Source organism: Ambystoma mexicanum, chromosome 3p (assembly GCF_040938575.1).
Source record: "Ambystoma mexicanum isolate Mex_15411 chromosome 3p, UKY_AmexF1_1, whole genome shotgun sequence".
NCBI lineage: Eukaryota > Metazoa > Chordata > Amphibia > Caudata > Ambystomatidae > Ambystoma > Ambystoma mexicanum.
In genome coordinates, this window is record NC_090925.1 from 617,115,418 (window position 1) to 617,187,506 (window position 72,089).

Genomic DNA, 72,089 nt, shown 5'->3' on the forward strand with positions numbered 1-72,089 from the left:
TTGGCTGAGTGTGGTGTGATGTGGCCAAACCTCCTGCCTTTTCAAGTCAGCTTGCTGCACGCTCAGGACTGGGGCTGGATGGTGACAGGACCATCAAGAGAGAGGTATGATTAGAGCGTGTGGACGGAATCAGTGCTGGTCCAACTATCCGGAGTAGATAGTAACAGGACGCGAGAAGTGCAGGTGGAAATGTGGCCCATGGGCGATGGAACTTCACTTCTTCACAGGTAATCCTATAGATGTGCTGGGATGCAGGCAAACTATAGAGATTTGTTGTAAGAAGCCCAGATTTGCGGACATCCTGCAACTGCTAGGAAATTCACCAAAGTCAGGTGATACGATTTGCTAAGTAGTCTACCTTGGTAGTGTTCAGTTCAAGGGAGTGAGGTGCCATCCAAACGTCGACATTCAGCAAACAGTGCCACAGTCCATAAGAGGCACAGACAGGCAACACTTGAACACGTACAGAACTTGCTCGCTTATAAAGAAACGCGGTAAGACTCTCTGTCGTACTAACCTAGCAGTACCTAATATGGTTGAAGTCACCCTGCCTGACGCCTTTGTCGCCCAGACCGGTTATTAAGGACACTCACCTCTTTTTGCTTGGGAGCGCACTCACCAATTGAGTATCACCTTCTTTATTATCATTATGAATCACCGCCTCCTCTAAATGCTCATATGTACGCACACCATCCTCCTTGCTCAGTATCCGCACAGCGCCTGTCGTTAATCCAACTGCTCGCTACTTGCTGCATTCACCTAGCCAGATTAGCTGAATCTCTGCCTTTGAGTCATTGATTGCATTTGGCACATGTACCTACCTAGCCACATTAGCTGAATCTCTGCCTTTGAGTCATTGATTGCATTTTGCACATGTACCTACCTAGCCAGATTAGCTGAATCTCTGCCTTTGAATCATTGATTGCTTTTTGCACATGTACCTACCTAGTCAGATTAGCTGAATCTCTACCTTTGAGTCATTGATTGCATTTTGCACATGTACTTACCTTGCCAGACTAGCAGAACCTTTGCCTTTGAGTCATTGATTGCATTTTGCACATGTACCTACCTAGTCAGATTAGCTGAATCTCTGCCTTTGAGTCATTGATTGCATTTGCACATGTACTTACCTTGCCAGACTAGCAGAACCTTTGCCTTTGAGTCATTGATTGCATTTTGCACATGTACCTACCTAGCCAGTTTAGCTGAATCTCTGCCTTTGAGTCATTGACTGCACTTTGCACCTGTACCTACCTACCTTAATTAGCTGAACCACTTAGCTGAACCACTACTTCCTGAGCCATCGACAGCATTTCTGCACATGTACTTACCCAGAAAACTATACCTGGACTGCCACTTCCTGGCTGATCCCACCTCTGCCCAGCGCAGAACCCCTCTACGCAACTTCCAGTGCTCTCCCACCTCAGCGCACAGACAGTTAGGACACCTGGATCATGATATGCGGCCACTGCCACCTGTCAGCCACCTTATTCTTGCCACCATCATAGGGTTCATCATTGCCACATTGCTTTGTCCCCCCACTCTTAGCACCACCAAGACCGACCCTCGTCACTCCACCCCACACTTTCCCACAATGCCCATTAGTAACCCATACTTCAATGACCCTGTCCTATGGCTTCAACACTTTGCCACCAAACCTACACCCAATCAACCGTGCACGCTCCAAGTCAGGAATCTTAGACTTGGATCCAGATTGCCTCGAGCCCCTCGTGCCTCTGGCACTCAGCACACACATAATATCAATACTACACAGAAGTTACCACCATCCCTCAGCACCATTTCCACCAAAGAACTCAAGGGTGCCCTCATCAACGCTAGATCTATCACGGCCTACGCGTTGGACATCTCCGACCTCATCACCACTCAAAACCTCGATTTCATAGCCATTACTGAAACTTGGTTACACGCAGCCTCTGGACCACTCCTTGCCCTCGCCATCCCCAACGGCTACTCTATCATTAGATCTGACTGTCAATCAACTTCCAAAGGAGGTGGAGTCGCATTCATACGCAGAAATAACATTACACTCAGAATCATCCCCAACACTGAGCTCAGTTCCGCAGAATCCCTCTCGGTGAAACTCACCCTATCTCCAACTAACACTGCTACTCTCCACCTTATCTATAGACCTCTTGGACCACTTGGCTCCTTCATAGATGAGATCACGGCCATCCTGACCGTCAATACCAAACCCAACTTTCAGGTATTGCTTCTAGGTGACCTTAACTTGGGCCTTCTCGACACCAAGGATCACTTGGCCTCTGAGGTCGCTACCACATTAGTTAATTTAGGCTTCCAACAACGCATTGACGAACGTACCCATATTAAGGGCAGGATGCTCGATTGGATTACTGACCTTAATTGCAACACATCCATAAATTCCAACCACGCCTGTGCCTGGTCCGACCACCACATCATCATCTTCCACTTACCAGCGACCAACCCTCTCACTACTCCCACGATAGCTCCAGCCATTCCCACAAGGAATAAAAAAGACATCACCAAAGAAAACTCCTCCCTCCCATCCTTCCCATCTTGAATAAATGTGTGTCCCAACATAACGACCCCACAGTCTTAGTAGATATCTTCAATCAAACACTGCTTAAAGCCATTGACAATATAGCACCGCTCAAATTACGGAAAGCCAAACAACAAGCCCACTTGAACTCTTGGTTCACCCCGCAGTTAAGAACTTTACACAAGGAAAAACGTAAGGCTGAATCACTCTGGAAGAGCCACCCATGTGACTCTAACAAAGATCGCCTCATCTTCACCACCCACAATTACAAGGAAGCGATTCTTCAAGCCAAAAAGGAGACCTACAACCAACGCATCTTACAAGCGGAATCTAACACTAAGGAGTAATTTAAAATCCTTAAAGAATTGGAATCCCCCCATCCCCTGCGCCTGACACCTGCATTAAAGACAGTAAATGGTGTAACAACATCCAAAACGCTCTCCTCAACAAAATCACCACCTTGCAATCGAAAATTAACGCCAAACAAACTACCTTACTCACCAACCCCCCTACTAAACCCTCCAATACTCCGACGGCCTCCTTTACTCACACCCCCTTTAGCTTCACCCCACTCACCATCCTTGAGGTCGAAAACATAATTCGCAATTTAAAACCCTCTAACTGCCAAGGTGACCCCTGCCCAGCATCTATCATTAAGGAAGCAGCACATGACCTCGCTCCTTTTATAACCACCTTCATTAACTCTTCATTCCTAATTGGAACGGTACCCAACAACTTAAAGGATGCGTGGGTTATCCCTCTCCTATAAAAACCAACTCTAGACCCTGAAACACCAACTAACTACAGACCGATTACCACTGTACCGTTCCTACTCAAAATACTTGACAGAGCAGCATACCTGCAGATTCAGAACTACTTAGATACCAATAACCTCCTCGGCACAAGACAATCTGGCTTCAGACCTAAGCACGGGATTGAAACAGCATTACTTGATCTCAAAACCCAAATTGAGGACCTTAAAGACAATGGTAAACTGGCCCTTCTACTACTACTGGACCTATCAGCTGCCTTTGATTTGGTCAATCACGAAATACTTTGCCGGCACCTAAAGTCAGCGGCCCACTTCTCTGACAACGCTTCCAACTGGATTAGGTAATTCCTTGTCAACAGGCACATGAGAGTTTTCTCCTCTACGGCATCGGCCGATCCCATACCAGTCCCTTGTGGAGTCCCGCAAGGATCCTGTGTCTCCCCAACCCTCTACAATGTCTTCACCAAACCTCTATTTGATGTGCTTGACTATCTGGGTGTCACCTACACGAATTATGCTGATGACACCCAGATACTCATACCCATCACTGGTGACTACATTGCTGACTCTAAAGCCCTTAATGACATTTACCTTGTCATACAAGCCTGGATGGCCCAGCACGAACTGTGCCTCAACGATGACAAGACTGAGCTTCTCATCTTAGGCACGCAACAGAGACTTAACAAACTGAATCCCCTGTTCGGCTCCTTTAACATTGACGGTAATCTGATTAAAGTATCTAAAGACACCAAAACTCTGGGTATATACCTCGAAGCCTCCTTGACACTCACCAGACAAACCAATGCAGTTGCTGCTGCGTCTGCATACACCTGCAAATTGATCTCGGCCTGTCGCCCATTCCTTAGTGCCCAGAATTGCATTACCCTGGCCAGGACCTTGGTTATGTCCAAATTGGACTACTGCAATGCACTGTACCAAGGCACTAACCAGGGTAATCTCAACAAACTTCAGACGACCCAAAACAATGCCATTAGAGCAGCCCTTAACATCCCCGGATCAGCCCACATCTCAGAAACCAGGAAGAACCTCAATTGGCTCTCAGTTGCCCAAAGGATCTCCCTGAAAGCACTGGCCCTCACATACAAATGTGTTAACCACCAGGCCCCCTCATACCTAGCCTCGCGATTCACTCAATATACTCCAGCACGAGCACTCAGATCTGCACAAACCCAAGGTCTTGCGATCCCTAGATTCAAGCTTCATTCTGCTGGGGGCGCTAGCTTCCCTGTCCTGGCAGCCAAGCTTTGGAACACTTACTCATGATCAGAACGCTACCTTCTCTTAACCAATTCAAACACAAAGCCAAGCTTTGGTTAGCAACATCCCACTAACAACCGCTCTTCTGTTTTTGGACGGGCCATCTGTGACCTAGCTCTGTTCTGCTCCGTTTCGTTTGTTACCTTGATTTGTACCGTCATTTGTATACTCTGTGTACAACCTGTTGGGACTATTGTGATGATACGTCTACTACTGTAATGTAATGTTCCACTACCTGTAATGTAATGTTCTACTAAGATATGCGACCGGTTGCCTTTGGGCCTGGTCTGCGCTATACAAATAAAACAAATACAAATACAAATGCACGTGCAGCTGGGTATCTTCCACCTTTGCCCCTTGTTAAGTTGTGGGATGATCAAGTTAACAATCAGAAGCTCAGGGAAGTCAGAAGAAGTTAGGAGGCAGGATTGACTCCTGGGGCACTCCGGACAGCACAGGGAGGGATAGGGATGTGCCTGCTCCTACCCCGAAAAAACTGGGAACAGCCCGCAACGCAGGAGGAAAACCAGACAACTCTTTCCACTTCATGCACAATGGGTGCATTACGTTATCAAGTAGTTAATAGTGCTAAGGCTGCAGCAATAGTTACAGATACTTCTAAGTTGAACATATAGAATATAAACACTCGAGTTTGTAATGCACTCAACCCAGTGGGATATGGCCTACTTCCAGCAGATTGCAGTTTTTGCAGAAGAAAAAATGAGGCACAGGAAGCTACTTTGACTTTCCAAGGATCACACACTGGATTAAATGAAGACTCTGGGTCAGAACTCCGAAGGGGTGGGACACAGAAAATTGTTGATGCTTTTTCACCAAGAGGCAGGGATGGATCATCAGAAGGCAAATTCTGCATGAGAGTTAACGGTGGGTTGCTGGGGGTGTGGACATCCTCACAATCCCCAGGGGGGATGGGAAGGTATAGTATTTCTTAGTAGCGCCCGGGGTGGGGGACGCAGCGAAACAGGTTCCGCAGATCGCAGGCTGAAAGCTCTAATCTGAGCCCGCATTCCAGGAACCCGCCAGCTGCCTCCCCCACCCGTAGTCCCATCTCCGATCCCACCTTTCTTTTTATTTTGTTAACTATTTCCCAACTCGCGCAACCCCTCCCCCCCCCACTCCAATTACCTGAGTGTTGCGCAGGTGGCACCAGCCACTGCCGCTTCACTGTCTCTCGCTTTTCTAGGCCGACATAGTAATGGAAGAGGGGCTCCATATGGAGCCCCCGCCCAATTACCATGGCGGCCATCTTAACAAAGGATTTTCATTCATTGAACGGGACGCCTACCCGAGGTTACCGCTTTGGTAACCTGTTGTGCTAATGGCGTTTGCACCTCGTTTTAAGGGCTGGAACAGGGGTTAAGTCCTGGTGCCCTCATTATAGGCCCTCGCTTCACTCAGGCCTGTAACTCGGCTACCAGGCTGTTACCCTAGTTCCAGCCCTTGGAAGAGGGTGCTGACGACATATTGAGGATTGTTCCTTGGCAATGACAATCATAAAGTCTACCTGACATTCACATCGTTTCAACATGATACCAAGACACACAATACCCTCGAAAGGAGTATGATGAAAATGATCCCTACCACCTGAATTATTTTTAATTGACTGCTATCTTATCTTCGGAGCATTAGAAGTTAGGTAGGAATGTCTAAAAAACTGTGTGTAGAGGACTCGTTGCAGCTATCTACACATCTCAGGCAATTGACTATTACCCATGGTTACCCCTGGCACCCTTATTGTTTGTAAGTGATATGTAGTGCGAGTCGAAGAACAACTGTTATTCAGTCAGACAATGTATTGAAACAGAATGCATTTGTGGTACCCATTGGTAGAACACACCTGGAAAAATTAAAACTACCACCATGGATTGGACAAAATATACTGTGTGACTCTTCATTCCTTCCACTTATCCAAATATTAGGGATTGAGTGTCCACTGCCTGTCCAGTGTATGTGTAGGCCGTGCAGCGGGTGCCGAGGGCTTAGAAAGAGATGAAGGGTGTAACTGGAAGCAGGGTGGACCGCTTTCCTTCAAAGTCATACATTACTTCGGACAAACATCTTAATGGTCTGGGGCCAGATTACAGAAACTTTACACCGGTGCAAAGTTTGCACGGTATTAGCACCAGGGCAAAAATTGTCCTCAGGCAAAAAAGATACATTTCCACTGCATTATTGTAACAGGGCAAAGTTTTCCCTAGTGCTAATACGGAATGGAATTAGCACTAGGGCAAACTTTGCCCTGGTGAAAAAATGCATTGAAAATGTATCTTTTTTGCACTGGGGCAATTTTTGGCCCTGGTGCTTAAACCATGCCAAACTTCACTTGTCATGGTGCAATCGTTTTCTAATGTGTCCCATTGTTTTAAAAAAAGGGCAAACTTTGCCCTAGTGCTAATACCGGGCAAACTTTGCACTTGCACCAGGGCAAAGTTTCTGTAATCCGGCCCCAGAAGGGTAATTTTCACAAGATGGAAGACTATGGGCCTCGTTCCGAGACTGGAGGTATAGTCATGGCGCTATTTGAGCAATGACTGCCTCCAATAACGGAGCCGGCACCGGTATGGTTCCATTGGGACTTACCGGTGTAGTCCGACCTTTGCGGGACCGGTAAGTCCCCATTGAAAAAGCCATTCCCCATTCCCATTTGAGCCCCCATAGGGCTCAATGGGAATGGGGAAGGCGCTAATAACGGTACCGCAATTTGATTAGAGTTTGAGACATTCCCTATCATAAACCTGTTTAATTGCCACCTATTTATACCCCGATTGAGGTTTGAAATGACTCCTTCTAGACCTGCCTTAAGGTAGGAAACCGGGCTCTTAAACGGTCTTTGTTTTACTTTAAACACTCTTCGTTATACTTTAAACACTCTTCCCTATACTTTTAACTCTCTCTTCGTTATACTTTAAACAACCCCACGTTACTTTTCTACACTACCACAATCCCATCCCCTTGCTTTGTCATTCCTCTCAGTCTACTCACTGTTCGCTCTTCAGCTCAAGGCCTTCGGTATCGTCTCCCCTCCTCCAATCAACCACTTTCACCTTCTGTCTGCAAAGCGCCTGTGGAAACCAGGAGGGATTTCATCAAAGAAGGACCCGTCCGACCTGTATCAATTTTTCTTGCAAGAATTCTATATCGGCAGCTCTCCACAGAAAACCTTGCAATGTTCCGGCTAGATGGCGGAGGGTGTCCGATCGTCCGAAATACTGGAAATTTACTAGTAGATGGGTCTAACCATCCTATCACTGCTACAACGTGAACCCATAGGCCCTTTTAATGAGGTAACGGTTTATTGGATGGATGGGGATGCAGAATTTACTCTTACATCAATATTAAGACCGATTCAGGAAGTTGGCAAAACATAACTATTTTATTGTCAATTGTCTATAACACAGAGCACAACGGACATCAACGGACGTCTCATAGCATATCTCTGAAAGTTTTATATAAAAACATACACTTTTATCGCAAAATCTCATCATCCTTGACGTCATGCTACGTGCCAAACTAAGAAAACATATCTGGGATTTTGGTTGGTCTACGGGTAACATCTAGGTATAATTTCTATGGGGGATAGGATTATGGTTGGGTCTCTATAGTCAGGAGGACAACAAAGCCCAGCCCTAGTGCAAGTCATGTTCATTGTCATCAAGTACATGACATTTCATTGGCTTTCAAACTATAGGGATCTTTGCTATTTGGCCCTGTATAATTGGTTGGAACGCTTGTACCCTACTGGAATATTCCACCCGCTACCAGCCCGCAACCAGGTACCCCAGGTGCTGGTGGGTGGACTTGATCATGCCTCCCCACACTGATTAGCCCATCATCCATCATCACTCTTGCTGTTTGCCATTCAAATTGTCGTTGAACTCGGCCTTGCAAAGTATCACTATTCCTGAGAATAGAAGGGAGTGCGAGCAAACTCTTGTCTTCAAGTCTCGATGCAGCTTCCCCAAAGTCTATTTCCATTTACCGCATGTGACAGGAGACCGTGTTTTAGCACCTTCTTCGCATTTAAAACTATTAAATGAATAAAACTTGCCACTGAAAGTGTTTTTCCATTGCACCTCAACAGGAGCTTGCCTTGCTTCCCACGTTCATTGTATCTTCTTGAATAGATAACCAGTTTCTTGGCTGCCACAACCCCTTGACACTGATCGAGTGAAGCCTTCTCGATTCATCTTCAGCTGTTTTTTTTCTGCTGTGCCACACTTTGAGCCCTTTTGCTACTGAGGTCCTGGTTTGCTAAAATGCGACGTGGAACATCCAGATTCTATATATATATATATATATATATATATATCTATATATATATAGATATATATATATATCTATATATATATATATATAGATATATATATATATATATATATATATATCTATATATATATATATATATATATATATTGCCAGCGTTGCCTGCAGTCTATTCACTACGTATAGCCAGACTTCATGATTACTTAGTCTACTTGCGTTTCAGCATCAGTACAATTATAAAACAGCTTGCTTTTTCTGCAGTGCTCTCCACACATGCAATCTTAATTCCGCATTTGAAATGTTACTCGATTCTTTACTTCGTCATCAGATTCTATAAGGTCTATTCACCTTCTCTCTTGGCAGCTCTTCTTGGCGCGTCGCCTTTGCTCCATGTGACGTCACCAATCTCCTCTTTCCTTCATCTTTACACTTCTTCCAGGATCTCTCCGAAGAGGTCGTCAGCTCTCTGAGGATACATGAAGAACAGTTTTCTTAATGGATACCTTGTCTCAAAGGCTTTTCGTGTAACAGGCATCATTACTGGTGTTTTGCTTGTCACAATTTGCGGTTCCCAACATATAGGCAAAACGGGGGCAGAACTTCTGGTCGAGGCGTGTGGCTTGTCCTCTACACTCCCCCCTCTGGTTGATTCCTTGACCACTCTTTGACCAGTTTCCATATATAGACATCTCTTTCTGAAAAAGTGCTTCTTTGGAGTCCATATCTTCACTACTCCTTTCAGAGATTCTGCTGAGTTTACATGGTCACCAATACTCCAGGTCATGTGGCTACACTGTCCATTTGGGCTGCAATAGATCCATCATCCCATATACTTCTTGTGGTTCCTTGGATACAGGAACTTCATTCCTCAGGTGCTAGAATGCTTGCTATTATATTTTTTCTGATTTCTTCATCTGTCAGTTCTTTGGGTCCAAACCCAGCCTCAACATCGATCATGATCTTCATTCTTACTGATTTCTTTGTTGTCTTCTTGGACTGTGTGCTTATTATTCTAATCACACAGAATCCAAATTTGATCATCACCAATAGTGCGCCAAGAAACTTGAAAATATTTGCCATCCATTGTGGAACCCATGAGAAGATCAATGCAAACCAGCTGTCATCTGTAAACTCTTTCATTTAATCTTTCATCTTGATGTACAAGTTCGTTAGCAATGTTGTGGCCTCTGTCAAGGTCCCATTCTCATCATCATGAGACGGTATGAATGTGCAACATGATTGAAACTCCTCCATCCATTGTTGTAATCATGTCCAGGACATATCTGTTTTTAGAGGGTCATCAGTCTTATGGCTCTCAATTTTTCTTTGATAGCATTCAATCCCTTTATAGTAATGTTGATTGTCTGCAGGAGCTCCTAGCAAGTGATTTGCAACCAATTTGCATTCGTCTGGATCCCTGGCATGAAGATAGTCGTGAATACTGCAGCAGTTTGACTGAACAACCTGTGTTCATACGGAAATGAATCTAAGGCTTCTTGGACTTACCTGAAAAGTAATTCTCCCTTTTTGTTCAATTGGGAAATCCAACTGATCTCCTCTTCCTCAAGTGAGCCTCTGCTTTTGGAAACTCTCCAATGTTCAGGTCATTCTTCGGCATCACCAACGCTGAAACATGAACAAGTACTAGGGAGCATGTCCCTCCCCAATCCTCGGGTAACTTGATATAATCTCTGGATCCACAGGCCCAGTATCAATCCATTAGGATGGGTGTCCCTGATCCCATTTTAGAGACATCAACTGTAGTCTTGCACCCTACACTAACTCCCATTTACCTCTTCCCTTTTCTTTGAAAGCACAATGTCGCATTTATCAATGGGATCGCCGTCATTGGGCTTGATTCATCTTCTACCCATGTCAGCAATTTAGCATGTTCGGCCCATGACTTTAAACACTCATCATTCACCTTTTGTACTTCTCGCACATATTCTGACTTAAATAGATGAGACGGACCGGATATCAGTCCCTTTTCCCATCCTTTCTTTGTTTTCACTCGTCCATAGACTAACGTCTGAGTTTGTTCCCAGCATCCAGGTGCCCAAGGCCTTTCTTCCTTGTCAGGACAGTCCATTCTCTTTGTTTCCTCTACGGCCACTTCATCCTGTCCTGACCCTGAACACGTAAGCATCTTCTTCTTCCATGCAGGCTCCTTTTCCATTTGTGTAATCTTGATATAATGATCCTGGAATGGGAACAACCATCTCGATCTCCATCGCAAAGTGGCCCATTTCCCTTGAACCTGGCCTCTTGTCATGTATGCTGCAAGGTGAACGGGAGATCAGGCATCGTACTCCAGGATTTCTTTGGCAATGAAAGTTTGGGCTACATTTATGGCATAAGGCATGAGAGCAGAAACATAGCAACTCTCTTTAGATGTTCTCTCTCCCACCTTTTTCATGTGCTGATACCACATGTTATAACTCAGGTTTGCTGTACTATCTAAGTATGTGTTTATCCCATTATTATCTTCCTCTGTGCTTCTCCTGTGTCTGCTTTTCGCAAAGTGAGTGCTAGCATAATACTCCACAAGCATATCAGTAATGGTCCTCCCTACAGGGGAGATCATTGGTACATTTGCTTTAGCAATAGTCAACCTTACATGAGCTACTGGTGTGGGGAAAATCACAAATGGCCTTGGCCTTTCGGTAATAGATAATTCTCCATGAGTCACTGGAGTGGGAAGAATCAAAGGGACGTCTACCTTGCTTGGATCCACAAAATAAACAGTATGGACCAAATGAATCAGGAAAACAACAATAAATGCTGAGCATGCACATATTATGCACCAATACATTAATTCCCACCATTTATGATTCTCCACATGTCGCTGGGTTTGTTCACTCTTAAAACTGTGCCATTCTCGACATTCCTCATTGTGCCTGTGCTTTACGGAAGGAAAAAAACCTTTAAATCAGGCAACTCTGTTAAATGGTCAAGTAACTGCAGGATCTGTTCAACTATCGCCATAAGCAGGCTCCTGATTGCAGGGCCATTTTTAGGATCATGTAGGAAAGTACATATATCAATACTGCGCCCAACAAGAGCAGGATAAGCTTGAAGAATGAAAATGAAAACAGCGAGAAGGAGCCTATGGGCATTGGCATCTGTCAGGACCATTGAATTAACCAATCAGAAACTCAGTGAGGAACAAGTCTGGAAACTGATCAGGTTTCCAGTCATCAAATTTGAACTCTAGTTTTAGCATATTTATAGTACGGCAATACTTTCTAAAGTTCAATTCAGAAGATTCCTGTGACTCAAGAACTGAGTTTGCACTCCTGCTATAATATCTATAAAGAGTGTCCGGGGTGAGCCACAGTCCAAATGCACACTTGCATTTATTTAATCAGCAACCTTAGCGTTCTTCTTCTTTGTCATCGATCTGATCTGCACATGCTGAACTTCTTCTCCTTGTCTTGCTTCTGAATCGATAGTTGGGGTGCATCGGCCTCACCAGCGTATGGCTTTACATCATTCAAATGGATCCAGGCGCATCTCCCTTGGACATTTACTGCTGAGGGAGTAATCTTCTCCACCAAGTAGGGACCACTAAAGCGCGGCTTGGCCACTTTCTGGTGACATTTCGTATTAAGATTGGATCACCAATAAAAAGTCTAGGTACAGGTAATAGTTCTTGAATTCTGGTTGCTGAATGGTCTTCATCTGTGTTCTGCGACCGACCCTCCTTGCCGTTTGAGTTGATCTGAAATGACAGAGATAATAGCGGTCATACATGTCAAATAAGCACATAACTCATTTCCTAACATTTCTGCAGTCTTCTGGGCATCACTTCTGCTCCTCGATGGAGGAGAAAAAGGTGTTCTCATTCGCCTCTCTGTCACTAGCTCTTGGAATGTGAGGTGGTGGTCCGACCCAGGCTGATTCCTTAATGCATATAATGCAAGAGGCAGGCAATACAGCCATCCTTTCTTCAGTGTCAATTTTAGTTTCGCAATTCTCTCTTTGCAGAGACCGTTGAGTCTTTCACATATGCCATTCAGTTGGGGGTGATAAGCAGAAGAACATTTGTGCTTAATGTTCAATAATAGACTAATCTGTTCAAATATCTCATTAATAAAATTGGGTCCATTGTCGGATGTCAGCACCTCACACACTCCCCACATGGGAAACACTTCTCGAACTAAACACTTTGCTGCACACGTGGCATCAGGGTCTGTACAAGGACTTGCTTCGATCCATCTGGAAAAAGGACACACCACTACTATCATATACCTGCAGCATATCAACATAATCAATATGTAAATGCTGAAAAGGACTTTTTGGTTGAGGAATCACTCCTCTGATCATTCGCAGTGTATGCCCAGTGGTAAAATTTTGACATACAATGCAATTTACTACATAAAATGCAACGTGTTTGAACAGGTTCGGTACGAACCAGTCCTTCGCAATAGCTGCTGCAAGGCTTTCCCTAATTACATGCGCATGGTAGTGCAGCTGTTTAAGCACTACCATTAACAATGCTATTGGCATCACTGGCTTTCCAGTGGTGTCCTATTGCCATACTGCTTACGTGGGGTATAAGGAGAACCCCCTTTGTTTCCACAATTCCTGCTCTTCCTGTGGTGCACTGCCTTAAACTTACATCAACTGTGCTCTTGATAAATGATTAAACCCATCATTTACTATCATGATTGTGACTACCTTACATCTGGAGTATCAAACCTTGAAATATCCGGTGAATATGCAACTCTTTTGGCCTCTGTGTCTATGGCTCTGTTCCCGCGAGAGAGAAGGTCAGTTCACTTAGTATGTGCTGCGCATTTAACTATTGCAATGGCTACTGGGAGTTGAAGTGCCTTAATTAGCCTATCTAAAAATGCTGCATGTTGCACTGGAGTGCCATCCACTCTGAGGTAGCCCCACCTTTTCCAATGTGCTAACCCTGCGTGCAGGGTTGACGTCACATAGGCAGAGCCACTGTACACCACCACTTCCTGCCCTGCATGATTTTCGAGCACGACAATAAGTGCCACAAGTTCTGCTGTTTGCATTGAAAAGTGAGACGGTACTCTTGCACTTGCTACCACCTCATATTCACCATTTGATCTGTGTCTCTGAGCCAGAATGCCTTTCCCCATCCATTTGATAATTTTTTGAAGACCCATCAATAAAGAGAGTCTTCCCCCTGCTAACACATTTTCCTTTACACGCGGGATATCGTCGTAGAATTTATCATAGTTTGCGCAATCATGCACATGCTCAACCTCTACCACAGGCTCGGCTACAAATGTAGCAAGGTTCACTATTTTACACCTGACTATTTTGATTGCTGGATTCGATATAACCACCTAATACGCAGAAGCTCTCTGAGATGTCAATGTACCTTTAAGTTTTTCCAAAATGGCAAACAAAGCATGCTCCACAAAGAGTGTCATAGAACATCCCATCACAATACTGGTAGACTTCTCTATTGCGAACGCCGCTGCTGCCAGTGACCGCAAGGAAAGTGCCCTTTCATAACTGGATCCAGAATCCCACTATAATATGCCAGAGGTTTATACCCCAACTTATTCCTCTGTGAAGCACTGCTGCTATGACTGTCCCATTCGTGTGCGAAAATAAAAGGAACTTCTCATCATAATTGGGAATTTCTGAAACTGGAGCTGTACAAATTGCTTTCTTCAACTCTTCAAACATTTCCTCTATTTCCTCAGTCCATTCTGTTTTTTCCTTATTCACGTGTGCCTTCTTTAGAGCTTTCAAAAGGGCTCTTGTGTACGAACTATAATCAAACACCCACGCTCTAACGTAGTTGCATAATCACAAAAGCTGTTGCATGTGTTTTACCGTGTGTGGTTTGGCTGTTTTCATAATCGCCTCAGCTCTTTCAGGTGATACCCGGTTCCCCTCATGTGAGATCATCTGGCCTATATACAACACTTCTTCTTGACAATATTGACACTTTTCTTTGTCTACCTTATATCCCTTGTCTGCCAGGATAGTCATTAACTGAATCGAGTCTTGTGTGCACTCATCTTCTGTTGTGCTAAAAACCAAGATATCATCTACTTACTGTATCACAATGCTTTTCAAATCAATATTGCCTAGGTCCATCTGGAGGACCTTATTAAAGATCGATGGAGACGCGCAGTACCCTTGGGGCAAACGAGTATTTTTCAGTCTAGGTTGGCGAAACGTAAATGATGTAAGGTCTTGGGAATCCTTATGCAACGGGATTGAGAAAAACACATTTTTCAAGTGAATCACCGTAAAATATTGTGCTTCTGCTGGGATACTGCATAATATTGCCACTGGATTAGGAACTAAAGGAAACTCTGCCTCTAAAATCTGGTTAATAAGTCACATATCTTGTATGAATCTCCATGACCCCACCTTTGATTTCTTGATAGGATACACAGTGGTATTGCACAGTGACGCTGAAGGGTTAGGCCAAAATGATGAGGTCAAAAGGACCAAGTACCAAAAGAATGACCCCCATTTGTTCACATATGTATATGTGCGGGGGGTGAAGTTAATAGAAAATGTATAGGTGTAAGGTGGGGGATTGTGGGGGTCTCCACCCACATATTTGTATGCAAACAAATGGGGGGACTGACTTTTGGTAGTTGGACTTTTCAACTCGGTCATTTCATGCAGATCCACTCTGAAGTCACTAAGATACCTTGTTCCATCAGGGCTGAAATAGTCTTAAAAATACCCTCATCCGCCTCTCGAGACATTGGGTACTGTCTTGCTCAAGGTAAAATTGCTCCTGGTTTCAACTTTATCTTAACTTCCCATTCTCCCTTCAATAGGCCTACATCATAGGGGCCTGTAGTCCACAAAGAGTTTGGTACCTTTTCCAAGTCTTCATCAAAAAATCCTGGACGCTGCCACAGTATTACCATTCGCTGTGGGATCTCTCTTTTCTCTATTCTGATCCACTATGTAATACTCATCTCGAATATTACTTCCATCATCTGACGGATCATCTCTAAACATGTCTTAGTCAGTTACGTCAGTCAGTCTATACCTTCCCCAATGGCAATCACTCTTCTCCATGGCCTGCCCTTGTCATCTGTTCCTTCAAGCATGGCCATTTCCCGCTGCGCTATGGCTGCATTTATCTATAGGGGGATAGTCTGTCCCCCCTCTTCGTCCAAAGGTATCTGTGGCCTGAACAAGAAATCCACAACAGCAAATTTGAGGTAAGCCAGGTGTAAGAAGCGCTAGGGTGACAAATGGAAATTACTATTCGGAATGGACACGCTAGCTGCCGCACCGTAGTGGAAGTAGTAGGTACCTCAAACATACTAACATATAATGTCAGTAAAAGGTTGTTCCACAGTATCGATGCGCTGCTAATATGAGAATTTCGATGAAAACAATACAATATTGTATGATGGTACAGATGGCAATCACATTTCTTCCTTACTATGGTAATGTATTGGTCCTGTTTGCTCATTTGGGGCTCAATAATCTTGATTGTGCTCATCCCTTACCATCTGTACCCTTGGCCACCCTCCCCTGCTGATAACATATACTCCAATTTTGAAATGCTATTTTTTGCTGTTGTTGTTTTTCTTTGCAATTGGTTTTTAGTCACATATTTTTTGCAAAATGTCACATTATGTGCAATGCTGGTTCTTGTTTTGTGTTTGTTAAACGTACAGTCTTGCCTTGAGAAAGACCTGGTAGAGGTTGAAACACGTGTCGGCAGACTAGTCTCAATTCAACTAACAAGAACATAATATATATTTCATCAAAACTAATACCGTCTCCCCCAGTTCTTTATTTGGAACAGCACTTATACAATATTGTATTGTTTTCATCGAAATTCTCATATTAACAGTGCATCAATACGGTGGAACAACCTTTTCTCTGAACAAGAATTCATCAGGTATTCTCATAATCTTTCCCACTAAGACGGGTAGACATGTCAACAAATGCGTACCCCATAAAGAAAGAGGTCTGGTTCCAGTCGTATTCCCCACAGAGCCATTTTCCCCGTAAATGCCATTATAAATTCACCCACATTCAGATAATGTATCCCTGGAGTACAACACACCATGCCTTCATCAGTAAAAGAAATCATCATGTTAAGCTTCGTCATTAAATCTCGGTGTAGAATGTTAACTGGTGTCTGCCGTGAATACAACAATGGAACAGATATGTCACACTCTCTATATAGAGACTGATAATTTGTCAGTGAAAGGAAATTGACTCGTAGTCCCAGAGAATCCTTGAGCATTCATGGCATTTCCCGATATTGGGTATTTTCCATCTCATATACATGAACGCGTAGCCCCAGTGTCTACTAAAAAAGAAAAGGATTTGCCTCCTATTGTCACTTCAGCCCTTGGTTCCTCTTGGGGGTCTGGTGTCACTGATAGTACTGAACACATCAAATCACCCTGTGAGCTGTCCTATTGTGGATACATGCATATCCCTGTACCTGTGAAAGGACTTCCTCCTACCATAGTGACACCACCCTAATCTAGGTGTCAATAACTGTCCCGTGTTTGCATTCTGCTGTATCTGCATGGATGCGTGCTGTGACTGCCCTTGCAGTGAATACAATGGTACTTGCTGTGGATGCAATGATATGATGTGGCATTTATAACGCGGCTATACACAAGTGTTTCAATGTCTGTTGTATTTGCGGTGCTTGTGTCTGATCTTGGCGAACCTGTCCATAGCTTGTGAGCTATATGCTGGAAGATAAGCTGTCCCCCCTCTTGATAATTGCCCATTCTGTACATACCCTTGACTTCCACACATGTGCGCATTGTGCCCTGTCATCCCACATGTCCAACATACAGTAGGAGCTCTTCTGATTTGTCCCCCATGGTTAAATCCTCCTTGCTCATTCCGATTTTCATTTAGTATATTCTGAAAACCACCCTTCCTCTGTAGCCTATTCCTCTGCCTCGTGACATAAACCCATTCCCTCCTTGATCGATTTGGCACTGATTATTCACCTTTGGTGCACGCACTGCTGATTGAATTCCCCATCCTTCTCCGCTTGTCAAGACCGCCCCTTCTATGGCATATTTTGACAATTTTTTTTGTAATAACTTGGCTTCCCCAATTTTTCTGGCATTTTCCCTCTTCCTATTTCTCTCTTGCAACAGCCAACAGTGGTGCACTGTGGCCAACTGTATTTCTGCCCATGGCTTCATTTCCGTTCCCACTAGTTTCTTGAGCTGTCTCTGTAACTGTTCTGGCAATTCCAGACATAAAATGTGGTAAAATACTGCCACTGTCTTTCCCCACGGTTACCGTTTTTCAAGAGTCCACTGTTCCTGAATGCTTTGAATGTCAGGATCTTCATCTTCTTTCATCCTACGTGCCATAACTGCACCCATGTCTGACATGTCAGGATACTGCACCCTAAGCGCTCTCCAGACATCTGCTCTACAATTGTTAAACGGCGCTCCATTGTGTGCTGTTTTCTGTGCCGTTACACTTGAACAACCTGCTCTTGCCCAAATGTCATCAGCCTTTTCCCCATGAAAGGATGCTAGGAGACCCTCAATGTCCCCCTATTGCCAAAGTATTCCCCCTGTCATACTCTCTAGCTCATAGAATAATTTTCCTGCACCTGCCATTAAACTGGGAAGTTTACATCTCCAGTTATCTTTATCCATTTGTGGCCATAGAATATACTGCGGTCTGACCCCTCCTTTCTCAATTGGGTCCTATCATCTGCCTGTCCATAGTAGGGACAATGGTTCCTGATCGCATTCTACCTAGCAATGACCTCAATCTGCTCACATATGGTGGTTACTCTCCCTTCTCGCTATGCAATCGTCCTTTAGGATGCTCTGGATACGTTATGGGATCTGGCGTCCTATCTTTAGGCTGCTCTAGATCAAACCATCTTACTTCCTTGTCTGTCTGCAGGCATCCCTCGGGGCTGCATGCACTTCCTCCCTCCTCCCCATGGAAGATCTCTCTCTCTCTTTGCTTGACATATCTAGCCCCCAGCTGGTATAGCTTGCATCCCCTTCACCCTTATTTAAAGTCAGCCTGTCTGATGACAAGGCTCTATGCTCGAGACTGAACTGATCTCTGTCTTCGCTTCGTGATTGGAAGACCAGGGATTGATCTCCCTTCCCTTGGCTTTATCGATCCTATCTATGATGCTCCCTATGTCAAAATACTCTTCTAGGGCTACTTTAGATGGTCCTGACATTGCTCCATGTGATGGGAGGAACTTCTCTATATTTCCCCATGATATCGCTGAACTTGTTTCCATTAACTCTTTCTGAATGCGATTAATATTGCTCTCCCTCTGTCTCCTTTTTTGCTCCATTTCTTCATCTAGTCCTCTTTGCATTCTCGTGTTCCATCTAATTCTTTCCTCTTCTTGTCTTTTCTCCTCCCTTCTTTTGTTCGCTCTTCATTCTTCTTCTTCCCTTCGTCTTTGCATTTTCTATCCCTTAATTTCTTTGCTTCTTCCTCTTCTCTCTTGCTTTCTTGCCTATCTCGTTCATCAATTGCTCTATGCCTGTTGTCATACATCCTTTGCCCCTCTGCCCTTTCTTGCTTCTTTTGCTGTTTTTCCTGATATGTCTGTTCTCGCCTCTGTCTATTCTTTCTCTTATGTTCATCTTCTTTCAGTCTCTTTTCTCGTTCTGTCTTTTTTATCCTGTTCGTTTTGATCTTCCCTTTACCTGACTTTCTCAATACTTTTCCCATCAAGTTTGAGCAATATTTGTCCACCCATCCATTTGTTCTGTACGAGCGTTACCTCGTCAGCTTTGTCCTTTTCTCCCCTCCATCTCTTAATCTCTCATTCTATCTCTGTGGTTACATTCAATCATTCACTTTTCTCGTCATTGTTCTCTAAGATCTTAAAGATCTCCTCCTTTCTTCTAGTCTCTTCTGCACTATCGTCACTATTATAAGCGGGTGGTTCATATATCGGATTACTATACCCTGTCACTGCTTTTCGTTCTTTTAATGAAACAATCCTACATCTCCTGTACTATCGCTGTTTACTTCCGGTGAGGTAAGGGGAGCAGAAGGCTCGACACCTATCTCCTCACGCTGGCTAAGCATCCGTTCCTCAGGCGGCGGGTCCTCCCACTCCTCCTGGTACATTTTCCAGAGCTCTAAAATAGACAACTTTTTCTCCAATTTCTTCACCGTGTACGCAGCGTGCAAGTACGTGGGCATGTGATGCAGTACCGCTTTTGACAGAGATCCCCCTTGAGGTCGTAGCATGAACATCTTATCTGCTGTGCCCTTGACCCATTCTGTACTATACTGTTTGACCTTAGGCATATGTTTTCGCAGCATCGTCCTGGAAACCCACTCTATCCTCGGGACTAGGCAATCTGGTTTCCGAAAAGGACACAGCACTGAAACAGCCCCGGTGGATTTAAATAATCAGATCACCCAAATCATGGACAAAGGCAAGCCAGCCCTCTTGTTACTTCTAGACCTCTTGACTGCCTTTGATCTGGTTGATCACAAGACCCTCACATCTCACCTTACAAACTCAGCTAACTTCTCTAAATAAGCAGATCTCTGGGTTACCTTCTTCCTTAAAGGCAGAGCAATGAAGGTATTCTCAAACATAGCAAACGCTACCCCTACCACCATCTACTGCGGAGTCCCACAGGGATTGTGCATAGCACCCACACAATATAACTTATTCACAAAGCCTCTCTTCGACAAACTTGACTCACTTGATATTGCGTACACGAATTACACTGACGATACTCAGGTACTCTTACCTCTCTCTTGTTCATACCACAAAGATGGCAATGCACTTCACACAATCTATTCCACCATCCAGGCCTGGATGGCGGTCAATGGCTTCTGCCTCAATGGGAATAAGACAGAGATAATTATATTAGGTCAAATAAATACTCGAGTCAAACTTGATAAACTGTACGCCAACTTCACCATTGACAACACTATGATCCCTGTGTCCACAGCTGTCAAGACCTTGGGGGTCTACTTGGACTCCACTCTATCCATGAGCAGACAGATTAGTGCTATCACATCCTCTTCTGCGCACACCACCAAGCTCATAAACGCCATAAAACCTTTCTAATCCTTATCTATGAATTGCTAGAGCAGCTATTGGTGGTAAACTAGACTACTGCAACGCTATACTAACAGGTACATCTGAAAAAAACATAAACAGACTACAAGTCACGCAGAAGAATGCACTCTGTGCAACCTTAAGAATCCCAAAAAGGGAGCATATTTCCAAGGACAGACAATCAGCTCAATGGCTCCCGGTCAAAGAGCGAATCACTTTTAAAATCCTCACTCTCACACATAAATGCCTCTCTCTCTCTGCACCATCATACCTCTCTGAGACAATTATCAAATCCTCCTCTACACGACCCACCAGGACACAATATACTAATCAAATTCACATCCCACAAATCAATAGGGCCAAAGCTGGTGGCCTAAGCTTCCCATCCATTGATGTCAAATCCTGGAATGCTCTACCCACAGACATCAGAGCAGAAAACTCGCACCTTGCCTTCCAAAGAAAACTTAAAACTGTACTTTCTGTTCTGTAAATTGCAACTGTTTTTTTGTTAACTGTCACTTTAAAATGTCTGTAGTAATAGCAACCAAACTGTAATCTGTAATTGTTCTTTTATCTGTAACTAAGACATGTCTGTAACAAGTGCCACGATGCCCCTGGGCTGTTGTGCGCGCTACAAATCTAAATAAATAATAATAATAATCTTACCCAGGTGCATCAGTGGAGTAACGTCTCCCATTGTGACAAGTTTTAATTGACTGTCAAAACTTACCAACGTTTACACAGATACGTTTCAGAAAAACAACAAACATGAGTGCGCCCCAACCTTTGCCACTCAAAGCCTCTATTTCTCAATTATCTGAACCTACTTTTCGGTCGGCACCGACAATGATCTAAAATAGGCAATAACTTTTTATCTCTACTTCAACTTTACACAGCTTATTCCTTTCGCTCTTCGATACCTTTTCCGTTCAATACACAACACACAGGCAGACAGACTAGTCAACTCTTTTTACATATATACCATGGTACTCCTTAGCCCCTAAAATACTCTGATTAGAGTTTGAGACATTCCCTATCATAAACCTGTTTAATTGCCACCTATTTATACCCCGATTGAGGTTTGAAATGACTCCTTCTAGACCTGCCTTAAGGTAGGAAACCGGGCTCTTAAACGGTCTTTGTTTTACTTTAAACACTCTTCGTTATACTTTAAACACTCTTCCCTATACTTTTTAACTCTCTCTTCGTTATACTTTAAACAACCCCACGTTACTTTTCTACACTACCACAATCCCATCCCCTTGCTTTGTCATTCCTCTCAGTCTACTCACTGTTCGCTCTTCAGCTCAAGGCCTTCGGTATCGTCTCCCCTCCTCCAATCAACCACTTTCACCTTCTGTCTGCAAAGCGCCTGTGGAAACCAGGAGGGATTTCATCAAAGAAGGACCCGTCCGACCTGTATCAATTTTTCTTGCAAGAATTCTATATCGGCAGCTCTCCACAGAAAACCTTGCAATGTTCCGGCTAGATGGCGGAGGGTGTCCGATCGTCCGAAATACTGGAAATTTACTAGTAGATGGGTCTAACCATCCTATCACTGCTACAACGTGAACCCATAGGCCCTTTTAATGAGGTAACGGTTTATTGGATGGATGGGGATGCAGAATTTACTCTTACATCAATATTAAGACTGACTCAGGAAGTTGGCAAAACATAACTGTTTTATTGTCAATTGTCTAAAACAGGGAGTACAATGGACATCAACGGACGTCTCACAGCATATTTCTCTAAGTTTTACATGAAAAAATACACTTTTGTAGCAAAAACACATCATCATTGACGTCATACTACGTGGTAAACTAAGAAAAATTATCTGGGATTGTGTTTGGTCCATGGGGAACATCTAGGTATACTTTCTATGGGGGGATAAGATTATGATTGGGTATCTATAGTCAGGTGGACAACTATGCCCACCCCTAGTGCAAGTCATCTTCATTGTCATCAAATACACAACGTTTCTTTGGTCCTCAAACTATAGGGTTCTTTGCTACGTGGCCCTCTATAATTGGTTGGCACGCTTGTACCCTTATGGAATATTCCTCTCGCTAGCAGCATGCACGCTGGTACCCCAGGTGCTGGTGGTGGACTTGATCATGCCTCCCCACCCAATTAGCCCATCATCCATCATCACTCCTGCTGTCTGCCATTCAAAATGTCTTTGCGCTCAGCCTTGCAAAGTATCACTGCTCCTGAGAATAGAAGGGAGAGCGAGCATGCTCTTATCTTCAAGTATCGATGCAGCTTGCCCAAAGTCTATCGCCATCAAACCCATGTGACAGGAGACCGTTTTATAGCTCCTTCTTCGCATTTAATACTATTAAATTAATAAAACTTAGCACTCAGTGTTTTTCCATTGCACCTCCACAGGAGCTCGCCACGCTTCTCACATTCATTTTATCTTCTTGAATAGATAACCAGTTTCTTGGCTGCCTCAGCCCTTTGCACTGGGCCACACAAGCCTTGTCGATTCTTCCTCCATCTTCAACTGCTTTTTTCTGCTGCGCCACACTTTTAGCCCTTTTGCTACTGAGGTCCTGGTTTGCTAATATGTGATGTGGAATATCCAGATTCTATACATATATATATATATATATATATATATATTCAGTGAAAAAAACTTTGTTAAAGGGACGTTATGGTTACAAGTAAAACCAAAAGAAACCTGAAATGTGCCAGTTGTGGTAAGCTAAGCAACCATAACTCGTGCCACCACTGTGCACTGCTAAGAATAACACCCATGACATCAAAGATAACATCACAAATATGATAAGATCCGTGCTTCGTAGACAGTTCAGAACTGTATTTTCTACTGATCTTGGAACTTTCAACTTCAGAATTTCCCTTGCACAGCTCCAACACCTATTCCTACTCATCCATTAACAATCTAGTACACAGTACATACCTTTAGCAAAACTGCTATTTATCTTAAAATGGAATCAGCTAATGCCATCCCTCCTCCCCAAGAGACACCACCACTGCTGTAATCAAGGATCATGAGAAACACTGCCCCTACCTCAGAAATAACACACGCGCAACATTTCCCCCTGTCCAAGTACCCCTCCACATTAGTGTTTGGTACCTCTTCCCTCATTTCCCTGCCCACCTTTCGTTCTAAACTCTCCATTCAAAAAGAAAAATGCATCCAAAAACAATAAAAGAAATGTTCCTTTAGGAACCACCTTTCACAGTTAAAAAATAGACCTAAAAAAAAAATATAGACTCCATCTACTTTATATTTCTCAGAAAAGTACATAGACTCAATAAGATTTTCCAACATTTTGTTGGGTGTCTTGACCCACGTTCAAGTTATTATGCTGCAACATTTGGTGCTGTGGTCTTAGAAAATCCAAGATGGCTGAAAAGCCCACATTTGCGCCAGAATCCAGGAAAACCGCAGTTACAAGCGTGCCAACCAATCCAGTTTTGCGCACACCAAAATGGTCGCCTAACCTGCCACCCACCAGTGGGCCATGAGTGAAACGTGGTGCCAAAGGAAAAACAGCAGTGCCTGTTGGCTCAAAAAGCGCTTTGAAATCACCTTTGTTTCTCTGAAATGCAAGCTAAAAATGCCTATTTTAAACATTGCAAGATATTCAGAAATCTCACTGAACACCAGCAGACATTTGGCAGAATGTAGTTTTGTGTGCATACAAAATCTGGAAAGATGAAGAGCCCAAAACAATGTTTATAACAAAACTGGCTGAGCTGTGGATGTCAGCAGCTTAACTGAAATTGGATTTAAAACCACTAAAATCGAAATGTTTAAAATAAATGAGTGACCTACTTTTGAGTGTCACATAGGTTGCAACTGTTTAAAGGTCATAGTTTTGAACTTAGAATCAGCGTTCTAGCTGCATGTGTAAAAATTGTCAGTTTGATTTGAATGAAGAAAACTGGAACAAAAGTGACATTTAGCTGAAGCCTGGCTTGAAGAGATTGAATTCTGCCCGGCAACTACCCCCGACAGGAGTTGAAACTTGCCCAGCAACTGCATTTGCAGACCTGGCTGCCTTCTGCTGTTCTCACCAAAAGGAGATTACACCTCTCTGATTGAATCAGGGGAGGAGCACCTGGGAGCAGGGAAACAGAACAATGAGCTTTCCTTGGCTCAGGCAAATGTTAAATTAGGGGGGGTCGTAAATGGCTTCCTCTTGGAAGAAACTGTGAGGAGCAGTGCCTCTGTGAGCAACCTGAGTTGGAGGAAGTGGACAAACCAGAAATTCCACCATGTGCTTTGGGAAACCACACCCCTCTGGGCCAGAGCATAATTTTAAAAATATGGATAATTCATAGAACGGACTTGTCAAAATTATATAATTCTTGTGATTTTTCTGTGCACATTTTAGGAGGTGTTAGGACTCTGTGGTATGTTCTGTATCCAGAATCCACTTTATCCAGACCAGCAGAACCAGAGATCCAGACCGCCGTGCAGTGCCGAGTGCCAGACCAGACCAGCTGAGCAGAGCTGACCCAGAGATCTGTGATTTCAGATCCACCCGCCAGGAGTCCAGTCCAAACCTGATCAGACCTTGACGGCCTATTTCAAATTTATAGTGTGAGTACTCAGCCAGAGCTGTGCAAACCAATCTCTTAGTTTAAAATAATCTAATTCAAACAATTTCCACCTATTTAGAACTGCATCATAGAATTGTGTGTCCATCCTGTTGATCCAAAACCTTCCACAGCGCATCTGTCATTCTGAAACTTTAATTTTACTTCTGAAAATCTACCTCCACTAAATCGTCCGTATCTTTGGAACCATATGTGCTAGGAACGAGATTTAACTTTCATAAACCGAATTTCTATTCCTTATAGTTTTTCCGTAATTGCGCTCGACGCATGCGACTAAATTGCCGCGAATTGTCATTTCGCTCAATTTCGTTTTCTGTCAAAATAGCTGCTTTTGCTTGCATTGCTGAAATTCGTTTTCAACCTGATAATCCCTAATTAATCACTGATAGGGTTGACCTGAACCAATCTTAAGTAGTTATCACCTACCCTGAATCTTCTATTGGGAATTCAAATAATTTTTGCATGTTTTTCCATTCTTTGCAAATCACATTTAAAGTATTTTGCCTGTGTTTTAAAATCATTCCTGTGATCTAAGCTTGCTAGGGGGGAACTGAACTACATTTGATTGTATTCCTGAGAACTGTGTGCTCTCCTTTCCATCTTTTTAGATTGCATAGGGGGGGGGGGGTGAATTGCCAAAAGGGGAGAAGTGATTACATTGTCTTTTGTTGAAATCATATCAAGGTTATTCCTGTGTTGCATTCTTTTCCATCATTGCATTTCCCTGAAAGCATAAAAGTATTCTCTGCTACCTTATCCCTTCTAAACCAACCCCTAAGTAATTAAATAAGCGTACAATTGTAATATTATCCATTGTTGATCGTTGTCATATTCTGAAGTGTGATATCAAATATTAATTTATTATAAAAGTGTGATATATATATCTTGTTTAATTTTTCAATAAATCTGTTAATTTGCAAAACAAACCTACTTCTTGGCTCAGTGAGATCAAGGGGATTCAAAGAGAGGGGTGTTATATAAGGGTTTATCATCCAGATTATAACTTGTCATGAAAATATATAAATAAGGGCTTCCCTTGGGCGTCCCAGACGAGGCACTGTCTTAGTGGGATTGCTGAATTGAGGTCCCTTAACAATTTCCATTTGCATTTTGGGTTATGTTAATGGTGATATTGTGGTGTTTATCCCCCGTTCCAGGGATGGAACGTTGGATACCAGCCTGGCAGCCCAAGATATCAGCCCAAGCGAACCGAGGGTGGATGACGAGGTCTCCAGACCATTATCCCCCCATTCCAGCCCCTGCAATGGGGGATGAAGGCCATTAGCACCCTAGGTTCCCAAAATGGGAACCTGGGGCACTAAAAAAAGGATTTTCCTGGCATCCCGGTGCTGGAAGGAAAATCCTTTTCCAAGATGGCCACCATGGAAAGGGAAGGTGGGGTTCCGTAGAGGGCCCCTTTTTGCTTTCCATGGCAGCCTGCAGAAGGCGAAAAGAGAACCCTATTACCATATTACCACAAACACATTTTTCTTCCCTTTAAAACCTATCCCAATTTTGAATAACTTTACCACAAAGCCAGTCCCAGATGGACATGGCCACTTTAACCCCATGTGTTGTCCCTCGTAGTCATGGCCAGTAGCCTGATTGTCCGGATCATGGCCTTATTGCATGACCCGGACAATCTGGCCACTGCCCATTGTTAGGGAGAATTCTCATTTATGGCTAATAACCCTCACCTAGTGAGTCCCTCAGCAGCTTTGCTGGATTTCTGGGGTTTATTTTTTTCCACCTGGTAAGAGTGTGAGCTTTTTCCCACTCTTAAATGTGTTTTGCCATGTGTATTTCTACTTTTTGTGTGGTTTTGGGCTTTGGAGCCACGCCACTCTATGAAACCCACAGGGTTGTCTTTGAGACTTCCTATTGACTGCATTTTTCTGGGGCTTACTACTGTCCCCAAGAAACAGGTAAAGTTGCCATTAACTTTACATAGTCACTTTAAACCACAGACCCAGTACACCCCATTTTACATAGAGTATTGGAAAGGGTTAACTCCTACCCCTTTTTGTCTGTGCCTCTCTGAGCTTTGTTTTGCTCTCTTAACATTAAGACTTGGCTGGTGGCAGTGGCATCTACCCTAACCTTTCTACCGCGATTATACTATATAAACGTGGGACTGTCGTAGGCTATTATATTAGCCTCAAACTTAAACCCGCTTGACCAAATACTTTTTATTTTGTCTCCGGTCGGGTTTAGTCACCATTTCTTTTTGTTAAAGTGCTTCTTGTGTTTATCTTTCACGCCAAACCAAGTTTGCCTTCTTTGTTTGTCGACCTTTGGCAGGCTTCTGTCCAGAAGACTTCCTTTGGTGTCTGGGTGTCTAGGTGGGCTGAATGTGAGGGAGGAGTATAGTCACCCCTGCACAGGGTCTCCTTGGAGACCCAAGTCGCACTTTGTGTCGATTGGCTGAGATGGTTGTCCGGGCCGGACAACCCCCCTGCTGGGTGATTGACAGCCAGGCTGTGTGAAGGGGGGATTTTGGCATAAAAGGCAGGACTCTTGGGCTGGAAGTCAGAGTCGCCACTGGAACTGCAAAGAACCGAAGAGAAGCGGAGAAGAAGATGGCTGCTGCAACTCCCGTGTCCCGGTGAAGCCCTGCTGCAGTCCTGAGATATCTACCCTTCAATGACCAGAGAAGATCCAGTCCGGAGTCGTCTTCCCTTGTGAGCCTGGTGGGATCAACCAGCTCATCTTCCACAGCCAGAGGATCCTCTTCGTAGTCGAAATCACTGCACACTGCTGTAGTTGTCCGGATAGCCATCTGAAGAGCCTCTCCTGTTTTAAAGGAGCGCATCTTTTATTCACCGTTGTTTCGCTGCTGCTGGCCTCATCCCTGGGTAGTGCAGATCGCTCCAGATGTCGTCCTTCTTGTCTCCACGACTGAAGCTCCAGGGGTGAACCCTTCTTCCTCACAAAAGGCTTGTCCTTTTCTTCCTTCCCTCTTATAACTTTTGCCTCACTTTCATGACAATATCTAAGTACTCCTGGCAATCTCGAATCGTGAACTGTACTAACCGTGTGATCCTCAGGAACAGGACCCCTGTTACACTTGACACTGGCGCGGGCCTATTGACTTTTATTTACTGCTTAGAAGGTGCCGTCTGATTCTATCTGCCTTGACAAAAGTATTTCCTATGATTTTCATCCCCAATATTTTTGTGTGAATTCAGGTGCTAAGTGTGTTTAACTACGGTAACATTTCTTCCCGCGGATACGCTTATCTTTAGTAAGACCGAACTGTCACTGCTGTCAGAAATTGATTGCATATGTACTCCCGGTAATGTCTTTGTTTCATAACACCGGTCTGTCAAATCCCAATGTACTTACCTTGAATTTATCTACACAAGGGGAATTGGTTATGTGTAGTGTATTTGTAGTGTGGTTTTATTTTAATATCAGTGAAGTGTTTTGTGAACAGATGGTTTAAAAATAAATGTACTTATAATTTTTAACCAGAAACCTTGAGTCAGTGTTTGCTTGAGTCACAGTAATTGTAGTCCTTTGTGTAATCTCTACTACTGCTCATTTGCTCTTGAGATAAGTCTGGCTGCTCAGCCATTGCTACCACTTTTTCTGTGTAGTACAGGCTTGTAGCAAAGGTGAAATTGTACTACCACTTGTACTCTTTTTTTTCAGAAACATTTTATTAAGTTTCCAATAAACAACAACATTTTCATAAAAAGTACACAATGTCTCATACTAAGCAGTAATAATCAAAATTACAGTACATTGTAAATATCATATTTTGCACATTCTAGCATAACAACTATATCCAATGAATTCAAGGAACATACAACAAATACACATATACAAGTACAAAAGACAACACAAACAGGAAGAGGAAAAAAGGGAAAAAGAGAAAGAAGAATGAAAGAGAAAAAATAAAAGAAAAAAATAAATTGTGTGTAGTGGTCCCTAAGGGCACCGCACAGGATTCTGTCTAACACCCATAGCCACAGGCCACACCTCAGTCGCCAGAGCTAAATCACTATTTTTTTGTACCTACATTATGACACTTGTCAAAAAACAAAATCCATTCAGACTTTACGAAAACATTTATATCTAGATCTATAATCTTTTTGCAAACCTTTGTGTAGATTTGTCAAATGGCACCACTCTATAAGCCTTTACAATATTTTGGGACCCCCTCTAATTTTGGCCCCTCTCGACAAAATCCCACCAAACTTCGCAAAAACATTTATATCTAGATCTATTATCAGTTTGCAAAAATTAGTGTAGATTCGTCAAATTGCACCTCATTTATAAACCTTTACATTATATTGGAACCCCCTCTAAATTTGCACCCCTTGACAAAATCCCACCAAACTTTGCAAAAACATTAATATCTAGTTCTATTGTCAGTTTGCCAAATTAAGTGTACATTCGTCAAATGCCACCTCATTTATAAGCCTTTACATTATTTTGAGACCTCCTCTAATTTTGCCCCCTCTTCACAGAATCCCACCAAACGTTGCAAACACATTCAGAATCTGGACGGGAATATAATTGCAAAATTTCATGCGGTTTCATTGAGTGGTGCCAAAATGATATGCCATCCAAAAACTGCCCCCAAACATTTGAAGTGTCCCCGAATTTCTCAGGACTGTTCACGAACATCCGAACTGTTCGCGGATTTTTCGCGGCAAAAACCATTCATTTTTTCTTCTTGCAGCCACATTTTACCCTATCCTCATCACCCCTCACCTCCCCAGGGATTATTTGTTAAGTTTGACAAGTGCAATGTTGTGTTTTTTACTATGTTTTTACTGCAATGTCCACGGACACCGGCCGATGTCCTCGAATCCAAGATGGCGGGCGTTTCCAAAAATCTGCCACACCTCATGCTTCACGCCAACCAATCAGTGAACACGTTGTGTGTCTGCGGACATGACACAAGTCTATTAGCAAATCAGTGTCCTGTCCGCGAAGCGAACAGGGAAGTATGTCTGTGGAGCGGACATAGATATCACTCATTTTTTTGCCTTACATTTTGGTCATTTAAAAAAAAAAAAACTTCTTGATGGATCTACACCAAATTAACAAAAGCACGCTTTCGGGACCAAGCCGCCGCTCCTGCCACAAATTTGGTGAAAATCCATCCAGCGGTTTGGGCTGTAGGCGTGAGCAAAGTTTTTTCCCATTATGTCTATGGGAAAAAAGAAATGTTGGGACCCACCCTATAAGTTTGCCCCCACTTGACCAAACCTCACCAAACTTTGCAAAATTCAGAGTGGGCCACATACTTTTTTTGCAAAGTTTGGTGAGCATTCGTCCAGGGGGAGCAAAGTTATAAGCCACTCAAAAAGTGCTCTTCCTATGGGTTTAGCAACTTAACCATACCTACGTGGCCGCTACCGCAGGACATGTAATTGGCGGCATCGCCTGCAGTCTATTCACTACGTTTAGCCAGCCTTCATGATTACTTAGTCTACTTGCATTTCAGCATCAGTACAATTATAAAACAGCTTGCTTTTTCTGCAGTGCTCTTCGCATATGCAATCTTCATTCCGCATATAAAATGTTACTCGATTCTTTACTTCGTCATCACATTCTATAAGGTCTATTCACCTTCTCTCTTGGCATCTCTTCTTGCTGTGTCATCTTTGCTCCATGTGACGTCAACAATCTCCTCTTTCATTCATCTTTACACTTCTTCTTGGATCTCTCTTAAAAGGCCGTCAGCTCTCCGAGGATACATGAAGAATTGTTTTCTTAATGGATACCTTGTCTCAACGGATTTTCATGTTACAGGCATCAATACTGGTGTTTTGCTTGTCACAATTTCCAGTTCCCAACATATAGGCAAAACGGGGGCAGAACTTCTGGTAGAGGCATTTGGCTCCTCCTCTACAAAGTTTGATGGTAAGGCTTGAAGCAAGCGATCTGAAAGCGTTCCCATGATAAGGTGTTTAGGACGGGAAGGGCAGGAACTGGGTGTGAATGGCCATAGATGGGAGCAAGTCAGGTCATGCTTGTAGCCTAGAACAGCTTGGTTAGCATCAGACCAACAGCCACAAGCTGCGTGTGACTCAACAGGCCAAGTGTTGCTATACAAACAGGCCTAAGTGACATTACCTGGTGTTCGGGAATGTGTACAAAGGCGTGTAAGGCACAATAGAAATACACTTAAACCACACAGCAGAGGTGTTCAGCTTGCTGCCCTCCAGAAGTTTTGGCATGCAGCTGCCATCAGCCCTAGCTAGCATATTCAAAGGTGAAGGATCTCGGGAATTGTAGGACAATACATGTGGAGGGCTGCAAGTTGCCCACCTCTGCCAATTGCCGGGTGTGTTTTGTATCTCAGTTATCTCTTCTTCAAAGCCACTGTGGGCAAAGTAGGCCTTAACACTTAACACACAACTGTACCCATTCCCAAACACCCAGAGGTAATGTAACGTTGGACTGTTAGCATAGTAACACTTGGCCTGTCGAGTCACAAGTTCTATGTACCACACCTGGCACCCAACATGCACCCTTCTTCTACACACATACTTTATCAGAAGCCCTAGAAGTAGACCTGCCACACCCTCTGACTCACAGCACACACAAGGGAGTTTAGGATGGTAGCTGACCCAGTATCACACCACAGGATCCACCCTTAACAGAAACAACGACTGTGGGACACCAGTCTGCCAAGGCAACCCATGGTCACCTCTACCTGCAGCCCATCATCCATCAGTGCCCAGCGGCTTGGGAAATGGGTGACCTTGAAGTGTACAAATACCCCATAACACATCACGTTGAATGCCTTAACATAAACTATGATGCTGCAGAGTTCAGTTTAATAGAGGCCCCATTCCTCGTCTGTGACACCTCTTGCCAAAATGAACAAAACAGAGAGAGGGACTAGCTGTGTGTAGAAGAGAACGGCATACGAGCGAAGCAGCACTGCGCATTATCATGCAGCCTGTCTCTCTCTCCCCATTGGCAAGTGATGACACAGAGGGGACCAATCACCAAGCACATGAAGTCATTCCTCACGCGCGCCAAGATGGCAGCTCCCAGGCGAGCAGAGGAATGGTAGGGGAGCTGCTTAAAGAGCATGAAAAATAATCAGATCAAATCAAATAAACATTTTAATTTAGACGCCATGAGCCTGGCCTGCGTTCATGTAAACGTTTCAAGCACTGCCAGATGTCTGAGAAGAGGAGACGTCTGTAACTGGAGGGATGAAAAGCTCAACGTGGAGAGCCCGTCGGGGGCGCGTAGGCCCCTTTTCCCTCCCAAATGAACTTCAAAGCGAGTACAGCAAACAAAAACAGGGCACCATTTGTTACAGAATAGAAAGGTATGCAAATTGTTTATTTTTGCGGCAGGCAGCGCGCTCTGGTATGGTTGTTCCTTCTCCAGTAGACCTGGAGGTTGGCGCACAGCGGGCACTAGTCCTGGCCCACAGCCTTCATTCTCTTTTAGAGGAGCATGTATGTTCTTGGGGGGCAGCGCACCTTCAGCCGACCCTCAGCCATGCCCCCGCCCCTTCTCACCTCTCCAGGAGAAGTACACAGTGAGGACTGGAGTCTCAGAGTCCACCAATCATGGCAACTCAGTGTTTGCAGTCTGGCAAAGGAGAAGGGAGGGTCGGGGAAATGTTGGGGTGCATTAGGAGAGGTTTGACCAGTGGAATATAGGATGCTTGGCGCCTGCTGTTCGACTCATTGCAGTGCTGCACCCTGCTGTGGAGTCCACTACTACACAACAAGGTTCACACACTCGAGACTGCCCTGAGGAGAGTTTATGGGATGGTGAAATGCTACACACCTGATGAAAGTAGCTGCAAGGAATTAAATGGAACGAGTCCACCTGCGTTCCAGACAGGTCCAATCTGTCAAAAGCCCACAAGACAGATCCCTGCCTGATAGTTATTTTCAGGCCAGCACAGCTCACAGCTCCCCTTCATTTTCCCGCTGTTCCATTATCTGGTCCACTCTCTACCCTTTAGTTGCTTTCTCTTCCATGCTGACAATTTCTATCTGTCTGTGGTGTTTTTCGGATACCGTAGTTGAGCCTTATAACTCCAATTTCTCCAGTTGAATGTGCAGTCACAATTTTTGTTTTATTTCTTGGTCTGTGTTATCATGCCACAGTAGAGCTGTTTTTACAGGGACAGCGTTGTGATGGGCCGCGGGCAGCAGTCAAAAGGGTTTTCAATAATGCATAGCTCTCAACTCACCCACTTTTGGCAGCTGTCGTCCGCCCTGAAAGCAGATGAATCACCCGCCAAGTCCCTCATACGCCCATTCACTTCTGTGGGCCTCTCACCCGCCAAAAAGAAAATCGGGTGTTTTCACCCGCCTTGGTGAGAAAAAAGGTGGGAAATTTGCATTCTGATCCAGTCCTTGGCAGAACTTCCTGTTCAGCTTAGGTAGATATTGGTCGAACATCTCGATATTATAATAATAATAATATCCAGTTGTATATAGCACTACAAGCCTGCAGGCATCTGAGCACTGAGATAACAGTTGATATTATTATCGCATAGCGTGGTACTCAATTTATCGACCTCATAAGGATACAAGGTTGAGCTAGCCCTGCTGGGATTTCAACCTGCATCAGCAGGTTGCACACCAATGTCAGAAACGGGCGTTTAGCTCATTGTGCTATCTGACCGGCTGTCAATGCCTAGTTGCGTGTGGCAGCCCCTTCTTTGTGACGAATGGGGCTCCAGCCTCTGTACGCAGGGCTTTGCTTTGCGCTTTTCCACTTGATTTTCTCGCCATTGAGGCTGAAGTGTGGGTGCGCATTGATGTGCTTTTTGGTAAATAGTGTAGCGTTGATCTAGCTGGTGTCCAGTGCTGTTTGCCAGTCGCTGTACCATGTTGAGAGTTTGTCCAACGATGCTTAACGGTTCTTTTCCACTTCTTTTTCCCGGAAAGATTGTGAGGTGACTTCCACAATATCTGCATACCCTGCCAGGTCTGTTTTGTGTAAATCTGTGGGGGTGTCGTGTGTCAAGATGTTGGAGAGGAACAGTCCACAGTTTGATCCATGTTCCACACCTGCTAGGATAGAGCTTGTTGTTGAGAGCTGTGAGCTGTGTCGATATAGCTCAGTAGCTGACGGTTCTTTGCATGCTCTTTTCGAATTCCAAACTGTTCCTATAGACGATTTCTTTCAGAGTAAAAGTTGACAAGCCGGATGAGAATGACCTTTTTAAAGAGCTTCGACAGTCCAGCGAGAAGGCTGATGGGGTGGGACATTTGCAGGGTCTCTTACAAACGACTCTGACCTCTTGGCAGGATTAATGGACATGCTGAATTCACATGCATGCATTTGAGATTACTGCAAGGTGTTCCATTGCTGAAGACAGGGGCATTTTAATAGCCAAGTTGGTTATTCCGTCGCCAGTCCTTCGCCATTTGCCAGATTCTCACAAAGTTCTGTTACCTCAGAGCATGTGTTCTCCTCAATGTTCTCAACTCCCATCTTGGTTGGCTATCCCGAGAGATATGTGATGGCTTCTTTCTCTAGTAGGTCGGTTATCCTGCTGTTTTTTGTTGTTGTCATAAACAAAGCTTCAAGTGCATTTGCAATCAATGTTCCCGCGATCACAGACTTCAGCCACGCCCCTTTGGCCTTTACTTCGGCCCCCTGCTCCATAACATCACGCCTGGGCAAAGCCCACGTCACAACAAGGCTTCTGACTCACTGTGGCAGCTAATTCCTTCCCATCTGGGGGGGTACCTTGAGACGCTGGCTTCCCCAAACACTGCACATCCAACCCGCTCCGTGGCTAGTTTCAGAGCTTGTTTCATCCTAGCACTGCTGATGTCTCCATTCCTACTCGTTGCACATCTCATTCCTCTGGTCCTTGTTCAGCTGCATGAAATGTAAATAATCGTACCTATCCTCCGTGTTCCCCTTATTCGACCTCTATTAATCTAGCTCTTTGGAATGTTTGCAGGCTAAGTATTAAATCTCACTCAATTCTTGATATTTTTCTCCATCTAAATCTTTATTTCTCTCTATAACCCTCTCAGTACAGCCCCTCTCTTGGTCTGATCATTCTCTTCTCTCCTCTCCTCTCATCCGGAGTTCCTGGGACCCCGGATAAGCCTCTGACCGCATTGCCAGCTTCCTTCCCCGTCATCTGGCCGCTGAAACGAGTGTCAGTAGTCACCTTTGCTGCCTCTGTTATTCCCCCGCACCCTGTCCTATTGACTTCCACTCTGACTCAGTCCTTGCTAATCTTCCCCTCTCCATCTCCAAGACCCATGACATCCCCTGCCATGAGGATCCGCATGAAGCCTTTGTCCAAGTGCAACAGTTGGTATGATTCCGACCTAGCCCTGCTGATTCCGACCTAGCCCTGCTGAAAAGCAAGCGTAGAGTTGCAGAACGAATGTGGTTGGCTTCTCGCACATCCTCTGACATACTGGCCTGTCGCCTGCTCCAAAGCCATTACACGCTCTCCATCCAGTCCAAGAAGCGGGCCCATATTCAAGCCCACATCTCTGGGGCCCCAATAACATGGCTGAACTTTTCAAAATCTGTAAGGAACATGCCAATCCTAATGCAGTCTCTACTTCTTCTCTTCCTTCCCCTCTATGCGGCTTTGACCTCCCACTTCACAATCAAAACTCAGGATATCCTGTCCTCATGCTCCCCTATCCCCCCTCCCCTACACCTGCACTTAGGACTCCCTTTCCCCTCTCTTTCCCCATCTCTCCTACTCTTCTCCTTCTCACACATAGCAGGGGAGCACCTGTCTGGAGCAGACATTCATAGAGCAAACAGTCTTTGGTGACCTCTTCTGGTGGAGAAGAGGTCACCAAAGACTGTTTGCTCTATGAATGTCTGCTCCAGACAGGTGTTCCCATGCTCCTCTAGAACCATCAAGGAAAGGATTGCCACCCTTGCTCCCTCTTTGGCTGTGTTCTGCAATCACTCTTTTGCCACTGGCTCTTTCCCATCACCTCTCAAGCACTCCCTTGTGACCCCCTCCTAAAAAAGCCATCTGCAGACCCTTCCTACCAGGCTAACTACCGCTCTATCTCCACCACTCCCTTTGTGGTCAAACTCTTGGAGAAGTTGGTCATCTCCCAACTAACCCACCACACTGAATTTGTTGGCTGTCTCCATTACCACCAGTCTAGCCTCAGAGTAGCCAGAAGCATGGAAACTGCTCTCCTGAATACCCGTGAATACTTGCTCTCAAACCTTGACTCCAAGTCTCCCTCTGTTCTCATCCTCCTTGATCTGTCCTCTGCCTTCGATACTGTCAATCATGCCACCCTCTTAAATCGACTGTGTGATACTCTAGGCATCAAATATTGGGTATTGGCTTGGCTGAACTCTTTTCCTTGAATTGGCCCTCCCAGGCTCAAATGGGACCTTTTCTTTTCTAAACCTCACTCTCGTCTTGCGGTGTCCCTCAGGGCTCTATCCTCTCACCATGGCTTTTTAATATTTACCTTGCCCCTCTTGCCCACCTGATCTTTACATTCTCTCTTCACTTCCAGTGCTATGCGAACGAAACTCACCTCTCTTTTAAACTTCCCTCCTCCACCTCCTCTCACTCCTCTCTCATTCCCGATTGTCTGACCGCTATTCAGGTATGGTGTGCTGCTAACGATCTCTGTCTTGATGCCAGTAAGACTGAGATTCTTGGGCCCCCTACCTTCACCCTCCTGTAAGGCAATAAACCTGGGTGTCATCTTCGACTCCTCCCTTTCCTCACCTAATATCGCTGATCTTGCCAAGGAGGCTCACTTTCAGCTCCACTTCCTCATGGGCATTTTCCCTTTCCTCGCCTTCCCCCAGAAACTCACAGTCTCTAGAGCTTTGGTTCTCTCCAGGCTGGATTACTGCAACAGCCTCTTCCTCAAACCCCCTTTTTCCTCCCTCTGCCCACTATGACCAATCCAGAATAGCACTAGAACTTAGAGGTTCTCCTCCTTGGCTCCCCTTAGCATTTCCCTCCTGGGCCCTCGACAAGCACTTGTCCACTCCTCTGCTCCCCCTTCTCTCCCTCCCTATCTCCCGCACTTCTCCTCAGTACACTTGCACGACCGAATGCTAAAAGGCCTAGTAGGACCATGACTGTATTTGACTATTTTGCCATTGTTATTTTTCCCCTATTCCCTTCCCATTTAGTCTTGTGGCACTTTGAAACACAATTCTAATGTATAAGCACCTAACAAATGCTCAATAAAATAAAAATAAATAAAATAATAGGACTGCAAGCCTTATCCTTGGCCTGAAGCTCAGGGACCATGAACCTATGGCCCTTGTCGGGTAGTGTGTCATGCAGTGAATGGGATACGGAGTAACTCTTACACTAGATAATTGAACCAACTCAGGAGGACCGTAAAGCTTTTTCTGTTTTATTATCAATTGTCTAAAACAGGGAGTTACAAAGGACATCAACAGACGTTGCACAAGCTCTCGGTGCATCATACAAAAAATTATACTTTTATAGTAAGAATTCATCCTCCGTGATGCCATACCACATGGAAAATAAGAGAAACCTAAGAGGGGTTGTGATAGGATCAAGGAGAACATCTAAGTATACTTTCTATAAAGGGTTGGGTGTGATTGGGTCTCTACTGCCAGGTGAACAAGTCATGCCCACCCCTAGTTCAAGTCATCTTCAACATTTATTACGTACACAACATATCATTGGCTTTCAAACTAAAAGGCCCTTCATTATATGGCCCTCTACAATTGGTTGGCACACTCATGGCCTTCTGGAACATTCGGCTCACTAGCAGCATCTATGCTCTTCCCCAGGTGCCAGGATGTGGACATGACATTACCTGCCCACCTAATTAGCCCATCATCTCTCATCACCCATGCCTTCTGTCGTGAAGATTGTCTTTGAACTTGGCCTTGCATTGTATTCTCCTCCCTGGGAATAAAAGGCAGTGTGAGCATGCGCTATCATAGTTTAGGAACTGTATGCCTAACTCTATTTTCATCCTTGGCGCACATGACTGGAGACCACAATTCGGCCCATCTCGCAGCATTTAATTGTCTTAAATGAATAAAACTTGCCCTTAACAAGGGATGATTCAGCTTCTCTCGTTCACTGCCTTCAAGAATAGATAGCCAGTCTTGGCTGCTTCAGCCTTGACACCAGGCCAGACAGCCCATCTCAATTCTTCCACAATCTCGGCTAATTCCTTGCTGCGACACAGCTTCTCAGCTCTTCTCTTCATGGGTTTGAGCTTACCAAATATGTGACACCAATGCCCAGTTTCTATATAATGGTGGCACTGCCTGCAGTCTATTTCACTATTATAGTTAGCTTCTAAGATTACTTGATCTACTTGCATTGCAGCATCTGTACATTTATTGAACGGCTTGCATTTTCTGCAGTGCTTCTCAAACGTGGAATCTTCTCTTTGCAAAGAATCGTTTACTCGATTCTTTGCTTCCTCATCAGTTTCTATAAGGTCCATGGATTCTCTTCTTCAGCCAGACTTTTCAGTGCGTCTCATTCGTCTCTTATGACATTGATAACTTCTATTTCTCTCATTTTCATATTCCTTCGGGGATCTCCTCCATTAGCTTATGATCTCTTCGGGGATACATGTGGTAGGGTTGTCTTAGTGGATACCTCTTCTCGAATATTCGCTGTGGAATAGTCGCAACTGCTGTCGTCAAGCATGGCACAATCTCAGGCTTCCAGCATATGACAGGGCTGGGGGCGGGACTTCCTGTAGAGGCAATTAGCTGCTCCTCTACAACCGGATCTCTCCAGCTCTAAAACCTCTCCACTGGCTCCCAGTGGCTGTATGGATCAAATTCAAGACCCTCGCATCATTCACAGGGCATTCTGGGGCCTGGCACCATGCCACATCCAACTTTGTCTCCCTAAATACCTCTTTGATTGAGTCCTTCAGTCCTCTAACTCTCTGCAGGTCAGAGGTTTCTCCAAGCAGAGAGTGAGGGGTAGATGTTTTTCCTCTGCAAGAGCCTCACCCTGGAATGGTTTCCCCACCCCTCTCAGACTTAAGCTGGATCTCCTAAAGTTACGGAAACTTCTCCTCCTTTCCTCTCCCCATTCCTTGCTAATACCTCCTGCTGCCCTGCAACTGGCTGCCTGGTCTCTTCCGAGTCATACAGAGCCCAGGCACCCCCTGGACCAGTCTGCCCTTGCACCCCCTTAATAGCGCTGGCCTTCAAGCAACTTGCCCTGACTAGACTACTGAGTCCCCCCTCCAGACACTAGTTGGCCCTTGTCCCATCCCCCAGCACACTTGCCCTGCGGGCTCCCCACACACTTACCCAGCACGTGGGGCCCCCTTCCCCACAGCACATATACAGCCCTCATGGAGCCCCATCCCTTCTTCATAACCCTCACCATCCTCTTACCTTCCCTTCACCCTCCCCCCTCACTACTGCACTTCCGGTTTGCTGCACTTGCATGATCCAAATGTCACAAGACCTAGTAGGACAGTTTATCGTGTTTTATCCTCCTCTGTCTCCCCCCACACGTAGGCTTGTGGCATCTTATAACACTTTCTGCTGTATAGGCACCATATACATGTTCAATAAATAAATAAAATAAATAAATATTACTGAAACTTTTCTCTCATCTTCCAATACCTCGATTCCTGGCTTTCTTTCTACTTCTGCCACTGCTTTCATGCACACTCCTCGTCCTGCGGCCCATGGAGGTGGTACAGGCATTCTCTTCCTCATCTTTTGTTATCTCTCCTTCACCTTCTCTCCCTACCATTCCGTCTTTTGAATATTCCTTAACTACCTTTGTAAAACCGTATTCTCTTTTCTTCTTGTTTTTCACCCTCTGGGTTCGGCTGTTATTTTCTGTGAGGATATTGATGCTTTACTCTCTGCTGGTCTACCTTCTTCTACCCCACTCATACTCTTTGGTGACTTTAATCTCCATCTTTCCTCCATTCATTCTTCACTTCCATTTCGTGCTTCCCTTGATTCTTACCACCTCTCTGCTCTTCCCACTCCTCCCTCCCATGTTTCGGGCTCCAATATGGATCGTATATGCGTCTCCTCATTACTGAGCTCTCCTGTATCTGCTTTGCCTATCGGCCTATTTATCCTTCTTATCATCTTCTTTCTTTCACTATTTTTCCTCCTCCTATTCTACCCCATCTAGCTGGCTTCGAAGCAACCACCTACTTCTGCCACCATCTCCTTGCTTTATTTGTTTAATCATGCATTTCTGCTCATCTGTCTCATTCTGCATTCTCCGCCCTTTCTGCTGACGATGCTGCAACTTCTCTCTCCGCTTCTCTTTCCTCCTCTCTTGATATTCTCTATGTGGCCTCTTTCTTCTCTCCCTCTCGCAAATCCCCCCAACCTTGGCTCTCATCTCAGTTCAGAGCGGCGAGTCCTTCGTCGTCTGGAGCATTGTTGCTGCAAGTTGTTCTCCAAGTCTCATTCCCCCTTTTTTCTCATCCTATCATTCTCTTTATGATGAGGCCCTTCTTGCAGCTAAGCGCGATTATTACTCTGACATTCTGCATGTCCAGTTTGATCACCCCAGGTGTCTTTTTCAATCTCTTTCTCGTCTACTTACACTTCTTACCCCTGATCATTCCCTCCATCCGACTCTCATTGCTTCTGAATTTGCTATTTATTTTTCTACTAATGTTGCTTCTCTTCATGCTGCTATTGTCCCCTCAGTCCTTTCCTCTGCCTTTTCTTCCCCCACCTCCCTAATCTCATCCTTTTCCCCTATTGCTAACTTGGAGACCTCTTCTCTTCTGACTCAATCTTATCCCACTGGTTCACCTTCTGATCCTATTCTCTCGTCTGTAATACCCAAAGTATATATTTCTCTTGTTTCCTATCTGATCTTGAGTACTCCTTAATACCTTTCTTTTCACATCGATCTATCCTTCTTGCTTTAAGCATGCTTCTATTCTTCCTATTCTCAAGAAACCATTTCTTGACACCTCTCTTCCTTCTAATTTCTGTCCAATTTCTCTTCTTCCCTACCGCTCGAAACTGCTAGAATGGTTAATCTATACTCAGCTTTCTACCTTTGCTAATGATAATTCTATCCTTCCTTCTCTCCAGTCTGGCACCCGTGCCTGTCACTCAACTGAAACTGCTCTTCTCTCTGTTTTCGATTCCTTGCTCTCTGCCTGTTGCACCAGGCACTTTATCTTTCTATACTTTTAGACTTGTCCTCTGCATTTGACACTGTTGATCACACTTTGCTCTTATTGTCTCTGTCTTCTTTTGGGTTTGCTAACTCTTTCTCACTTGGCCCCTCTTAAATCCATCATCAGTGCTTCTATTCGCCTTCTCTACCAGCTATCCCCCTGTGATTCAATTTCTTCGCTTGGCTGGCTTTCTTTATCCTCTCGGCTCAATTTAAATTTTCTTTGTATTGTGTTCAAATCCCTCTATGGTCTTGCTCCTACCTATTTGTCATCTTTGGTCTCCTTCTATGCCCCCACTCGCTCCCTTCATTCTCAATCTCAATTTCTATTATCTGTCCCTCGCTCTCCGTGCCCAATCCTGATTCTGTTTGTTTTATCTTCTTGCCTCTTACCACTGGAACTCTCTCCCTTTCCACCTCTGTTCTACCTTCTACTCTTCCTTCCATACTTCTCTAAGGAACTATCTTCCTAATTCTCTCATTGAAAATGTTTTTAATTGAATCAATCTTCATTTTTATTGTACTGTAACTATTTTTGTACAAGGCTTTGGAGTAAGGTGCTCCATAAATGCCCAATAAATCCCAATGCACTTGCACCTTGTCTTTGTTGCTGCATACAAGGGGGATCCAGCCAAGAACAGGTGGGCTTGGTTCCTACCTCCCAGTCAACCAATGAGTCATTCTCCATACCAAGGTGTCAGCCTGCCCTGCACTCATAAAAGCCTTGTGGGCATGTTATATTTCAGTAGGAGATCAGATGTGCAGAACGTCTGCCACTGGTGTTGTGTCTGTTTTTGTCAGCAATCGATTGACGCCTCTCATTAGGTCGTAAATTGAGACGCGTTTCTGCTTCTGGGCCCTGTGCTGAATAACCTGCTGGACCGCCGTCATAAAGCACCGCAACAGCTTTGAGAATGTCTTCCTTTGTGCTCAAGGGGCCTGGGATTGTGACGTTGCTCAGCTCTTCCTTGTAGAGGTTCCAGTCTGCCCTACGAAAATCATACCTCACAGTCTGCTGGTAGATTTCCATTTTGTTGCCCACAGTGATCATTACTGGGTTCTTATCAGAGGTCTGCTCAACCAGAGTTTCTAGTTAAATTGATTGTTAAAGGTTCTGGAGAAGCACAATATCCAGCACGTCTGGGTTATGGCTTGCTGTGGCACTGTAGTTAATGCGTCTGTAGGACATGCTACTACAAGTTCATTATCCCAGGAGTATGCCAGCAGCGCTCATCGCCTGGAGTTGAATGTCCTATAGTTCAAGCAGTGGCGCTTGACATTCAGATCTCCTCTAATAATGGTTGTTACAGTAGATTCAATCCAAGCATCCTAGTCACCCTAGTCTGGCTTTGCATTTGGAGGGCAGTATGTGGCAATCTATGAAAGTGTCCTGTTGTAGTCTTGATTTGTACTCCAGTGGCCTTGATGGCCCTGAGGGTTGAAAGTGCAATCTCATGATGTTTGATCTTCATGCTCACTGACTCAGCGGTCACTCCACCTTTTGCTCCTCTTGGTTGGTCAGTCTGGTACACCATGTGGGTTGCCAGGCCCAGCTTGTGGCTTCCTTGCAGGTGGGTCTCCAACAGAGAGGCGTGCACAGGTTCCTCGATTCCATGAGGTGAAGGAATTCATCGGTTTACTTTTTAATATGAACAACCACTTTTAGATGCTGCCATGTCTGTTGGTTTCCACACCCTGGCATAGGCTTGGGAAGAGCCTTGCCATCACTGTACGGGTGGGGTGAAAATCCATCTCTGCAATAGTGTTTGCAAGCTTTATGATGATCTCATGCCAGTAGATGGGACTGGTGGTTATGCGGATGGGCACCGGGTTGGTCGACAGTAGGTTGTCCATGATGTCAGGAGCGGCAGCTTCTGGACATCAGCGTATGTTTTTTCGGTCTGCAGTTTGTAACTTCGGGGTCCTTGCCTTAACTTGGTCCTGGGTCAGGTGGGATACTTTGGTCCTCTGGGTCACCTGGATGTGATCCTGGGCTTGGTTAATTAGTGGCCTCTTTGGTGAAGTATCTGTTTTTGCTGTTCCTCCTTCACATTACTGAGGTATGGGTGATTGCAGTAACTTGCAGGGTGCAGGCCTTTGCTTTCTGTCATGACGGGAGTACTTAGAGGTGTGGGTCTCCCCACAGCACACACAGCGTGGTTTCTGGTGGTAGAAGATAGTGTGCCCAAGGCATGGGTAGTTAAAGTACACAGTTGGTCATCTTCTGCCCTTGGGTGCTTCTGGTTTCACGATTAAATTGTAAAGCCTGGTGATTGTGGCAAGGTCTGCTGGCCATCCTTCAGGGGTTGACGCCAGTGTGGCAACAAACAGAGGGCATTCCTTCATCTACTCCACTGGGGATGTAATCTCTGAATGCTCTTAACTGTAGTCCGTGGTTGGTAAGATCCTGGGAAATCTCCCCCACAGATACATCTGCAGAAGACAAACAACTGGGGGCCTTAGTCTCGTCACCGGGAAGGTGTATAATTCTACATTACGCCTGTTATGTTATGTTACATTTGGATTGATGAAGGAGTCTATCACACTTTGATAGTCCACCACAGACATACTGGAAGTTTTTGCAAGGTCCAGGCATGGCTTGATGGTGAATCTAGATGAGTAGGATTCACCAGTGCCACTAGGTCCCTATGTGTCTTCATATTTTTAACTATCACCGGTGGGATGCAAGTCTGTTTTTTGGGTTCCTGTGCATCCTCATCCTCATTGTTGAAGCTGGGTCATGGGCAGCCATCCAATACCCAAGCAAATCGGTTTCCAGTGGTGATGCCAATGCCTTCCCTATGCTTTGGGACTTTTACTTTTGTTGCTGATGCTAGCAGGGGGGAACTGAATGGGGTCTTGCGCCCTCATTTTCTGAGCATAGTACCAAATTCCATCTCTTCAGTTCCCTCCAGAGCCTACTCTGCCATCTTGTAGCCTTGTGGTAGGTGGTGAGGTTGTCCTTGAAGTGTCGCTTTGGGGCAGTTTTCTACTTAGAAAGGAAGTGTTTGCCCTAAGAAGGGCTGTTGCAAAGTGTGAACTCTGGGTGTCCCTAATAAGTTCAACGGCACAGTGCCAAATAGCTCTTGTTTGCCTTACAAAGGGCAATTGTACACATCAAATGAGTTCAAGCTATTGGTTTGGCAGGTGAAGAGGGAGATCCAGGAGGCTCCCTTTACCACGCAGCCAGTAGCCCTTACAAGAAAAGAATGAGTATGAGGGAGCTCTTCTACTGGAAAAAGCAGGCTCAGGGAACTCTGCTTTCCGCCACTAGGTGGAGGGAGTTTTCACCAAAAGGTACATCCTGCTGCGGCACTGCTGAGTCCTCCCTCTGTCCACTTCTCTTCTAATGGCAAAAGCGGGCTCACAGAGCTCTGCTTACCTACACTGTTTGCAGTGAGAGACAGCCAACTAGCCCGTCCCATGGCAGCGCTTTTGATAATAATTATTATTAGGTTATTTATTGAGTGTGGACCTAGCTTTGGGAACCATGGACTCTGTTTTAACCACAAGTTGCTCCTCCTAGGGTCTCCAGCTAACCTCAACAAACTAGATAAACAATTTTCCTCCTTCATCATTGATGGTAACATAATCAAAATCTCCAAGGATGGAAAAACCCTCTGCGTTTACATCGACTCCGCTCTCACGTTAACAAGACAAACCAATGGAATTACCTCCTCATCGGCCTATACATGCAAATTAATCACTGCCTGCCGACCATTCATCACCACTGCAAACTGTATCATAATAGCCAGAGCCCTAGTCATGCCAAAACGTGACTATTGTAATGTGCTATATTTAGGAACTATCCAATGGCAAAAGCGGGCTCACAGAGCTCTGCTTACCTACACTGGAGGCAGTGAGAGACACCCAACTAGCCCGTTCCATGGCAGCGCTTTTGATAATAATAATTATTAGGTTCTTTATTGAGTGCGGAGCTAGCTTTGGGAAGCAACAGCACGCTTAACAGTCATAAGGGGAAGAACACAGTGAGGGAAGCAGAAAAAAGGGAGCAGGGAGCTAACAGGAGGGTGAGGGTGGGCAATTGGTAGCAAGGGATCTACAAGTAACATAGGGAGGAGACAATGGGGAGCAGATCACAGAATCTCAGGTTGGGCGGGAGAGCAGAGTGTGGACCTAGGTGTTAGAGTGGAGCATCCTCCTTCCGGTCTGTTCTGGTCTGCTCCACGAGTACTGCTCTGCCACAATCCTCGCACTGGCCCTCGCCAACACAATCACTGAACTAGGCTTCCTACACTGCATAACTGAACCAACACACAACAAAGAAAGAACCTTAGATTGGCTGGCTGATCTTAATTGCAACATTAGTATTATGTCCAATTCACTTTGTGCTTGGTCAGACTATCACATGATCTCTTTCATCATAAATGATGACATTCAGCCCAACCAACAAATCCGTGCTCCACCCATGAATACTAGAAACAAACACAATATTATGAAAGAGAAACTATTGCCTTTACTCCAGCCAATCATCGATCCTTCAATGACACTCATCGACTCAACTGCTTTAGTTGACCTCTATAATCACACATTACCTAATGCTATTAACACCCTAGCACCATTAAAATTGCACAAATTCAAATCACGAGTGCATCTAAATTCATGGTTCACCCCACACCATAGGTCCCTTTGCAAACTTAAAAGAAATGCAGAAGCCCTCTGGGAAAGCCTATCTTCAATAGCCAACAAGGATAACTTCTCACTAGCATCCCTTAATTATAAAGATGCTATTATCCAGGCCAAAAAAGATAATTACAATGATCACATCACCAAAGCCAATTCTAGTACCAAGGAACTTTTCAACATTCTCAGAGAATTAGAAACACCTGCCCCACCACCAGACACAGGCACTCAAAATATCTTTTGGTGGACCAATGTTCAGAAAGCTCTACAAAATTAAATCTCTATGCTTCAAAGTAACATAGAATCAAGAAAACTTAACATCACTACTACTACAGCCACATTTACACCCACTCCCCCGACAACCGACATTTCAGATGTGAATTCATGCAATCTATTTAATTTCCCCCCCTCTCTATCAAAGAGGTTGAGGACATCATCATCAAATGAAAACCCTCTAAATGCCAGGGAGATATTTGTCCTGCTCATATCATTAAAGATGCAGCTAGGGAACTAGACCCTTTTATCACATCCCCTATCAATGCATCATTCAGATCTAGCACTGTACCTAATAACCTAAAAGATGCCTGGGTACTTAAGTTACTAAAAAAGCCTACTCTAGTCCCAAATAATCCATCCAACTACACATTACCACAGTACCTTTCCTACTGAAAATTGTGGACCGAGCAGCATATCTGCAGATTCAACATCCATCTAGATAGGAATAATCTTCTTTGTCTTAGACAGTCAGGGTTCAGACCCAGGCATGGGACCGAAACTGCTCTAATCGACCTCAAGACCCAAATTCAAGCCCTAAAAGACAAAGGCAAACTAGCCCTTGTCCTCCTACTAGATCTGTCGGCAGCATTCAACCTAGTAAATCACAAAGTCGTATGCAACCATTTAAAGTCTGCAGCCCTTTTCTCTGACAAAGCCAATGCTTGGATACAGTCGTTTCTAAATAACAGATCTATAAGGATCTTAGCTCCATCAGCTCCTGCAGAGCCTACACCTGTCACCTGCGTAGTCCCCCATGGTTCTTGTGTGTCCCCCACATTATATAATGTGTTCACAAAGCCTTTGTTTGATGATCTTGACTATCTGGATGTCACCTATACCAACTACGCCGATGACTCCCAGATACTCTTCCCCAGCACTGGAGACTATGCAATTGACAGAAAAACACTCAACAACATCTATCACATCATACAAGCTTGGATGGCCAACCATGGACTCTGTCTCAACGATGATAAGACAGAGTTGCTCCTCCTAGGGTCTCCAGCTAACCTCAACAAACTAGATAAACAATGTTCCTCCTTTATCGTTGATGGTAACATAATCAAAATCTCCAAGGATCGAAAAACCCTCTGCGTTTACATCGACTCTGCTCTCAAGTTAACAAGACAAACCAATGGAATTACCTCCTCATCGGCCTACACATGCAAATTAATCACTGCCTGCCGACCATTCATCACCACTGCAAACTGTAGCCAGAGCCCTAGTCATGTCAAAACGTGACTATTGTAATGTGCTATATTTAGGAACTATCCAACGGAACCTAAACAAGATGCAAGTCATACAAAATAATGCCCTCAGATCAGCTTTGAACATCCCAAGGTCTCAACACATCTCGGCAAATCATTTCCCTCAAAATCCTATCACTGACACACAAGTGCCTCGTCAATAGAGCACCTAAGTATTTGACAAACAGCATATCACGCATCATACCACCCCGACCTAGGAGATCCACTCAGACGCACTGCCTAAAGATCCCCTGGTACAACCTACAAAGAGCAGGAGGGATTAGTTTCCCGCTATTAGCAGCCAAAAGCTGGAACGCTCTCTCTTTAACACTAAGATCTGAACCCTCCTACCACGTGTTCAGGAAGAATGTAAAAATATGGCTGCACGAGCAAGAATGCAGTAGTTCTTTGTGAAACTGCCCATATTGAAACTGCTTTGCAGCAACAATGCAACCATGATTTGTACAGTTCCATTATATTTAACTATTTGTAAATATGGAATTGTGTAAGATAATTCCGGCTACACCACTGTACTTTTTATTCTATACTGCATGTATGCTAATTATGTAAATTGTAATGATAAATGTATGTAACTATGTAATATGTAAGCAAAGTGCCTAGATGCCTCAGGGCTCAGTGCACTCTACAAATAAATAAACAAACAAACAAACAATTCTCTGATACCCTTTAACGAGGGCACATTTGGCGCTGTGGCAGAGTCCGAGGGAAAAAAGCTGAGGGGGTAGGCGGGGGCTCCAGCATGAGGGCCCTTCAACATGCTGAAAAGTCAAATGTGCCCTCATTAAAGGGTATCAGTGAATTGTGCCGTTTTGGCCACTCCACAAGTGCAGACATTGGATATGACTGTAAGTGGGAAATGCATGGGTCGGGAATAAGAACAAGGAATAAGGAATTTGGACATGGTGTCATGTATTCTTTGAACAGGTTTCAAGAGTTTGGACCTGTTCGTGGAAGAATTTATTTTGAAATATTAAGTGTGAGAAGCCTGACGTCTCCCTGACTAGTCCCCGGGGATCTGTCACCCAGGTGGCCAAGACATAGCCATCGCTATTGAATCCAATTCCTCGGGGTGGACCAGTGGGGGAGGATCACCTGGATGGAGGGGTCCTCTGGGAGTGGAAGTGGGACACCGGTGGGTGAGATGCGGTATCCCCCTTCTTTCAACACCTTTTCCCCATTCTACACCGTAGGATATTCCAAACACTGCCCCCCTTTTCTGACACAAACACTTTCGCACAATGCGAAAGACAACAGACTAACACCAGAGCCCTTTATCTGACATGTCCCAACACAAGAGTAAGGCAAAGTCAGGCAATTGACCAGAAACACACACACCTGTCGGTACTTTCCCTTCCCCACAGGGATAAATGTTGGAGCATGAGAACACAGAATGAGCAAGGCAGACCGCACAATGAGACAGCTATCCAGGCACAGCAGTTCAAGAGGAGGAGAAAGACGGCACAAACTGAGAGGGTGACATGGAGAGAAGCAACCGTGCCCTCTCCGACCAAATCCTGTGAAACCTCAGTGGAAAAAGTGGTAAGACCCTGAAAAATAGCCCAAGTGTGTTGCAGCAGATGTCAACAATACACAGAGCATGCCTGCGCTGATAAACAGGACAGAGGTAGATGCCTGCTACCATGGTACTGGCCTTGACTTCCGATACGAAGAAAGCCAAGCTGTTTGTCACAGCCGGTGAGTCGAGGGGAGGATCGATAAAGAATAAAGAAACCGAACTGTGTTCGGGAATGTCAGCTGCAGATGAACCAGGCTCCATGTCGGTGCTCACTCAAGAAACTCTGTGCAATTACCCAATTGTTGGAACTACTCATACCAGAAGGCCTTGGGAAAGGTGAGAAGAAGGTCAAAGTGGTCATATGGGGGTCTAGTAAAATCCTCTATACAGTCGAAAGTCTTTGACCGGCAGATGATCGTGAATAAGGGATGTGAATCCTGCATTATAAGAAAGTAGAAGGAACTGTGAGATTGGCAAGAGTGAACCCGATAGAGGAATGCCGATGGAAAGGGCGAAGTCTTAAGTCCCAAAGAACAGTTTGTTGACAAGAGTGAACCTGGCAGCGTGTTGTCCGCTTTGAACTGTTTAAAAAGACATTAAAATTTGTCAATACCACAGTGGGAAATCCAAGGGTGAAGAAGCATCACCCAACGTACAAGCAGAAAGGAACTTTTGTTGTTGGTTTGAATACACCAGGACCTCGAAGAAGAGCGACTTTTTATATAGCAGGTGACTTGGCCATCGAAGATCCTGATAGCTGAAAATGGAAATGTCGTCTCCTGCTGGGAAAGCTCGAGCGTGTGCTGTGCTCCAGAGTCCTGCCTTGTCCCATTCTCAAAACGTGGGGAAGGAAGACCACGACTACCGCAGTCTGACATATTGTTTGTGAACACTTCTTTATTTTCTTATGAGCCCTATCCCACACTCTTTTGTATTTAGCATAAAGATTGGCAATAGGTTTTTCTTAGCATAGGCCTTTTTCTTTGACAAGACGCCTCTAGGGCTGCCTTATTTTGATTTGATGGTTGTAGCTTGCTCCCATCTTAGATTTATGTTTAGAGTATGCGTTTTCCACCCTACCTATACAGTTTAATAAACACCCTTGTACTGTGATCATCTGTGTCTGTCTATTCTTGATACCATGCCTTCCTTACATAAGAGACTGAAATAATCTAGGGTACTATTTAGGTAAGATTGTGGTGTTTAAGATTCTACAAAGGTGACTGTTTAGGTGAACCCACTTGGTTGAACAAAATGTTTGCTTACTTCCAGCAGAGCGTTATGATGCAATTAATAGACATTTGATGTACGGGATTGTGAATTGGCTGGACTCACAACATTGGAGAAGGTTCAACAGTAAACATTTGGTCTAAAATCAAATATCACAGTCAATTTAATTAGGACTAAAAAAACACAGGTCAGGTGAAGGTGCAGGAATATGTATAGTGGACCGCTTCAGTCTTAAGAAGAGACGCGCAGTTTTTGTGGTGAACACTGGGTTGTACTGTTGCAGTTTTGCTAACAAATTAATAGATTATTACTTTGACATGCATGGGCATGCTTAAAGGGTTTTGATTTGTTTCTATATAAGAATATAAGGAATATTAATAGTTCTGACTAATAATAGTTATTTATATTGAATGTATTTTTCTGTTTTTTATTTTCTGTTTCTCCCCTACCATGTGACGCATCACTGACCTTTTTTATGGTCGGTATTTGAACATTTTCATTTGTTCTTGATGTATAACATGTAATTATGTTGTGATGTTTAAATCCCTGTTGAAGACCACTGTTGAATAGTCGAAACACATGTTGGCGATGGTTGAATATGAACATTGTTTGAATATTAAAGAAGCACTACAAAGGATATTTTGAATTAATCTCTGAAATCCTGGGTGCATAGCACATTGTGCAGATGCTGTATGGTATTGTTTGCTTTTAGAGACTTTGCTGGGCTTAAAGTCAATATCCCGATCCCATGCTGCCTATGTGCACCATCCGTCAACATTAATAACTACTCTTTAAGGTGATTGATGAAGTGGTCATCACAGTGGAGTATTAGCCCCCCCTTTTTTCTGACTTATTTTTAAGAGTGGCTGAATATACGTACTGCAGTCAAAAACCCAGGGCCTACAATAATTATAATTATAGAAACTGTTAAACTAGAAACTGTTGCATTTCCCTTACTGTCTCAGGTTTCTGAGTTCTCGTAATTGCTTCTGCTCTTTCGGGTGTCACTTTTCTCCCCTCTTGAGAGATGAGCTGTCCTATGTGCTGGACCTCCTCCTGACAATATTGTAGTATTTCTTTGTCTACCTTGTACCCTTTTTCTGCCAGTATTGCCATTAGTTGAACTGAGTCCTCCCTGCACCTTTCCTCTGTCTCACTGCACACCAAAACGTACTGAATTATCGTGCTCTCGAGTTGTACATTGCCCAAGTACATCTGAAGGATCCTATGAAAGATTGATGGGGACTCACAGTATCCCTGAGGTAGTCCTGTGTGTTTCAGACACTGAATTCTTTACGAAAAGGAAGTCAAATCCTGTGAGTCTTCATGAAGGGAAATTGAAAAGAAGGCATTCTTTAAATCTATCACAGTAAAATATTTGGCTTTAGCTGGGATGTTACATAATATTGTAGCAGGGTTCGGGACCAAAGGAAACACTGCTTAAACAATATTGTTTAGGGTGCGGAGATCCTGAACAAATGTCCACGACCCCCCAGTTGATTTCTTCACTGGGTACACAGCCGTATTACATGGAGATTCTGATGGCACTAATATTCCCTGCTTTAATAAAGCGGAAATGGTCCCAGCTATGCCTTCATCTGCTTCTCTAGACATAGTATACTGGTTTTCACGTGGCAAAATTGCTCCTGGTTTAAGGTTGATCTTCACTGCACCTGCTCCACTCAATAGGCCTATACCATATGGACTATTAGTCCACAAAATGCTTGGCATTGTAAGTCTTGCTGAAAGAATGACAGTTTCTTCTTTTACCAATGCCATTCTCTGTGGCAATTCTGTATTAATTCTCATCCAATAAGTAAGACTTTTGAAAAACACAAATTCATTGTCTGAATATTCATCTCTAAACAAGTCTTCATCTGGCAAATCTGTCAGTCTGTATCCTTTCTTAAGGCCATCACTGTTCTCCATGCTCTTCCCTCCTCATCTGTCCCATGAACAACTACCCTCTCTTGATTTTCCTCTGTTGCTTCCAGCTCTATGGGAATAGCCTGTCCCTCTCATCATCCATAGGTATTTCTGGTCTAAACAAGAACACATCAGGAATTCTCAATATTTTCCATGCCAGTCCAGAAAGCCATGTCAACAAAATATGTACTCCATGCAAAATATTTCTGGTTCTAAAGGAACCCCTCATAATGCTTTCTCGCTTGTAAAGGCTAATATAAATTATCTCACGTTCATGTAATGTATCCCTGGAATTGAACACACTATCCCTTTGTCAGTAGAGGATATTGTCATGTTAAGTTTTGTCATCAAGTCACATCCTAATATGTTAATTTGTGTCTGTGAGAGTATATTAGTGGCATTTACACTTCATGTTCACCTGTGGAAAGTGGTAATTCGTCAGTAAAAGGAACAAAACTTGTAGCCCCAGAGAATCCCTGCATATTCTTGGCAATCCCAGACATTATAGGTATTTTCCGTCTCGAACATAGGAATGAGTTGCTCCTGTGTCCAATAAGGAATGAAAATGTCTTGCCTCCTATTGTTACCCTGACCCTTGGTTCCTCTTGTGGGTCTGGTGTCACAGATAGTAGTGAACACATAAAGTTGCTCTGTGGGCCTTCCTATTGTCGGTATAAATCCATTCCTGTACCCATACAAGGCATAAAACAAGCAGTGTCGTGGAGAAATTCGCTATGCAATTATGTAGGCTTGTTCATTAAAATGGCACTTGTGTAGCAAAGTTAGCTATTTAAGTTACCCTGTTCAATGAAAGCACAGCTCACCCTGTATTTCCTCTCTTGCCTTCATAGCTCCCTCCACCCTCTTTTCTCTGTTCACTGCAAGTTCAAAGGGGTTAATGGAGAGAGAGTGCAGCAGTAATCATCCCCTTCACTCATGTGCCAAAAGGCCTGTGTGGGATTGCTATGTACATTTTATTTTTATTTACAAATATTTGAAAACCAAAATAATCGTGATATTACTGTTATTAAGCTAACTGTATCCTGTCTGACAAAGACCAGTATGTGTTAGTTATTTTTTTTTAAGTCTTTCAATTCCTTTTCTAAAAATGTAATAGGTTACATAATGCATAATTCCAGTATTACTAGTGTAAAACACTGCATTGTCTCCATGCTTTACAGTGAGTGAAGTGTATCTGAATCTCAGTGTCAACTAGATTTCATTTTGTTGGGAAAGATGCATCATATTGATGAGTGGACACCTTTGAAAGTGTACATGACCATGCAGCCAAATGCTTTGATGGTAAACCTAGTTCTGTGGCCTGATGGTTACATACAGCTTGCAACTGGCGCTTAACCCATGAGCTGATCCCATACTCCTTGACATTCTATCTTCCCATGTTGGTTTATACCTGTTACCCTGAAAGTGAGATTGCCGCAAACTACAATATTCTGCCTAGTTTGCCCAGTTCTTTGCCTGCTATGCCACCCACTCTGCTTAGTCTTTTACATAATGAACACACAAACCTAACTTGATATCTACTTAAAGTAGCGATCAATAGTTTCATCCAGTCTGTACATCTACGGACCTACTACAAAACTGTGCACTGTGGTTGGCCTCGAGAGCCCACTTTGCTATATGATTATGATTGCATTATATATTTGCACCTGCATTTGAGAGCTGGCCAAACTGTTTTAAGAGCCTTTTTATCATATCTTATTTATTTGTGTCCGTTCATGCAGCTAACCTTTTTACAGACACTCATCCAGGGCTTGCAAAGTCATTTCCCCTACTCGCAAAGTCGAGTAGATATTAAGAAGGGCCAGTACCATTTGCAGGGGTTGTTGGAAACTTTTATTTAACCTTGTTTGCAGTAAATGTCAAATAAAAGTTTCACTGCGCATGGCTGGCCTCTGGGTTGCAGCAGTATGCCAAACTAAAGTGGGTTTGTGTTGACATGCGTCATTTTACAGAAAGAATTTGCAAGGCCTGACTTATCTCACTAATGTCCTACTATCGAGTTTAGGGATTGGTTAGGGGAACATATCTAATTATAAAGTCTATAAGTGTTAGTTAGTATTTTGGCTGTGGTAGGCAAACCTTGAACTTCCCTCTAACTAAGTATAATACAGATTATAGCAGTGTAACAGTAGCAGATTGGCACTCTGAGATTTAGGTACACTAACCTACACTTTACAATAAACCATGCAGACAATGCAGTTTTTTACAAAAGCAATACTGTAAATATGCATTGCATAACAACTTACATTTTTAGGAATGGATTTGCAAAACTGGCCCTCATTACGTGTTTGCCTGTATACTACCGTTAATTCCGGTGGGATACCCGCAAAGGGACCTACCGCTACTGTAGTGATATGTTATGTTATGTTATATCACCATGTGTGATATGGTATGTTATGTTATGTTATTTGGCATTTATATACCGCTTTATATATCATTGACATGACTTCAAAGCGCTGGTAGTTTGAACGCTCTCGGGGACTATAGTCCAGGTCAGTTAAGAGAGTAAGGTGTCGTAGGATGCCTGGGTGCACCAGTTATGTGTGCAGCTGATGTAATTGCCTGATGGTAGCTGCATCCCAGCATTAGATGTGGTGGTATTGATATCAGTTGAATGTGTGCAATCTGGCGGGTGGACACTCAGACTGGGTTCTGCCTGCATTAGGACTGAAGGACGCTTATGTGTGCAGCTAGGCTGGATTGTCATGGGATATAGTTGCCTTTTATTAGAATGATGAGTTGTTCATGGGGTAATCTTCGTATGTGAGCAGCCAGGTCCAGTTGATCGAGGGGTGTAGCTGCATTCTAGTTGTGTGATGGTGGAGAGCAGAGAGTAAGCATAGTGATATGGGAGGGGAGTGTTTGGGTGGAGTTATGATCTAAGGAGCTCGACATTCTGGATTTCAGGCGTGGGTTACTTATAGAACATTAATAAGCGTATTCAGTGGCGACATTGCTCAGAATCTTATTGAGCAATTTGTCATTGGTTGCGAGGGTTCAATCTCTTCAGATGGTCATGGTTGATATTACGGAAATAGCCACGTTTTTAGAGTTTTGCGGAATGTCATATAGTCATATAGTCTTCAATGTGACTCTAGCAACCAATGACTAATTGCTCAATGAGATCCTGAACAATGTCGCCGGAATTACCAGCAAATTACTGGTGCCGTCAACAAGAGGTAAATCCCCATTCCATGGAGTACATGGGGGGAATGCCGGCATTACGGGCACCAGTAATACCAGAGCTGGTAATACCGGCTGTTTTTTGCCGGTGGTGTCCCTGATTTATCTCCAGCTCTTTGCTGGAGGTAAATCAGGCTACCCCACCAGCAAACTTGTACTGTGCTAGTCCGGAAACGTGCCGGTAAATGGAATTGAGATTGGAAGTATTGAGTGATTCAACTCCTTATTGTAGCACACTGCAACATTTTTTCACAAAGGTTTCAATCATCGTAGGTTGGCTCCTGAAGAAGATTATCAAATATAATTATCTACCTATTAAGATAGTTGAAACTGGCACTGGAAGGCACACATAGATACATGTATTTTGGTAATCTTATTTAATGACCTCTGCTAGTCGACTGTGTTATGGATCATTGCATGTGGAATAAGAGCGTGACTGCATGTTTGACCGACATATGGTGGATTGAACAAATAATCCACATATCGCTTTAATCAATGTTGACGATTTTTAAGCACTTTTTATTTTTTCTGTATTCTATTAAAGCACCAGAACTTTTTAGGTGATTAGTTTGATTGAAGTTGAATGAGTGATAGTGATAATGGATGTGAGAATGATAGTGTGAATGAAAATATTACAAGATTGGCACATATGCACTTTTGTTCTTATTCAGTAAGTACATTAAAGTGCCTTTATCACATTAACTATGTGGCATGAAAAAAGTTAATAATACATTCAAAAATATATATTTCTTTACAAATAAATGAGTTGATTTAATGTGGTTTTCAGACTTCATGAGCTTCGAGGTGGTAGATTGGAGGGTGGGGAGTATTATTGATGGCTGACCCATCATTATTTTGGGAAATTAGTGTATGTCCATCAGTCCTCTTGTGACACCAGTTCACAGTTTTTTGATAAACTAAATTACTGGCACTTTCATTCCAGACACGCAGAGTTGTAATGAGCCCTGTTTTGAAAATAAGAAAAGAGGACACATACTGTTCTTTACGAGACAGGATATAGTAAACTTAATAAAATTATCATCCTGATTACTTCTGGTTCACAATTATTTGAAAAAGAAAAAACAAATTCTTGCCTAGCACTCTCGCACAGCCTTTGGCACTTAAGAGTGGAGGAGACAATTACTGCTGCACTATCTCCATTAGTCTCTTTGAACTTGCTGTGAACAGAGAAAAAAGGGGTGGAGAGTCCTGAAGGCAAGAGAGGAATGCGGGGGAGCTGTGCGGTTATTGAACAGGGTAACTTAAATAGCTAGCTTTGCTATACAAGTACCAGTTTAATTAGCAAACCTACAGAGTTGCATAGCAAATGTATATGCGACTGTGACAAATCAACTTCCGGGACACCTGTGGTCCAGGGATGAGTATTGGTTTTAAACCATCAATCAGCTCCACACCTCTAGTACTCCAGAATGGATCTGAATAGATTGGAAACACAAGCAAATTATAAACCTCCTTGTCCAATTTTGGTAACGTGGACAGAAATATAGGCTTATATCCACAAGATTGTGGATCGTTGGTTAATTGCAGCACAGTGAAAATACAATTATTCCCCAATGATAAAAGGGACTGTCTAGTCAAGGTTGTATAATAATATGTACTTTATTATTATTTGGCAGACAGTTCTAGCACACTACAAAACACAACTCACCCTGTAAAGGAATGCAAAGGACAGACATTTTCAAGAAGCAAATGGGATGCACTCTGGATGCTGACAAGAGGGTAGTCTGTATAGTAATTAATCACAATAGTTCAAGGATACTGGGTTTCAACACAAAGGCCAAAATGGGTCATACAATGTCACTAGGGGCCTTCGGAGAAGTACTAGTGGGACAGAACCACAATGTACCTTGTGCTTGTATAATTTCTTAGTGCTCGACAGGGTTGAGTCGGTTTCAGGGTGCTTTGCAGCTCCTGCGACAGAGTTCAAGATGGGAGACAGCTGCAGGTATCAGGCGGCAGGCAGTTCGGTGAGCGAGGCTAGGGGGGTGGCTGCAGGCTGGTCTACACGGCGGCTTGGGGTCAGGAATTGTTGTCTCAGTGCTGGTTGGCAGGTCTGAAGCACTGGTCGAGGCATCTCGGATGGCGTTAGCGACTGTGGCGTAACAACAGTCAGTGGTGCAGTTGGTTGCATCTCGAGGTGCTCGACTGGCTAGTAAATGTTGTTTAAGGCAGACGTCAGTTCTATTCTTGTCAATGCACTCCTCCTAGATTCTTCACTGGGCTCATGCCTTCCTTTCAGTTGGATGGCCCAAAGCTGAGGAGAGTGTTACAAGCAACTGCCTTTACCTTGGTTTGGTTCAGTGACTCTGGCACTTCCCACCTAGGAAGCTTGCTGAAGAGTCTAGCAGGGTACGCTGTGTGCTGACTGTGTACCAGTTCTGGAGTTGCTGGAGGATCCTCTGGATACAGATCTCCCTCTGTTAGGGGAGGGATATTGCTTTCCTCTTTGAAAATCCTGGCCTTCCTTCACTGGCAGAATATATAAGGCAGACTGTACCTTGACCCAAGGTCCAATGCTGTCTTCTTCTTGTTAGTCGTTGTGAAGTCTCCAGATGATCTGCCCAAAAGAGGGGCTTAGCGCTCTTTTAAAGCCAAATGGCACACAGTGATTGGTGTAGGCTAAACCTACCTTAATGAACCAATCCCCGGGCCCCACCAACAATCTCCTGGATGCATGAGGTCATAACTAGAGTGCTTTGCAACAGAAAAGGTTAAGGAGTGAAAACATGTAATACTAAGTCCCACCCATCTTCCTGTCTGTTGTGGATCAAAGGGTGTCTCTAGTTAATGGCGCTGTCTGTGGTTCCAGATTAAAGTGGCAGGTCTCCCTTGAAACTGCAGCGACAACAGACTTTCTGTCCCCATCAATCCACATACTCGTACCTTCCGAATGGGGTCCCCCTCTGGGGATGACTACTATAAACATGCAGTCCCAGAATTGACACTTCACTGCCCTTGCTGCTGAGGGTGGGAGCTGGCTTCAGGTTCACATAGTGCATATCAAAGGTTGTTGGAGTTTTCTGTCTCTCTTATTAAACTCTGCAACCAGGTACCATGTGGGCCTGTTTGGGGTATTCTCTATTAGTATGTTGATTATGTTAATTGCTGCCACTGTTTGCAGTGCTTACACAAAAGGACAGGGCAGATCCATGGAGCCTTTGATAGCTAATCAGGCTGGCCATGGAAGGAGGAAGGTTTTGGTATCCCCCTTTTTAGATGCCTTCATGTACATTTGGCTGGCATATTCCAACTAAATATGACAGGGGGGTGGCACCAGTAGGCTGTGTTCCCCCTAGAGTACACAGGTTTATGTGTATGTCGTGCGGTAAGCATAGGAAAATGTGTGTGGATTAGCCCCACGAATTTTCCGGAGGTTGATCTACCATCATTCAATTTCATTTAAGATTTCAAAAAAGCCCAGGTGAGCGCACACCCACCGTGCGGATGGTCGAATTCCTCACAGCGACACTGCTTATTTTATGCCTTGCCTTGCCAAACCGTTTACAACTAATGCCATCAGACTGACTTTGTTTTGAACTCCCATGTGTTGCCCGTTTGCTTTTAAATGCATGAGTAAATACTTGAACATACATTTAGTCACAGCTTTCATTTTAATTTCTCTGATGAATGGCCCTAAAAGAAAACCCCAAAACTAAATTGTGAATACAACCACAGGGACAATGGATATTTGGAGGTGTAGGGCGGGCTTATGATTGGGCCGCCCTCTGAGCTGTTCCACTATTACCCCAAGTCTACACTGCCACTTGGGTAGCACTGGCAGTCATTCTGAGCAACAAATGTAAGAAAGGGACTAATGTCGATAACACTGGGACCAGGGGTCAAGTCCTAAAAATTAAAGTGGGGGTACTCATCAACAAACGTAAAGGGATGTGGCTACGCCAGAAATTAGCATATCAAGGTGAAATATGCACATTTCATTAAATTGGCTTTGCATTACCACCCAAATTGCACAGGACAAATGGCATTTGCCTTTCATAAAATTAACACAAACACACAATCAAGAGAGGATATTTGCTTCTAATGGTGTTTTCGAAAACATTAAACGGTGTGCATGTTTTAAACTCCAAGAACCAATACAACTGTTTTCCCTGGAACTTGCAGTTATTTGCTGTTTTTAGTCAGGTTAAATAGTGCAGTGGTGAAGCGTCGGCCTCCATTCCTTACAACTGCTGTACATCCCTGAAGTCGGCTTGAATTCATAAATCCAAAGAGGACATTCAATGTTTCCCATTTTTGCTGGGGTGACGGAGTCCACCCTCTGAAAAAAGTAGGTGGACTCCGTCCCCCCGCGTGTACCCTCGACCTGAGCCCTGACTGGGACAGATGTGGGGCAGGATCTTGGCAGAGGTTGATTACGATGACGACAGTATCCAGAGCGTCCTTTATCATGAGTTGCTATATCTTTAGAGCTGGGAACAGTTGGTCCGAACTGATTCTTATCAAGAGCGAATTCCAGGCGGATTGTCCATATACATCTGGACGTGGTCGTGCCGATGCTACACTGGCGGCATCCCTGGAATTGTTTGAGTCCACTTCCTGGCACCACTGCGCACTACCGGCAGTGATTGTGCATGTGCCTTGTGCTTCGGCCGAGCTATTTTTAAAGAAGACTTCGCGCCATTGAGGCACCTGGCCTTGTGTGTGCTTCGCACTGATACGTCTCTGTGGCTCGGGCCTCACGACACACACTGCACGGTGCGCCCACCCCCTGAGAACTCGCTGTTCCGCAAGGAATGTTATTATCACAGGAGTGGGTGCCAGTTCCGGAAATTCAATTAGAGTCACAGAAGTCTGAAGAAAAGGTTCTTACTTCCAAGAAACCTTGTTGGATGGAAAATAGGATGTTCATTGTGTTCCCTAGAAACTGAAGACCGCCAGGCTGCCTTCTAAGGTCGGGTTTGAACGGAGGGAGATGGTTGTAGGCGGTGAGTGGCAGCGAGGGCAGGTGCCTACCAGTTGCGGTATGCATACCCGCCTGAATGAAGCCGGTGGTGCTCTCTTCTGGGTATTTACAGTGTTGAGTCTGGAAGTACTGGAAAATGAGCATGATTTCTGTCCAGCATTGCTGCCCAATGCCTTTGCTGCAGTAATCACCGCTCAGGAAAAGTCGCCTGCGCCTGCGCGGGCAGTCCTTTAATCTATCAAGGCGTAAGTTGCTTAAGCAACCTGTCTCCTGTATATCGCGTGCACGCACCAAAAATGTCCAGCAATTGAGGGAAGCCCACAGTATAAGACGAGCCGATAACGCCCATGGACCATCCTCATTTTATGCCATCAAGCAGGGCGGTCATTTGTCCCCTCGCCCCCTGCCATGCCAGCTTGGGGGAGCGCATTTAATAGCAAAAGGGTGCTGCAGCGTCTATTGAAAAATGTGCCTCCCCGCATGACCAGGGTGCTCATGGGATGAGAGGGGGGCATTTTTGTTTTGCTGCCCAGGGCACTTCGGCCTCTAAGGCCAGCCCTGCCATCAAGCCCACTATAAAACAAACATAAGCACAAGCCCACAACCCGCAGCCCATCACGGCGAAGACCCTGTGAAACCAGCCCAACTGTGACAAGTCCACACAGACCATGAAGAATCCTAACCCACAACTACACACTCAACCCCGAGAAGATGGAGTTATGAGGCTCAAGCCTCGGTATCCACCAATCACCACCACTGATGGATACATCTATCAGCAAGAAGAAGAAAGAAGAGAGTGCCCGCAGCCCAGCAGTAAGCCTTGTAGCCTCTGGCAACGCTGGCCGCACGAAGGCCGTCAGTAAGCCGTCAAGCCTGTAGCCACACTCAACATTACCTCATTAACCAAAGTAGCCAATCACATTGCTTCAGACCTTGCTGACCAGCCCAGGTTGGGCATGTGTGATGATTTTACTTCTTAGCCCGCTTCTGTCAATTTTGATATCTGGATTGCCTGGTTTTGTGGCCGGTGTCCGTCTGATTTATTTAATTTGTTTTTGGGGACCTTTTAGTATTTTAGATTTGCTCCCTCGCAATGTTGCCATTTTGCTGGAGGGTGGCGTATTTTTGTCTTGCGGCCTTTTCATTCCATCGCTGACATTCACCTTGACTGGTTTTCATTGCTCGCCAATTCAGATTTCTTTCTTCATTGGCGCTTTTTTCTTCTGTCTCTCTCTGTCACTTTGCTTCCTTGCTGCTGTGATTTAGAGGTGTTGTAGCAATTCATTAATTGTTGTAAAGCACCTTGGTGTAAGGCGCTATAGAGTCATAATGAAGAAACAGATATTAAGACTAAAGCACCATGCAATATTAAGCTCTCTAGCCCCTGGCACAGACCCATGCTGCACAACAGGGCAATCGTTCCTAAACCGAGCAAGCCCACGGGACAACCAAGATTAGATCATAAAGAATGCAGCTCAGCCCAATATTATTAAAACACCAAATATTACTATTATCAACACTTGAGCTCCTTGGGGGACGTTGCGATATACGCACTTGAATTAACAAAGGAAACAAAAAGCCCCACATTAACGCATGGAGGACACTACACTGACCCATATCTAGCAATCAAGATCACTCAACGGCCAAACTCAAGTCACCAAGCCCACAGCGCAGCCCTACGTTCGGCCCTGGAATTCATGATATTGGCACACGCCAATATCAAGTCATCAACCCACGGCACAAGACAATATTTAAGTAATTAATAACTTTGCTACAGTGCCACCCTAAAAACGATCCTTCCACAGAACACCAAGGATACATTTACAATGACTGCTTAGCTAAACCTTAGCTCCAAGGCTACTGTTTCTACCACTGTGCTATCGGGTAACTGCTTTCCGGGTACATCAGAAAGCTGTATAACCTAGTACAAAGGCCTTAACACAGAAACATTATTCAAGAGCCAGAAATCTGCTAGGGGACCACTACCACAGCCCGCTTGCTGAGCCGCGGGTTCAACAGCACAGCCCTAACCACCCGCATTCCTCAATGGTCTATCCCCGATCTAGCAGGCCAATCCCCCTGGGCTCCCACTCGACCACGATCGCAGCGCTCCGTGTTCTGTTTTCATTCTTGGAAACTTTGTATGAATGCAGATGTGGACCTCACATACCCGGGAGAAATCTGGAGTCTCAACCAGTGATGATGGATGAATTCATAGTATGTTTCTTTCTGCACTCTTGGTCTGTAAGTGATTACTGTAATGATCAGCAAGGCCCAGCAATCGAAGGCCCGACTTAACCGCGGAGCCCCTAGGTATGGCCGCCACAGATGTTATAGATGAGGCTCTGGTAACAGCTTTGTGCACATAGTTTCAACGGTTCCCGCCACATGCTGCTGGTCGTACAAATGTTTTTCTTCATAAAGATGCGGACCATGTGGCGGTGGAGTTTATCCCTGTTCTCAAAGCAGCTTAATTACGCCACTATAAAGATGAACAGTTCATAGTTTTGACTATTAGCTCGGGATGTAAGCGCTGCCTATGAGCAAAAACTATTGGCATGGTAAGTGACATTAGAAAACAGAGGGGATGTGAGGAGGGATTTATACCCGCTCATTCACTGCCAATGGTCCTGCTAATGCAAAAGCATGGCCCCTACCTCAGGAGGAACTCAGGAACACTAAAGAACTTCCATGGGATAGTAAGTGTGCTCTATACTTATGAAACATGGCATCATACAGTGTATGAAATAAAATATGAATATAAGGAAATGCCGCAATCAATTGAAATGAGTAGACATCGATAACTGTATTTGTATTCATAGATCTAATATAGGAAAGTAGCAAAGATCCTGATAACAGATATAAAACGCTTTTCTTTTACTTCAGGGTCAAGGGATGTGCGCCAAGCCTAAGGACCCTTCCTCTGTAATGGTGACACTCCCAACTTCTAATTGACGTTAATGTACAAGACCAACCTGGTACTGCTTGCCCGGTCACTTCTTTTGCAGGGGGACCAGAGTCACTTTCTCCAGTCCTCCTGCAACTGTTGGCACGGCCACTGATGTGTTGTTTAATGCCACACTCTCAGCATCTAATCCCGGTTGTTGGCTTAACCCATGCCGTTAAAGGGCATGGCACCTAACCCAATCCTGTAAATCCACTTATCAATTCACTTTATTTGTATTTACTGCTGGGAGAGCAAACACTGTACCCCCAGACTTCTGCAATCACACTCTGGAGAACACGTCTACTATCATTCCTGCTCCCGAAAATACTGAGGACTTCGCACCATGCAATGCCAGGCTCTCCTTATGGCTTAAAGCAGGTACTGGAGGCCCTGGGGCATTCACGTTAATTGGCAACCATTCTATCACTGGTTCTATGGTGACATCTACTGAGGGACGGGCCTTTGGTGCTTTCAGCCCCACCACTGTATTTGCCCATCCATCTGCATAAGGTCATTCAATATTTGGAAGCAGTGGGGGCCACTGCTACCTGTTCCACTAAATGTATTGATGGATATTAAAGCAGTATCTGCATCTGCAGGGCCAGGAGGATAGCTCAGGGGCAACAAGCTCACTTTGGAAGCAAGACAAAGTGGAGCAACATAGGTTTGATCTCAGGGTCCTTGTTTAGAAACCTCTGGGTGTTATGTGCGTTATAAAAACACAATTATAATTATAATTATAAATACCCAATTACAATCCTGCCCAGGGACCAGGGCACACATTCCCTCTGTCTCTGGTAACTGCCGTTATGGGTACCCCTTCCACCACAGTTGAGGGGATTTCACTGTGACGAATCAACTTCCGGGTCAGCCGTGGTCCAGGGATGAATATCGGTTTCTAAACCATCTGTGATGAATAAACTTCCTGAGGGAAAAAGTGGTCCAGGGATGAATATCTGTTTCTAAACCACCAATCAACCCCACACGTCTAGTACACCAGAAGGGATCCGAACAGATTGGAATACAAGTAAATTACAAGACCTCCTTATCCAATTTTGGTAACATGGACTGAACGGCAGGCTTATTTCTGCAAGGTCGTGAATCGTTGGTTCTTTGCAACACAGTGAAAATACAATTATTACCCAATGATAATTGGTACTGAAGAAGTTCTTGGTGCTCGACAGCATTGAGGCGGTTCCAGGGTGCATCGCAGACAGAGTTAATGGCGGGAGGCAGCTGCGGGTACCAGGCGGCAGGCAGTTCGGCAAGGGAGGCTGGACGGACGTCTGCAGGCTGTCCGGCACGACGACTCGGGACCAGGAATCGTTGTCTCTGTGCTGGTTGGCAGATGTGGAATGCTGGTCGAGACTTTTCGGATGGCTCTGGTGACTGCAGCGTGACACAGTCAGCGGTGCAGCCGAATGCAGTTCGAGGACTCGACTGTCTCGAAATTGTCCTTAAAAAGATGGAGGCATGATGATGCTTGTGTGGCACTCCTCCTAGCTTCTTCACAGGGCTCGTGTCCTTAAGGCAGAGGGCCAAAGCTCTGGAGGGTGTTAGCAGGTAACGGCCTTGTCCTTAGTTCAGTTGAAAACACTGCTCTTCACCTAACCACCACTTTTCACCTTACCACGTATAGACTGTACTGATTCCTGAAAGACAAGATGAATAGAGAATGATGTTCTAATGTTTAAATGTCGTAATGTATATGCCTATAGGACTTACATATACTCCTATTTCCTGTAACTAAGATCACCACAAGTAACAGCGCCTCAATGCCCAAGGCTGTTTGTGCGCTATACAAATGTAAAAAATAAATAAATCATCTCTGGCACTTCCCACCTAAGAAGCTTGCTGAAAAAACTTAGCAGGGCACGCTATGTGCTGGCTGGGTACCGGCTCTGGAGCTCCTGGACGGGTCCTCTGAGTCTGGTATCTCCCTCTGTTCCCTGGGAGATGTTTAGGGGAAGGATCTTGCTTCCCTCTTGAAACACCTGGCCTTCCTTCACTGTTCGGAAGATGTAAGGTAGACTGCACCTTCAGCTTGGGTCCAGAGGAGTCCTTCTTCTTACTCCTTGCGAAGTCTTCAGATGATCTGATCAGTGAGGGGCTCATCCCTCTTTTAAAGCCAAATGGGCCCCATTGATTTGTGCAGGCTAAGCCCACCTTAATGAACCAATCTTGGGTCCCCACCAAAAATCTTCAGTGATGCTTCAGATCAGAATCAGAGCGTTTGACAACTGACAGGGGAAGGATGACAAAATATACTTCGAAGTCCCAACCATCTTCCTGTCTGCTGTACATCAAAGTGTCTCCCTAATTAACTGATATATAAAAAGAGAGGGAACTGCTGCCATGTAGTGACACCAATAAGATTGATTTGTACAGAATTTTTTAGTATCAAACATTGTGTTTGGATAATAAACAAATCCCAATAGAGAGATTTTATATGCCAAATAACACAAAGACACAGCCGTGAGTATATGAAACTTGCACTTATTATTATTCCAAAAAATTAGGCATACAATAGAAAGCAATTCATTACAACACGGACAGGGGAAACAAAAGCTGGTAAGTTTGAACAAAAGTCCACAGTTGGTGTAGGTGGTCGAGGCTAAGGGACTACCGGTATCCCCTTGTGCTGTCGCGTTTCGGCGGCAAGTAAAGAAGGTTAAGCCACCTTCTTCAGGGTGTAGTTTGAGGACTCTGTTGGGAATATGTGAGACAGTAAGAAGCAAATTAGTGGGCTGTGTGTAAGTGGTGGCAAAAATAGGGATAAGTCGAATGAAGAACTAAAACCAATAGTTTGCTGGGCAATCAAAGAACTCCCCCAAAAACGGCGGACAAATCTTACCGTGAGGGGTATAGAGACCCTTGTCTTCAATGTTGGCGGAATCTGGGCTGAGGAACTCAGTAAGGTAACCGTCATGAAGTGCCGGCTATTAGGGCAGGGACGGTGCTTTGTCGCTTAGTGAACTTGAGTGACCCGTCATTCTAAAGGGTGCAAGAAGCAGGGAGGATGGGACGGACAGGGAGGGGTGAGAGAGAGAGTGAGACGCATACGTAAGGGCGGCGGGAGGAGAGACAAAACACATTTTCTATGTGTTAAAATTACATCTGATGTGCCCCGCCATGTCTGCAGGGAAACAAACATAGTAAAGAGGAAACCGGGTCATGGACGTAGCCACGTGGTTCTTACCCAGTGTTCAGCTATGCCGAGGTCAATGGAAATGAGTTCATCCCCCTCTCAGTATGCAGATCAGCGTGTCCATGCAGGTTGATGAGTCCATAGGGCCATTTGTGCTGGTGAGACCAAACTGATCCTGGTGGAAGTACATAAACTGGAATATAGCGCAGCATATGTAAAAGAAAAAGAGTGGAATTGCAGTCACAAAAACGAATTGTTTAGTGTCCCACGTTATAGAAAAACTTGTACCCAGTTGGACCATTAGGGGGAGGGCAGTGGATAAGAAGGTCTGTCCCGTCATTAACTGATAGTTGTAATGATGTGCAGATTCCAATCATACTGCACGAGAAAAGCTAGTGGAGAAATGGTCCAGTCTGCAATCCCTGGATCCTTTGTGTCAGAGCCGTGCAGCATAAACACGATACTATTCACTCTTCCGGCCCTTCACGAAAGCAGTTGTGGTTGATGCAAACAGAGTCTGGCATTGGCATTTACATTGCAATGGCAATCCGTACCTAGCGCAAGCGTCGCTAGGTTGCAGAGAAAGCCAAACGGTCGGGTTGCAGGGTGTGCCGCCGACGGTCCAATGAGGGCCCGGCATTGTCCGCTGACGAAGGGTGTGTGTGGGATAGCCAATCCACATACTCCAAGGGAACAACCATTGCTGCTGATTTCATTGCACATCTAGAAGTCGCTGACGTAAATGAATCCGCGAGCTGAGCATTGGCGTTGACGGCATAAACAGGAAAGGCCCTGAGTAAGACCCAATCCGTGTTATCCGTCTGGTGGATTGAAATCCAGAGAGAGGTTTGACATACATACGGGCAAATGGCCACATTTGTAGTCTTTCTGAAACCGACATGAAGATATTCTATCTGTCACTGTTCGAGGCACAGGGCCAACAGCCATGTGTGTGACAATAGACGTATGTGGCATGGAGCAGAAGCAGGTCCCAGTTCCGATACAAACATGGTTCCTGCTGTGCTCAAGTGAGATAAGGGCAAGTGACCGCATGTTATATAAAATTAAACAGTACTTCCAAGGGTTGCAAAATGGATTGCATAGTAAGTACTGCTCATTGAGGCCCTTACTCACACTGTCTCACACCTGTATATCCACCTGCATTCTAAGTCCAATAGATGTCGTTGTACAATGGGGCCAGTTTTTGCTCTCTGCAAAACCCACCAGTACAGCTCATCTGGTGAGTGACCGGTCGTCAGGTAATGTTCCACTCGGGGTGAGGAGGTATTCCTGCAGCGAATTCTGGACCGGTGCTCTGAGATTCGCGTGTTGATGTTGCGCATTGTTTGGCCCACATATCGAAGCTCACAGAGGCACTCGATGCAGTAAAGCACCTGGTTAGATTTACAATTGGTGAAGTGTTTTAGGGTCCAGGTCCTGTTCCCAATTTGGAATTTCTGCATTTTAATGGTATATTTACAAGCCGTGCAGGAATCACATGGATAGTGGCCAGCTATTGCTTGTAGGTTTCAAGGACCTGCTCGGGGACTTTCTCTGGTGAACAAGGAATGCACTGATTGTTCCTGCAAGTTCCGGGATATTTTAAAAGCAAACCATGGTAATGGTTTCTCTGGTAGGTTTAATCTTGCCAGTGGCCAGTATTTACAAATGATATTTTTGATATCATACTTATGTGGACCGTGTGTGATCACACACGTTAGTCTAGCTTCCTTGTGTCGAGATTCTTGTGAGTTCAATTGGGTCTCATGACTAGTAAATTGTGCTTGTTTTTTGGATTAAGATATTAGTTCCCTGGGGTACCCTCTGTGTCTCAGTCTTTCACCTAAGGCAGATGCATTTTCATAATAGTCATCAATAGATGTACAGTTTCTCTGAAATCGTAAACATTGTCCATTACGCAAATTCTCCTTGATATGCGTAGGGTGATAGCTTGATAAATGTAAAAGGGTGTTGCGATCAGTTGGTTTCCGAAATAGGTTACATGTGAGTTTCCCATTTGTTTGACTAATCCTCAGGTCTAGGAAGTGTATGGTTTGATTATTGTGATCCATGGGGAATTGAATGTCAGCATCACAGGTATAGAGCCAATTGAAGAAAGCTGTGAGGTCTTCTTCACTGCCCTCCCAAATAAAAATAATGGGGGTCATTACGACCCGGGCGCAAAGGCATACCGTGCACCGTTAATGACACTGGTGCTGTTAATCCCTTTGCGCCCTATTCCGAGGTCCCTTTGTGGGACCTTCCTTAACGCCTGGTTTTAGCAGGCGTTAAGGACGGGACCCGCAAAGGGACTTCAGAGCTAATAACGGTACCGCTATTAGCACCCTCCCCATTCCCATTGAGCCCTATCGGGGCTCAAATGGGAATGGGGATTGACATTTTCAATGGGGACTTACGGTCCCGCAAAGGTCGGACTAGACCGGTAAGTCCCCATTGAACCAGAGCGGACACGGTACCGGTAATGGTGCTAGTCATGGCGCTAATAGCGCCATGACTAGCACCAACCTCCGAATGAGGCCCAATGTCATTGATGTACAGTTGCCACCACTTGACATGGGGCAACCAGGGATTCCGCTCATTGGAGATGTACTTCTTTTCATATGCAGCTATGTGCATGATCGGCAAACTCAGGGCAAAAGTTGCGCCCATGGCGGTCCGTTTAATCTGCAAGTAGTATTGGTTATTAAATACAAAAAAGTTCTTGCAGAGAGCAAGTGTCATTAGTTCAATGTTGAAAGCAGGTGGGACCTGAGATTGTAAGTTGGTCTCTGTGAGGTATTCGTACACACAATCGATGGCTGCCCTCTGTGGAATACTGGTATACACGGACTTAATGTCAATTGTTACCAGAAATTGAGTTGCAGGATCAAAGTCTAAATTTTCAAAGACCCTGAATTGTATGGGTCATGTCCATCAAGTAGCAGACCTTGTTGATACTCATGGGCTTGAGGAAGGCATCTATGAATTTGCATAGAGGCTCCAAAATGGAGCTGCATCCAGAAACAATAGGTTTTCCTGGTGGGTTTTCGGTGTCCTTCTGTATTTTGGGTAATGCATATATTAACTGAGCCCTATGCAGTGCTTGGTCACAACATGGGCCTCCTTTGAAGTAGGGGGTTGCAGGCAGACTTTCACCTCCTACAATTCACGTACTTCCCTGCTCTGAAAGGAGTGGTTCCAGACAGGACATTCACTTCCCTTTCATACAAAGGCGGGGAGTTAGTACCAGGTTGACACATTACATTACAAAGAAGTGTTGGTTTTTTGTCTCCATTGTCACTTCCTGCACCCAGGCCTTCCCTGAGGCCTTCTAATTAACATTCTTCAGTATTCACTGTCACCGGCAAGGTGTAACAAGGAGATGCAAATCCATGGGGCCTTGAAATGCTAATCAGGCTGCACACGGCAAGAGGCTTTTGATGCACCCACAGCTGTCAGGTGTCAGCTACGCATGAAAGGGGAGGACGGCGCTGGGAAGCTGTGTCCTCCCAGAGTATATGACTATTTTTCTGCTGTGCGTTGAGTATGGAAAATATGTGCAGGAATGGCCCCACATATTTTCTGGAGGTTAATCTGCCATTATTCATTCCTTTTAAATAAACAAAAAATCAAATAGCCCAGGCGAGCGCACTGTCCCTGTGTGGATGGTCGAATTCCTCACATGCCCCCCAGCCTCAACATGTGAACCACCACCCTGAGATTCTGGTTCGTCATCAAGGCAAAGGTACTGGCTGAGGCCATCAGCATTTCCATGCTGGGAGCCTGGTTTGTGCTGGATATCCCTATTTAGTACCTGTAAAGATATGGCCCACCGCAAAAGCTTAGGGTTCTCCCCTTGCATGGCCATTAATCATCGCAGAAGCCTGTGGTCCGTCTGGATCGTAAAGTGAGATCCAAAGATGTAGGGTTTCAGCTTCTTTATGGCTCACATGACCGCATATGCCTCTTTTTGTATGACAGCCCAGTTCCATTCCCTTTTTGTCAACCGCCTGCTGATGTAGGCGACAGTTTGCTCTACCCCTTCAGAGTTCAGCTCAGCTAACACTTCTCCAATCCCAAAATCACAGGTGTCTGTCTGGATAATGAATTCCTGAACATAGTCTGGCACTTTCAGAACTGGGCCCCTGCACAATCCATCCTTTAAATCCTGAAAGGGGGTTTGACAGGCATGGGTCCAAGTTACTTTTTTTGGCATCTTTTTGGATGTTACATCATTCAGGGGCATGGCGATGGTCCCATACCCTCTGATGAATGACCAATAGTACCCAGTGAGAACTAGAAAGGCTCTCACCTGTTTCTTTGTGGTGGGGATGTCCCAATCCTTCCCAGCCTGTACCTCCGCTTCAAGAGGTTGTTTCTTGCCTCCACCGACCAGGTGGCCTAGGTAAGTCACGGTACCCTGCGCTATCTGGCACTTTGTGTGCTTGATAGTCAGGCCACCATTCTGCAGTGCCTGAAGCACTTGTTTCAGGTCAGATACATGATCCTCCCAGGTGTGGCTGAACACAGCAATGTCGTCTAGATAGGCGATGCTGAAGTGTTCAAGTCCGGGCAAAACCTGGTTAACCATGCTCTGAAAAGTGGCAGGGGCATTCTTCATTCCGAAGGGCATCACAGTGAACTGATAATTTCCTTACGGGGTTGAGAATTCCAAACTCTCTTTCACTCCATCTGTCAAGCCGACCTGCCAATACCCTGCTGTGAGATCAAAAGTACCCATATACTTGACAGCGCCAAGCTTGTCGATGAGTTCATCTGCCCGAGGAATGGGGTGAGCATCTGTTTTCATGACAGAATGAAGCACCCTGTAGTACACACAAAGGCGAACTTCAGTCTTCCCACAACAGGCCTTTTTAGGGACCAGTACCACTGGGCTAGCACAGGGGCTGTGGGATGGCTCTATCACTCCTAGGGACAGCATCTTGGAAACTTCCTCCTTGATGGTGTCCCGGACCTTATCAGACATCTGGTGAATTCTACTCTTTACCGGCTTACTGTCTTCAGTGTCCACATCATGGGTGCACCAATCTGCGTGACCTGGAGTCAGTGAAAACAGACCAGCAAACTGTCCCAGTAAATGGCTACAGTCTGTCAGTGGCTGTTCTGACAGGTCCGTTGCAAGGTTGACACCTTCCACTGACCCATCTGTGGGTTCACTGTGCAGAAGGTCTGGGAGGCGATCAGTCTCCTTCTCAGTCTCTCCGTCAGTCACTAATGCCATGACCAAGTCATCCCGGGTATAATGGGCTTTTAGCCGGTTAATGTGAAAGACCCTGCACATCTGTTTAGGTCCTTTCACGTCAATGAAATAATTCACCTCACTGACCTTTTGCAACACACAGTACGGCCC